Source organism: Drosophila willistoni (assembly GCF_018902025.1).
Source record: "Drosophila willistoni isolate 14030-0811.24 chromosome XR unlocalized genomic scaffold, UCI_dwil_1.1 Seg143, whole genome shotgun sequence".
Taxonomy (NCBI): domain Eukaryota; kingdom Metazoa; phylum Arthropoda; class Insecta; order Diptera; family Drosophilidae; genus Drosophila; species Drosophila willistoni.
In genome coordinates, this window is record NW_025814056.1 from 780704 (window position 1) to 849025 (window position 68322).

Below are 68322 nucleotides of genomic sequence, written 5' to 3' on the forward strand. Positions count from 1 at the left end.
TGGGCCCGAGTAACGTAAGTAAATATTTACCTTTACCGGTTCCGAAATTTTAATAGAACACAAATTACAGGCAATATAAATTGGCTCCGCAGCCAACGTCATTGGTCGAATCATGATAAAATAACATAAGGTGGTCCCGTCGGCAGCAGCGCTGCTCATGACGAAGTCTTATTTCAGTTGTCGTTCGACTTCGTGGTCAGTTATCAGTTGTCGGTTTACTTTTTGTTCATGCATAGGACCGTACGATTTGCCGACGGGACCACCTTGTACTTATTTCACCATGGACGGCACCACCTTAGGAATAGTATTCTGAGTGCCTATTGAGCGTGAGCGAGACGGTGATGTATACTTTGGTAAGCTTCGGCTTCCGACGAGGCCATCGTATGTTATTTCATCTGGCTCAATCTCTGAGCAGAAGCGAAAAAACAGAACAAATTTTCTCTCACTCTGATCAAAAGAGTTTTTTCTATTTTGCTTCGGCTTTCGCTTGAGCGTTGTTGTTGAGTTCTTCGTGTTGAACTGTTTTAACACTAGATTTACCAAGAAATTTGTATACCTATTTATACCAGATCCAGTCAGTTGACTGGTAAAGAAAAGTCCTATTATTTTATATTAAAATTCGTAATCCATTAAAAGATTTAATGAGAATTAAAAAAGTATAAATAAAATAATAAAAATGCATCAATTGTCTTTTAGTTTTAATCAAAAAAATCATGTTTGTTACATGTTTTACAAATAGAAACTTTTTTCTTGTTGTTACAATGCCCTATTTGGCACCATTGATGTACAGGCCGGGGATTCTGCGTTACTGGACGGTGATTTTCATTTGCCTTTCTTCGGCTTGATAACTGATATTCAGCTGTGAGATCTTTAGAGTGTGTAAACAAACTTACAAACAGTGATGTTTCAAACAAGGGAACTTCCTAAAAGGGCAAAATATAAAATATTTGCATATCAATCATATACCCAGTCAAAATGACTGGTTACGGTATAAGTGCCAAAAACAAAAAAAAAATCTCTTTTTCTTATGAAAACAAAATGAAATTAACTTATCAAATTGTATGTATTTAGTGGTTATTTAAAAAGTCATAACATAATATCGAACAAAAATAAAAACACTTAGTCAATATTTATGAAATAAAAAGATCTAGTGTTAAGCGAGTGATACTTATTAAACGTCGGAGCTCAATAGGAGCAGACAATTAAAAGTCTCTGTTATTAATTAAGCTAAACAATTAGTCAAAATAAATAGAAAATATTCATTGAATTCATTTATATTGTTTTGTTTTTATTTTTATACCCTTGCAAAAAGGGTATATTAATTTTGGTCAGAAGTGTGCAACGCATGGTAGGAAGCATCTCCGACCATATAAAGTATATATATTCTTGATCAGCACGACGAGACGAGTTAAAATAGCCATGTCCGTCCGTCTGTCCGTCCGTCTGGATCAACGCAAACTCCTCCTAGACCGTAAGAGCTACAGCTGACCAATTCTGATGAAGTTGCTGACAGCATTCTGACGATCTTAATGCAAGTGCCCAGACCGTTAAGGCGAAACATAGTGGCCATAGTGTCTGACAGGTCCCGGATGAACATTCGTGCCCTGCTCACGTATTCGATGTGAGACATTTGGTGAATTATTTCATAAAGGAATCTGATTTGTGCTGTGAAAACAAGGTTCTTTTGCTGGTGGACACTGTGTTCAAAAGAGAGGAATACCGAAATCAGCTTCAGGAAATACAGGAAGGATGCGGATCGATAAATTACGACACGCTGGCTCTCTTCTGGGCCTTCATAAACAGTATAAAGGAGGCTCTGAAAAACATTTTCGACGTCATCGATAAGGATTAGTTCGTTTTCGCAAAACTGAACATCGACCGGATGGAGCTCAAGGGGAAGTCATTTGTGACTTATATGCCGGTCATACCCCTAAAGATATGTGCTGAGGGTGGTGGATTGCTGAGCTTTTGTCTATGACGCAGCAAGTGATATTTAAGGAAAAGGATTTCATGTATAAAGTAACATTTGCATTAATTGAAATAAAGTGTAAAATTAAAATGATGATGATGGCGTTGCCAGATACAAAATTTTCTGGGCGGGAAATCGAAATGCGTTGCTGATCAACAAAGATAGATTAGCGCAACCAAATAATGAAGCCGAAGCCAAAGTGGAAGGATGCACCAAGATGTGCTAAATGGGAAGGCTCGTTCGAAATTCCAAGGTTTTCAAGCGGCCAAAGTTAAACCTAAGATCGAAACCAAGACGACGGTCTTTTCCCCTAAAGAAAGTAATAGTGCTAGAGCCTTTTGGCCACGTTATCAAGCCAGGAGTATCAAGAAACAGCGTCGTGTGGCCGAACATGTAGAAAAAGAGCATGCAAAAGCCTGATGTCTGTTGGTAAAGAAGTTAGAAATTTAATAAGGAAAAAAGAATGGCTTAAGGCCGCTGCTATGGTCGATGAACTGGAAAATTTAAAGAAAATCGTTACTAAACATCCCCGAGAGTTGGCCATCCAAAGAGGACGCACCATAATAAATATCGCTGGAAACGAGGCGGACAAAGCAAATAAAAGAAAATAAGTCTAGCGTATTTATTGAATTTTTTGCATTGGAATGACAACGATTCCATAAATTTCTTAAAATTCCGATAATGACTTTTTTGAACCCATATTTGTAAACATCCTGGAGTTGGGTAACCAAATGTGAATAATGAAATATCTCAACTTTAAAATAAGTAAAAAAGAACTTAAATAAAAAACGATGTTATCCATAGCGGAAAGGTCTTCCGTTGGCTCCAGCAACGCTCCCAGTAAATATAAGTTAACAAGCGTCTTTCTTCTCGAAGACGGAGTTTCCGAAATTCTAAGCTCATGGTGACAGACTTCAGAGTAAGCGGGAACCAGATGCAATGGTATTTATAAACTTTTTTTTGATTGCTCTCAGCATAAAAAAAATATTAGAATTATCATATATGTAATTACAGAACATTATATAATGCCCTCTAACGTAGGCTCCGGCAATGCTCCCAGTAAATATAAGTGACCACAATCCATCGATGATGAATCTTTCTAGTTGAGCTTAAATATGGCGAATTTTTCCTTAATGTCCTTACAACCTCAAGAACCTATTGTCCTTTGCGGTGCGAAAAACATACAATAATGGATATTGCTGAGATCAAGTGCACGGTCGCTGATTTTAATTTTCCTTAATAATTACATCACAAAATCTTAATGTCATTATTATTATTGGCTTAATCTCCTTTAATATGGTCGGGAACGCATGGAGCCACCGCCATCGGATTTAAAATCGGAGTCCTTGTTGGCTCTTCAACTTTTATTCGTTTAAAATGGTATTTAAGGGAAGTAAAAATAAAGCCAAAAATTGTCGGAGCTGCTGTTGCCCTCATCTCGAGAGCCAAAAAGCAACAGTTAAAGCGTCAATATTTATTCCGCAGCATGTGTATTATTAGGTATGGACAAAGCTTCGATTGATAACAATCGATAAATAAAAACAGTCGAGGTAAATATTTACTTAAGCTACTCGATATTTCAGTGTTGAAAAGTGAAAAAATCGGCTAAAGCTAGATTTCAGTGTTGGCAAGCGCTATTTTTTATTTGGCGCGTTGTTTGACAGCCCTGACAGCCAAATATTTTACTCTGAATTATAAAATTGAAGAATATTCGGCTGCTTTGGTAGCCGAATATTGTATTTTAAACTAAAATTGTTCTTTAAATTCCAATTTTGGGCCCGAGTAACGTAAGTAAATATTTACCTTTACCGGTTCCGAAATTTTAATTTTAAATTTTAATGAAAAATGGCTCAATCTCTGAGCAGAAGCGAAAAAACAGAACAAATTTTTTTCTCACTCTGATCAAAAGAGTTTTTTCTATTTTGCTTCGGCTTTCGCTTGAGCGTTGTTGTTGAGTTCTTCGTGTTGAACTGTTTTAACACTAGATTTACCAAGAAATTTGTATACCTATTTATACCAGATCCAGTCAATTTGACTGGTTAAGAAAAGTCCTATTATTTTATATTAAAATTCGTAATCCATTAAAAGATTTAATGAGAATTAAAAAAGTATAAATAAAATAATAAAAATGCATCAATTGTCTTTTAGTTTTAATCAAAAAAATCATGTTTGTTACATGTTTTACAAATAGAAACTTTTTTCTTGTTGTTACAATGCCCTATTTGGCACCATTGATGTACAGGCCGGGGTTTCTGCGTTACTGGACGGTGATTTTCATTTGCCTTTCTTCGGCTTGATAACTGATATTCAGCTGTGAGATCTTTAGAGTGTGTAAACAAACTTACAAACAGTGATGTTTCAAACAAGGGAACTTCCTAAAAGGGCAAAATATAAAATATTTGCATATCAATCATATACCCAGTCAAAATGACTGGTTACGGTATAAGTGCCAAAAACAAAAAAAAAAATCTCTTTTTCTTATGAAAACAAAATGAAATTAACTTATCAAATTGTATGTATTTAGTGGTTATTTAAAAAGTCATAACATAATATCGAACAAAAATAAAAACACTTAGTCAATATTTATGAAATAAAAAGATCTAGTGTTAAGCGAGTGATACTTATTAAACGTCGGAGCTCAATAGGAGCAGACAATTAAAAGTCTCTGTTATTAATTAAGCTAAACAATTAGTCAAAATAAATAGAAAATATTCATTGAATTCATTTATATTGTTTTGTTTTTATTTTTATACCCTTGCAAAAAGGGTATATTAATTTTGGTCAGAAGTGTGCAACGCATGGAAGGAAGCATCTCCGACCATATAAAGTATATATATTCTTGATCAGCACGACGAGACGAGTTAAAATAGCCATGTCCGTCCGTCTGTCCGTCCGTCTGGATCAACGCAAACTCCTCCTAGACCGTAAGAGCTACAGCTGACCAATTCTGATGAAGTTGCTGACAGCATTCTGACGATCTTAATGCAAGTGCCCAGACCGTTAAGGCGAAACATAGTGGCCATAGTGTCTGACAGGTCCCGGATGAACATTCGTGCCCTGCTCACGTATTCGATGTGAGACATTTGGTGAATTATTTCATAAAGGAATCGGATTTGTGCTGTGAAAACAAGGTTCTTTTGCTGGTGGACACTGTGTTCAAAAGAGAGGAATACCGAAATCAGCTTTAGGAAATACAGGAAGGATGCGGATCGATAAATTACGACACGCTGGCTCTCTTCTGCGCCTTCATAAACAGTATAAAGGAGGCTCTGAAAAACATTTTCGACGTCATCGATAAGGATTAGTTCGTTTTCGCAAAACTGAACATCGACCGGATGGAGCTCAAGGGGAAGTCATTTGTGACTTATATGCCGGTCATACCCCTAAAGATATGTGCTGAGGGTGGTGGATTGCTGAGCTTTTGTCTATGACGCAGCAAGTGATATTTAAGGAAAAGGATTTCATGTATAAAGTAACATTTGCATTAATTGAAATAAAGTGTAAAATTAAAATGATGATGATGGCGTTGCCAGATACAAAATTTTCTGGGCGGGAAATCGAAATGCGTTGCTGATCAACAAAGATAGATTAGCGCAACCAAATAATGAAGCCGAAGCCAAAGTGGAAGGATGCACCAAGATGTGCTAAATGGGAAGGCTCGTTCGAAATTCCAAGGTTTTCAAGCGGCCAAAGTTAAACCTAAGATCGAAACCAAGACGACGGTCTTTTCCCCTAAAGAAAGTAATAGTGCTAGAGCCTTTTGGCCACGTTTCAAGGAGTATCAAGAAACAGCGTCGTGTGGCCGAAAATGTAGAAAAAGAGCATGCAAAAGCCTGATGTCTGTTGGTAAAGAAGTTAGAAATTTAATAAGGAAAAAAGAATGGCTTAAGGCCGCTGCTATGGTCGATGAACTGGAAAATTTAAAGAAAATCGTTACTAAACATCCCCGAGAGTTGGCCATCCAAAGAGGACGCACCATAATAAATATCGCTGGAAACGAGGCGGACAAAGCAAATAAAAGAAAATAAGTCTAGCGTATTTATTGAATTTTTTGCATTGGAATGACAACGATTCCATAAATTTCTTAAAATTCCGATAATGACTTTTTTGGACCCATATTTGTAAACATCCTGGAGTTGGGTAACCAAATGTGAATAATGAAATATCTCAACTTTAAAATAAGTAAAAAAGAACTTAAATAAAAAACGATGTTATCCATAGCGGAAAGGTCTTCCGTTGGCTCCAGCAACGCTCCCAGTAAATATAAGTTAACAAGCGTCTTTCTTCTCGAAGACGGAGTTTCCGAAATTCTAAGCTCATGGTGACAGACTTCAGAGTAAGCGGGAACCAGATGCAATGGTATTTATAAACGTTTTTTTGATTGCTCTCAGCATAAAAAAAATATTAGAATTATCATATATGTAATTACAGAACATTATATAATGCCCTCTAACGTAGGCTCCGGCAATGCTCCCAGTAAATATAAGTGACCACAATCCATCGATGATGAATCTTTCTAGTTGAGCTTAAATATGGCGAATTTTTCCTTAATGTCCTTACAACCTCAAGAACCTATTGTCCTTTGCGGTGCGAAAAAACATACAATAATGGATATTGCTGAGATCAAGTGCACGGTCGCTGATTTTAATTTTCCTTAATAATTACATCACAAAATCTTAATGTCATTATTATTATTGGCTTAATCTCCTTTAATATGGTCGGGAACGCATGGAGCCACCGCCATCGCGACGGCCACCACCACCACCTCCTCCTCCGCCTCCACCACCACCGCGGCCACGACCACCACCGCCGCCGCCACCTCTAACGTAGGCTCCGGCAATGCTCCCAGTAAATATAAGTGACCAACAGCTAGTGCGTGATTAATGTTGCCTCAGAGTTTGAAGGCAAGATCACATGGCCCTTCAATAAAACGTTTGGGCAAGGGTTATTTAGAATTAACAAGACATTGTTTTGTAATGTAAAGTTAGTTGATTATTGGTCATAACTTTCATTGGTAGCAACCGTAACTTAAATTTAAAATCGGAGTCCTTGTTGGCTCTTCAACTTTTATTCGTTTAAAATGGTATTTAAGGGAAGTAAAAATAAAGCCAAAAATTGTCGGAGCTGCTGTTGCCCTCATCTCGAGAGCCAAAAAGCAACAGTTAAAGCGTCAATATTTATTCCGCAGCATGTGTATTATTAGGTATGGACAAAGCTTCGATTGATAACAATCGATAAACAAAAACAGTCGAGGTAAATATTTACTTAAGCTACTCGATATTTCAGTGTTGAAAAGTGAAAAAATCGGCTAAAGCTAGATTTCAGTGTTGGCAAGCGCTATTTTTTATTTGGCGCGTTGTTTGACAGCCCTGACAGCCAAATATTTTACTCTGAATTATAAAATTGAAGAATATTCGGCTGCTTTGGTAGCCGAATATTGTATTTTAAACTAAAATTGTTCTTTAAATTCCAATTTTGGGCCCGAGTAACGTAAGTAAATATTTACCTTTACCGGCTCCGGCTCAGAAAATAACGAAGTTATTAAATCACTGTTCGTGACTTTGCCATTTGAATGGGAGCTATATGATGTAGTGATCCGATCCGGCTGAATCCGAGATATACAACGCCTGCAGTATATACAAGCCTACATGCAAAATTTCAGTTCTGTAGCTCCAACGGTCTATGAGGAGTTTGCGTTGATCCAGACGGACCGACAGACGGACGGGCAACAACCGAGTCGATCTAGCCATGTCCGTCTGTCCGTCCGTCCGTCCGTCTGTCCGTCCGTCCGTCCGTCTGTCCGTATGAACACCTAGATGTCCTAGACTGTAAGAGCTAGAGCCACCCAATTTGGTATGTAGAATCGTGTAGTATGTAGAGTGATCAAGTTTATTTCAAATTTTTGCCACGCCCCTTTCCGCCCCCGCAATTTAAAAAAAGCACTTATCTCAAAAACTATTCCAGCTAGAGACACCATATTTGGTATGTATATTCGCTTAGTAAATGCACACATTTTGTATGTGTAAATATTTTGCCACGCCCTTTTCAGCCCCCGTAATTTGAAAAACTTGATTATCTCCCGTATTTTTTTACCTTATGCAATCACACTTGGCACACTTAAATATAATACTAATATCTAGCAAAATACCAAATTTGATCAAAATCGGACAAAAAACAGTCGAGTTATGCATATAAACGTTTTTCCATAAGGCCGGAGTTGTCCGTTGGCTGGTGGGGGCGCTAGGGTGCTCATATGATTGAGTGAGCGAGATACTAAGATATGCGTGTAAAAAGCATGTGAAAATGCATTTGTTTAATACAGTTGAAACATTTGCTTTACTGGTGTATGGTATACCTAAGTCGGCGAGACGACTTACTTACTTCATTTAACTCCTAAATTCGTATCTTCTCACAGACCTTGACGGGAATGAGCAAGGATGAGGTTATGAAATATGCCAATGACCCATTTTGGAAGCGATTGCGCTAAATGTTCTGCCCCTTAACCATTGACCTGGTACAAGCAAGGGTCCAAATGCCAAGTTTTCTGATTTCAATAACGCCAAGCCTTACGATCTACAGTTGGCCAAGAAAATTCATGCGACTGGAACGACTTATGAGATGCTAGCTGCCCTGACATATGATGTTAAGCATCCTGAGCAGAAGATCAAGGGACTTGTTGATAATTACAAGAGCAGCGACATCAAGGTTATTCTTGATGTGACTCCCAATGTCGTAACAAAGGATTCCAAACTATTTAAGAAGGCACAGGTGGACAAGAATAAGCGCTTAGCTTTTGTTTGGAAGAGTGATCTAACGAGTGCGCCCACAACTTGGCTGCAGATCAAGAGCTATACGTGCGCTTGGGATCAAGTTGATGGCAGTTATGTTCTATCCCAATTCGATGGATTCCGTGACCTGAAAATGAACAGTTCTCTAGTTAGAGGGAAATTGAGGAGTTGAATTTGGCGTCCAAGGAATTCGTATGATTTCGTCGGCATTCTGCCGATGCCTTCTTAACGGTGTCTCAAGATGTGGAACAACCCGAGAAGTACCAACCGAGCCAGTCAGTCGGAGCACTTGGCATTGATGTGCCTTTGTACGGTGGTTTTGTGGAAGCCTTAAGCAAAAATGCTGCGCAATCATTAAAAAAGACATTGAATACTACACTTTTGACTTCAATGGGACTTTGGTGAAGTCTATTTGAGCTCCAATCAAGATCATTCGGCTATGGCCTACGTTCTCTCGTTGTTACCTGGTGTGCCTGTGGTGCCAGTCAATTCGGACGAGTATCTGAACGTTACCGAAGTAACTTACAATCATATTGAGTATTTGCGTGGCGAATTCAAGCTCTACAAAAAGGATCCTCTATTGGTTCATTCCAGGTAAGAATGGAATTTATAATGTATGTATATAATTTCTAATATTTCTCTTTTTTCCAACCATTTCACAGAATCAAGACTGGCAATCGCAATCCTGGATACTTGACATCTTTAATCCCAGCGATCAGACTCAGTCTGTTCTTATTGAAGACTCGAAAGATTTACCAGAAAAGATGACTGAATCTATTCTAAGCGAGAGTTACAATAGCATTGACCTCACCAACAACAACAACAACAACATTAGCAGCCTGGATGTACAACCAGTTGGCAGCAAAGTGACCCTCACGGATGTTGCGGTGGCGCCTCACTCACTCACTCTGCCATCGGTCTAAACTTCAGCATTGCCAATTTTGCTTTAATATCCACTTTGACATTCAAAAGCCGCTTAACCAAAAATAACTTAAAGAAATAAATAAAAAAAAACAACTTTAAACTTTCAATTCATTCGCATCTTGAAGAATTTGTATAACTATTTTTCCAAAATGTTTATGGAAGATTCGAATAAATTCACCTTTAATAATGTCATAGAGAATCAAGGCTTTGGCATTGGAAAATCTTTAAGATGCCTGATTATTATATAAAATATTGATCTGCTTCCAAAAATATATGACATCAGTTTTAATGAGTTTTGTCTATGTGTTAATCCCAGAAACAAAAAGTATGTGAAGAGTATAAGTTAGTCGGCTTTGTGTTTTCGCTACGAGTTCGATCTGGTTCCATGTGGTTCGTAGCGAACCACCGTTGTTTTGGTTTTTTTTCTCTCTACGGCGAATATTCTCTCTTAAGAGAGTAAAACGTGCAAACATGTTGAAGTTGAACTCATCGGGTGCAGTTCGCATCATTCGTATGACGTTGGCATCAATTACTCGAGTTCGACGTGGTTGCAAGGAGTTCGTTGTTGTTTTTGTTATTGTTTTTTTTTATTGTTGTTTTTATTTTCGACGTGAGCGGACGTGTGGCGGATTTTGTTGTTTTGGGTTTTGGTTTTTCACGTGAGCGGTTTTTGTTAAAAATTTAAATAAAAAAATCGCTTGTAAAGGTTCTGAAGAGAAGTTGTTGCGCAAACGTCGGATGTCTTTTTTTTTTATCGTCGTCGCGTTTGCTGTGAGTGAGCGTCCGTTGTGAATGTTCAATATATAAATTGAATTTTTGTTTTTTTTTTGTTTGCTACTTTAGAATCTGTGCAAATCAACAATGTGGTAGGCGCAACTGCAATTGTCCAACACACACACCAATAAATATATATATATATATATATATATATGTATACAAACCAATACACACAGAGAGGGAGCGATAAAGCAGCAACTGCGAAAAAGTGGTGCAGAAAAAGGTGATAAATCGCAAGAAATTCCAATGCACAAGGAGCTCAGAAAACCCTTTAGAAACGGCTGGGACAAGCAAGCGGCAGGCAGCACTGGAATATAATAATAAAAAAAGAGAAAAAAAAATTGTGTAGATAAGCGCGCAAAATGGCAGGAAAAAAGTAGAAAGAGAAATGACAGCCAGCCCCTTTAGCCCCTACCCTGCCATCCCCTCCCGCCTTTCAGATAAGGCGTGCAGATAAACAAATACAAAATAAAATTAATAACAAGAACTTCGCCTTGGCCTCTTGTTGTTTTTGTGTTTTTGCAATTAACGTAAAGCGAGTGAGAGAGTGTGAGTGGCAGAGAGAGAGAGAACGTGAGAGAGGCAGCAACAGAGAAGCACACTAGAAGGCGAGGGGTGGGCGGGTTGGCCTTAAAAATGTTTACATGTGTTGCAAAAAAAGGAAAATTGCCTTTTCCTACTACTTGGCATGATGTGTGAAAATTGGCCTTGCGGCTGGTTGAGTTGAGTTGTTTACTAATTTCGATAAGTTTTTTTTTCGCTTCCTTTTGCCAATGTATATGCATGTGTGTGTGTGTGTGTGAGTGGTAAAGAGGGGGCATCAAGCAGCACTAACACACAGACACATGGCATAATATCCTTGAGTTCCTACTCTCTCTTTCTCTCTCTCGTTCGCTCTCTCTTTGTATCTTTCGTCTCTGGCGTTGCCTGTGCCTCTGCACCCCCCGTAATGCATATTTTTTAATACTTTTGAAACATTCCCATTTACTATATATTTTTATACGCTTTATCAAATTTTGAGCATATTGATTTTGTTAAAATACTTGTGCTTCGAGAATTTGTAATATGGCCAATTAGGTTTAGACCAAATTGATAATTATAAACGATTTCGTTGTCAAAAGTTGAATTAAATTTGCAGTCATTCAAACGTTGAACGCTTGTGAATCTTAACATTAAAGATTGTTTACTTTTTATAGGAACTGTCGTTTTTAAGGTGGTTTCTTTCTAGACTTTCTAGAGCATGATACATATTCTTAAATATTCTTCTTGATACTTTTATTTCAGAAATAATTTACATTTACATATTTTAAAACGATTTTGATTTCTCCTCTCTCTTTCTTTCTTCTGACACTTTTCATAGAATTCTTAGGATTTATTTGGCCAACATTCTTTAGAAACAATTTTTTAAAGAGTATAGAAACTTCAGTATAGTGTAGAATAAAAAAAAAGACAGTAAGTTTTACGGTGGTTTTTCATTTAGTGGCTTGAAAACCAAAGAAGAAAACACATTTTCCGGCCTTTGTTTGTGTTTTCTTTACCCACCCCTGTTGCCTGCCCTATCCTGCCGTCTGCTTGATCGACATTATTTGTCAGTTTTATTAAAAATTTGTTGCCTCTTTTGTGTTTTCTTTTAAACAAGTTCCGTATAATGTTTTGTTTTTTGCTGCGCATCTTTTGCCTTTTGCAGCTGCCGGTCGAGGCCATTTAAAGAAAATTTATTAATCCCTTTGTTGTGTGTGTTTGGCTAACAGGTGCAAGAGCCGTCTCCACATTTACAATCCTCCAAATTCTCGATCTCCCCTCTTCTTTCAGTTAATAGAAGAAGAAAAAGAAGTGTGTCAAAAACAAAAACAAATAATAATTAAGACCAAGAAAATAAAGCAAAAGTATTAGTTCAAATTAACAAAATAAAAAACGCCACATAACACAGAATTATGGGCAAGCTACTGAGCCTTCTGTCACGCGACGATTCAAATTGTTGCGCAGCCAAATCCTACGATGTCTTTCTGGACTTCGAGAATGCCGCACCCACAGAGACTGAACGCGAGGTCTACGAGGAGGTAGAGCGTGTGCTTAAGGAATCAGAAGTGGTGCTAGAGGAGATACAAATCTATAAGGTGAGTGAAGTAGATCTTAAATATATATATGTATATACATATATATCTATTTTTTTTATTGTATTGTATTAAAAAGTATAAAAGGATATAGATGTAATCTATCAACCTAACTATATTTTACAAGCACTGGCAACTAAGGCCTTCGGCTTATACGAAAACCACATCCATACACTAGCCTGGGATTCGAACCCGGATCCTCGTTGTTCAGTTCAGTCATCTACCGAGGACTGCATATATTTTTAAATTTATATACATATTTGATTTAAACTAGTTTTCTGATACCTTCAGTGGCAACTTAACCTAGCTTTATATTAAACCGAAACAACAATAGATCACAAGACATATTTACATGCGTTAAATTAATATTACATACAAAATTTACAATATTAGATTTTTACAATATTTACAAGACGGTTGATTTGATTAGTCGTGGGATCTATTAGGGAGATCCGTTACGTGGTATCGCTTCAGTCTTCTCTTCCTTGGTCTATGAGTAAGACGTCTGGCTAGAATATTTGGGTGACCACAGAGGCGTTGCAGATAGTTTGCTGCATGTTGCTTCATAGCATCACCCACCTTAGGGACGCCCAAATCCCTTTCGATATCCTTGTTTCGAATATATTAAGGTACGTTGGATATAGGCCGTAGTTTTTTTGATTTCACCACATTAATCTTCTTTTAATTTGTTGTAGCTGTAATTCCATAAATTTGGACTAAATATGATAAATATTAATAAATACATGTATACAAATATACAGAGAGCCAAAGAGATCGAGTTCTTTGTGCGTCATTTGATGATGGACCGGTTAGCGAGCAAGAGCTAGGGTGAGAAAGAAGATAATATTTGTTCTATTGTGTGTGTTTACATGGAGTGGGTTAGGAGGGGGGTTTCCCCTTGCTGCTGCTTAGCAGTTAACATAGTATGAGAAAAGTAAACTCCAAAAGAACTACTGATAAAACCCCACGATTTGGTCTAAAAACAACCATTAAGAGTAGATATGTATGTATAATCAAATGAAAATGGCCAACAAAAGCGACAAAACCAACAATAACAAAAACAATAGCAATAATATTAGCAATAAACTTCCAAAAACAAATTGAGCATTTAACCTTTGCCAGGCCCAACAACGGTGAACAGAGAGAGAGAGAGCAAGGCAAAACACAAACAGTTATCTGTCTTGTACACTTCTCTCCGCCAATCAACCTCTCTCTCTCACTCTCACACTCTCTTTCTCACACACCCATTCAATTTATAAGGCAAATGAAAAAATTGCATGATCCTCTCTTTCTCTCTCTATTTTTACCTCTCTCCTTATCGATCAATCATTTTGTTTTTTTTGCATAAATATTATATTTGAGTATTTTTTATATTTTTCAACAAATCTCCCATAAACTTTAAATTCTAAAAAAAAATCTTTCATTGTATAAGTCGTGCCCCTTACTCATACATACATATGTACATATGTACATGCATACGTATGTATGTATGTATGTATGTACATAAGTAGAACATTTTCTTCATAATTTAATAATTAAAGTTGACTCATTTTCTTTTTTTTTTATCAACTTCTCAAACTTTTTTGCATTACTAAACATAAAAATGCTGTAATTTGTAATTTAAAAAACTTTATAAATCAATTGTTTTTTCCCGCACAAACGTGAATTGATATTTGTTCTTCTTGTTTTTAGCATTTGCTTTTGCTCTTCTTTTGGTCGTTCTTCTTGTATTGGTGGGGCTGACTCACACACGTGCCCGTATGATCATCATCAGCAAAACTTCTTCCATTATCTATCCTCTCTGTCTCCCTCTCTGACGTCACTGACTACTTTTTGCTTGCTTGTGGCTTTTCCAAATATTATTATTTCTCTCATTCTGCATGTTAGTCAGCGGCAACCGCAGATCATGTTGTTGTTGTTGTTGATTTTGATATTGTTATTAATGTTGACCTTTGCCATGCGTTAAGAGTTAGGCATAGGTCCGTTTACCCAAAAACACAAACCCAACCCAGCCAATTCTTTTCAATTCAAAATTCGCTTTCGTGTTTGTGCGAAATTATTAATGGGATTTCAGACAGGCCAGTCAGTCAGAGATATACATATGTACATATGTATGTATATAGTCGGATTCGGAGGAGGGGTGGGCAGGAGCGAGGCCCGAAAGCTTTAATCAACGCAAATGAACTGGAAAATGTATACCAAATGAGCTCATTTCCTTTGTGTTGGTGTGTGAGTGTGACCCAATGACTAAAACTGAACCAAACCCATCAACAATAAACGACCTCGTGGCCATTTAACCCTTTGGTTAGCCGCTTTCTTTCCCACCGTGTTCTTTCCGTCCCATCCAATGCAAAACCAAAGCGAACTAAACCAAACCTACTTAAAATGCGTTTAATTTTTCAATTGCATTTCTATACACTGTCTTACCGAATTGCAGGGTATATTAGCTTTTCTTAAAATGCATCAGAGTTTTAAGCAAAAGAGTATTCATGTTGGGAGCATAGGAAATTTTTGGTTTTAGTGGTTTTTGCTCTTTTAGTTAGAGTGGGTGGGTGGGTGGTTGGTTGGTTGGTTTGTTGGTTTGGTGGGTTGAACTGGTTGAAACTTGGTTGTCAAGGCAAAAAAAAAACAAAATAAACTGGTTGTGGAGCAACAGCAAAAAAGAGTCAAGCCGTTCTCCTCCTTTTTTCGATTCTTTGGCTAAGCGCCAAGAAAGAAAAACTTTACATTTTCCTTTTTTAGAGTTTTTTTTTTTTTTTGGCTTGTGCGCTGCTATAAATAGAGTGAAAACTGCTCCTTACAAAAATCAGGCTATGCTTTTTTTTTTTTGAACTTAATTCCATAAATTTAAAGACGCCAAGAAGCCAAAAAGAAGTGGAGAAGTGGGAAGAAATGGGAATTGGAAGATTGGGAGAGAAAGTATAGAGAAGGGCCTCTTTGCTGTTAACTGGTTTATCTCATCAAAGCCATTGTCAAATATTGGCCCAATGCTTTTTTTGTGTGTGCAGTCGACCAACAAAGCAACTAACTAATAATGACAACAAAGTCAACAACAATGACAAACTTTAACCACACTCTATACCAAAACACAATGAGCGATAATAGTTAATAATAGTCATAAATGTAATATGATAGTTAAGTAGAGTGAGACAGTGCTGGTAGAGGTAAGTAGAAATGGCCCAAATAAATCCAGATCTAGGCCAAAAGTCTTCCAAATGCAATGGCAAATAAGCGAATATATAAATTAAATTAATGGGTTGAAGATAATATAATCTAAATAGTGTGATTAATTAAGATGTCACCACAATTCTCCTTGTTTTTTGTTCTTCCTTTTTCCTTTTATTTTGTCAAAACACATGGTGATGGCATGGAGGGAGAAGGGGCTCCTGCGTAATCGTATACACAACCTTGGACTATAGCCCCATCACTCCCCATGCACAGCAAGAGAGAGAGAGAGAGAGCATTGAAGTAAAATGAAAGAGAATGTGTGAAATCATACAAAGAAGGGTCATTTATTATGCCTGATTATATATATAACATCAAAGTTCCCACCAACAAACAGAGGAAAATACCTGTTTTACTTTGTATTCCTATTGACACTGGCAGTGACTAACTAATTACACTAAAGAAGAAGAAATTTACAAATCATCAACTATAAACAATTGAAAAATTAATTCGAGTGGATAAATAAAGCACTTATTGATATGATTGAATGTATCTAAAGACTTAAAAGATTCTGTAAAATTTATGAAAATGTATTTTTAAAAAAGAATTTAGAGTTTTAATTCAAGTGATTCTTGTAATGTCGTAACCAGATCTAAAGGATCTAATCCAGCTTTCGGGAGGTTCTCCTGCATTTATAATTGTAACCAACAGCTGATTAATTTAGCATATCAAACGAAACAAACCTAGCCAGCTTAGGCCATTTTCATAAAAGAATTAACAAATCTGTCCCCGGAATTGATGGTTTTGGATACAAATTCGGACAGCTGCTTTCACTCAAACGTGACGCTTCCAAAGCTAATTTATCAAAAGTTTTTCAGCTGCTCCACATATACATACATATAAGAAGCGAGTCGCATATCTACTTATTGTGAATTAAATACTTAAACGACAGTTTAACAATAAAAAAAAAAAGAGTGGCAGCAACAACAAAATGAGCAATCATTAGACAGACTATGTATACATAAACAGATAAATGTATATTACTCTTCACATCCCCACCTTAACCAGTTCCATTTCGAGTTCCACGAATAAGTTAAATGTGAATGCAAAAAAGCAGAGAAAGAGAGAGAGAGGGAGAGAAAAAAGCGTCGCGCCAGCGCACTTCCGGTGTGGGTTAGGTTTGTCGATTTGGTCGCTGCTGGTCAGTCAGGCAGTCAGTCAGTCAGTCAATATAATTGTTATAATGTGCGTGCCAGTGATGATCATTTGAATATTATCAAATATATTACGTATACGTATATGTCTATACCATCCATTTATGTATGTCTACCCTTGTAGCAAGCCTTCTAAGCCTTTCTGGAAACGGTTTTGTACCTCTGACAATTTAATTTCCGCACATTCATTCATTCCCATGAATCCAATAAAACGGAGCACCAAATATGAATCTTTGTTGCATCACACACACCACACACACACACTCAAAATTTACATATACCATGAAATGGTATATAGAGAAATCATTTAGTAATTTCATTTCACTTTCTTGTTTGTCTCTATCTCTAGTTATTTTTGTATTTCCGACGTCATGAAAACAAAATAAGGTATAAACAATTGCGGGTCGGTATTTTCCAATTTCAGGTTAATGAATTCTTTGCTGAAATTGTAAGTTGAAACTATCTAGCAATTTTGCGTTTGTGGAAAAAATTATTAGAATTTATCTCTGAGTTTGTTTAATTGGTATTAAAAGTCTCCAATTAGGATCAGGTTAAAGGCCATATAGACCTTTCTATATTATTTATTTCGAATTTATAAACATACTTAACCTGTTGAATAAAAAAAATGTCTATTGGCTAATTTAAAATTTGTCGGATTTTTAGAGAAACTTAAACTGTGATTTGTCGGCTATTTAAAGACTTGTTAGCAAACCTTTTGCGCTCATTAAGTCAAAAAAAAAAAGTTTACTTTATTGAAATTTCATTTTTAATGAAATTTCTGTGGTTACTTTTGTTATAAATACTCATCATAAAAATGGTATACAATTGAGTTTGTTTGTTAGTATTTAATCTCTTTCTTTTGCTGGAATTACACATTTTTATTTGTTGTTGTTTGCTTATTTGTTGTGTGTGTGTGTGTGCGTTTTGTGGCACCCACTTGAGAGAAACAGTTTTTCGAGCACACTCAAAAGCAACTTGTTGTTGCTTGATGCCTCATTATGCTTCTCACTCGCCGAGGTTCAGGTGGGTGGGTGGAGGAAGTGGTGGTGGTGCTGCTGGTGGCAATTGAAGAGCAAATTTTGCATGAAATTAAGTATTTGAATGAGTGTGCCAGCAGCTTCCTTCCAACCAACCAACACACCACCTACTCACACACACACTACAGACACATTTTCGTTATTATTTTTATTTTTGTTCGTCTTCCAAATCCAAGCCTTTTGTTAACTGAATTTAACTCAATTGAATAAATCGTTATGAATGAATTTGTTTATTTCTTATCTTTAGTTTAGCCAGATAGCTTGAAATTTATGTGAACGGGTAGGTGAAATGGATATTTGGTTGGTTGTAAGGATAAAGATTTTGGGTCCTGTTTTTTTTTTTGCTTTTGTCCTTAACACCTGCTTTGCAAATGCCTCTTAAACTGCCAAGTGGCCAATTTACGAGTGTCATCTAACTGTTTGGACTTGTGCCAACTCTTTAAGCGGCTTACAAACTAATGTACATACATACATATATGTAGAGAGTTATGTATGTGTCTATGTGCTTGTGCGTTTTTATTTTCAAAAGGAAATTTCTTTAGTTAATATTTGTTGTTTAGTTAGTTACAAGAAATCTACCAAATGAACAATTTAAGCCGGAAATTATGAAATCCTTTCCCATAATAAAGACTATTACATGTCATATATGTACATCCATACATACATACATATCTCTGTGTACATATGTTAAACATTCTGTTGTGTGCAATGTGGCGTATGTGTAATTTCTTTTTTTTGCGCAAAGAAATGCAATATTTATTTGTTTCCTCTTTTTTTGCTGATGATGATGCCTCAATTAAAATGCCAAAAGCAGGCAGCAACGTTAACCCAATTTCCAACAGCTGTTTGAGAACATTTTCCAACTCGCAACCTGCCATTAATCGATATGGAGTATATATGTATGTATATACATACATATACATATGTCTGCCTACAATTGTGATTTATGCGAGTTAATTGAAAACAAGAGAATGACATGTGTAATATTCCCCCATACGAATTGGCATCCCATTCCTCCTCTTGCCCGCCTTCCTACCAAGGCATTTCTATGGCCTGCCTGAACCGAACGTACATTGACATCTCTCTGACGTTGACTGCGACTCTTTTGAGGCTCCTCCACTCCTCCACTGATCCCCCACGCACAACTCTGTTTTTTTGTCGATAATTAAATGCAATCGAACGTTTCTTTCAACATTTTCTCTGTGGCATTTATTGTTGGGTATGTCTGTCGGTCGGTCGGTGGGTCGGTCGCTGCCTGACGCCGCCGCCACTTGGATTGACATTGATAATTCTCATGTTTATCTTATCTTTATGGCAATTGCTGTTGCTGTTGTGGTCGATTATCTTGATAAATTACGACGCTCGTGACATCCAAAACCCTGTTGCTCGGAATTATAACCTTTTTTTCTGTTTTTTTTTTTTTATATTGGTTTGCGTATAAAATTTTTGCAATGTGTATCAGTTTCCATTAACTTAAACATCCCAAAAGCCAAATGAATCTATCTAAAGCCCTTAAGTATTATCAAATTTAGCTAATAGTGCTAGAAAAACTTATTAAAAGAACACATAATACGACCAACTCTTATCAAAAACGAATTTCACTTTACGCTTGAGAATTTTAATAATTGTTTCACACATACTAGTCTTGATTTATGACTAAAACTTGAAATTTTCTTGTGAAGGAAAATTTCTTACTCAAAAAAAAGAACACAAAAAAAATACTATTTAAGTGATTATTTTGTGATTGGATTTTCTATTTATAGATTATCTTGAATCTTGCTACCCCAACAAATTTTCCCATTCCCATAACAAAATTCTTAAGAAAAAGAAACTCAGTGTCACATTTTGTTTTAAATAAGTTAATAAAGAATGGCAAGTATACTATTCATGACTTAAGCTCTGAGTGTATTACCAAAACAAATTAAAGCACTTTGTACCTAAGTATTAGGTTTTGCTTGCCTCTTTCTAGCTTCAGGAAAATGAACATATGTATAACCAATATAAATTGAAGAATTCGTTTTAAATATTGCTCAATCAGATGGATTAATATGGATTAGCTACCTTTTAATTTCCATAATGTATTTATTGATTAGAGCCTATTTAAGCCCTTTTGGAATGTGGGTTATAATAAGCCTTTTGTATTCTACTTTTAGCTGATTTATAAATAAACAACAATAAAAAAATTTAATTTAATTTACAATTTACGCATCATTTAAGTTTTACCTAGAGTGTGTGTGTGTGTGTGTGTGTGGTGTATGTACTCTCCTGCCTGCCTCAGTTCAGTGAATTGCAAATCCTTTGTTCTCTCTCCTCTGCGAGGTAGATTCATCAGAGTGCCGCCTCTGTCTCTGCCTGCTCTGTCAGTGTTGATATTTATGATTCACTGCATCATTTTCAGTGTTTCGAATGTTTTGAGTGAGTTTCCTGAGTTTCGTGTGACTGAGTTCCCCTCTCTTTTTCTCTCCCTCTCTCTCTATTTATGTTTTAATATTTTTAGGGCCCTTTTTGCTATTTCAGTGCCCAAATATGTCACAACAATGACAGCATTCACTTAAGGCCCAAATACCTGGAATGGGTAATGTTTATTTATAATGCCTTGCATCATCTCGTGATGATCATCATCATCATCATCATCATTATCATCACCTGCAGATAATTGTTTAGCTAGATATCTTATAATTGTTATTGTTGCAGCAGCAGGCAGGCATCATGACATTCTTGTGAAAAACAAAAGTGATTTACCTCTAGCCAACACTCGTTTCTTTCCCTATTTTTTTCTGCTTTATATAACAAAGCCAATGATCGCATGTGAGTCAGAGCCCAGCGTCAGACGAGTCAGAGTCAGAGGCGAGCAAAGCTCTGGGAGTCGAGACGTCAACATATTTCAAAGAGTTTTGCAATACGCAAACATATGTTCTTGTCGTTGGTTTTTTTTCGCTGATATCAGACTCAGTGGATGGATTGATGGATCCATCATTATATATGTAAGTTTTCGTCAGCGGAAGACACTTTAGGAAATCAACAAGCAGTAGCTGTGGCAGTAGCAGCCCCAGCAAGGGCAAAAGGCAAATTAGTATTATGAAATATTAATGATTATGTTGTAGACCGATCCCTCTCCACCCCTCCACTTACTTCGCCTATATACTATGGGAATGTGGTTTAGCTGGCGCTGACGTCGCCAGTTTGTCATCCAAGCGGGGCGTCCAAGTGTCTGTGAGTGTCTGTTCTCCCCCCCTCCATCACTCCATTGAGCGAGTGTATTTTTCTGGTTTATTCAACAAGAAATTATGAGAAATTAATAAGAATTATTCGGTTACGAGGCATTGGTCGAGGTGACGGCGATTTCATTCATAGAGGATAGTTCAACGTGACTGGCATACAAATTTAAATTTCAGATTTAATGATGATGCAAGTCTACAGAAATTAGAATACAGCGAGAGGGAAAATTGCAGTCAGTCATTTGCTGTTGTTGTTGTTATTGTCGCAGTGGTTATTTTCCCTTTGCCACAGAATAACCTTTTTGTTTGTGGCATCCACACAAAAGCATTTTATGCATTCGTTTGTATATGTATAAGTATGTATGTATATGCAATGGCCAGCACCCCATCCACCCACACTTTTTTTCTGTATCATCATCATGGATGGAGCTAAGTTTAAAGTGTTTTTTTTTTTGTTGTATCGCACGTCACGCGTTTTCATTGTGGGCGAAAGTCCATGGCGCTTGTACTTGTTGGATAAGCAGCAATGTCGCCCTATAGACTATAGCTACATATATGTACATACATATGTATGTAGACTTGAGGAGAGAAAGAGAAGTTAATATACACATATGTTATTCGTGTTTTTCATTGGCCAAATTGGCATTGCTTAAATATTCAGTTCATAAGCGCAATATAGAATTGACATTTTCTAGATGATTTTTCTTTGCTGTTTATTCAACGAAAAGTGAAGTTATGTAGGCTTTGCGATTCTTTTTTCGCTTTATTTAGCTGCGATTCCCAACTAGTTTTAGCGTTGAAGACATGTTATGGCCACAACTCTTTAATTCTAGCATTCTGCTGATGATAGAACTGTGTTTTTCTTGAAATAGCTATACAGACAAACTGCTCACGTTTTGGTGTTGCCTTTGAAATAATCTTATTTTTGAAAATTGACCTCGAGACGGCTTAAATACAAGGTTCGACTTGCAGTTATGACCTTTTCGCTACCTTTTTGGCAGTTTTCAAAATCATTTTGAAAAGAATAAGCAATCATATGTATGTAAAATATTCACACTGGAATAATTCTCTTTCAGAATATTACAACAATGGAATATAAAACAATTTATGCTTTTCTTTTAATAAACAAAACGAACGAAGTTATATACCCAATAAATATGTATTAAATAAAATACTTGAAACCCTCTATTATATTCTTTGCTCCTTAGAAAACTAAATACGTCAAGCTTCCTTTAAAAAGGATCTCGATTTCTTTGTAGAAAAAAGGTCTATAATGTTTGAAACGTTTGGCAAGAAAAGCCCAAAGTCCAGGCAGCTAGTAATCCATTGTAAAACAGATTTAAAATTTCCTAAGTTAAATTTGTTAAAAATAATAATATGAATTTGTCATCAAATTATGAATAATTCTTGTGGATACGATAACAAGAAACAGAAAAATGGTTATGACTATTCCTATTTGATTACGCTTAAGATTAATAATTAAATTTAAAATTAATAAGTAATCATTTTTCAAAAGCTAGTACAACTTTTCTTCTTTTTCCATATGAAGTATACTATTTCACATGCTTAATAAGGATAACAAAATATGTTTATCTAGGCTTGATATATTTACGTTTTTTTCAGTCTCTTGCCATTTGCATCATCAAAGCATTCGTTATATCCAATTCCAAGGCGAAGGGGGAAAATCGGTTTTGGGTAACATAATATCTTGGGATCTTGAAACAGGATCCTCCCCCAACCCAAATGTCTGATTAGAGATCAATAAAGTGTGTAATATATTTGAGAAATATTACATTTCTCACGTATTACGTATACGCTTCGTATGGTAGCAGAACGACATGCGACCGACCTCCATGGAAACAAAAGAAAGGCAATAACGTATGTACTGACGCTTTGGAGTACTAATGTGCATTTAAACTGACGTCCATGATGTACTACAAGTGTCCAAGTGTCAAAATGAACATTTAATACCAAACCAGAGACCAAGCGAATGGGCGAATGGGTGTCCATTTGAGGAGGATGATAATAATGATCAGTTAGTACATTGTCCGAGTTGTGTGTGTGCCGTTTGTGCAGTGTTGCATTTCCGCATTACGCTAGTAATTTCATTTTCAATTAAAAGCACTTCGTTTACTGCTTCTTAAACGTGTGTGTGTGAGAGTGTGTGTGCCAGAGATGTGCAAAACTTAATTAGCTATTCATGTGCACTCTCGCGGTCTGTTTAGTTGAAATAAATGAAAACTCTGTAGGCAAAAGAGAGGTCTACCAACAGTCCGACCACATTAAAGTGTTAATTAAAAAATAAAAGAAAAAGAAAATGACTAGAAACATTTGCAACATGAAAAACGGTTTTTTCCCACTCTCTTAGTCTCAGAGGCAGACTCTGCCTGGATTTTTTTATATTTTTTTCTTCATCATAAAAGTCATGCAAGTTCAAGTTTGCTGCTCTTATCGGTGTGATGTGGTGGCTGGGAGTGGTGGGAGGCATAGGGGGGGTGGTGGCAAAGTTTTCCCTGGTAAATGCCAAAAACACAGAAAAACAGGCAAACAGACAGACAGTCAGCACGTGCTAGTGGCAAATGGAGCAGAGCAGCCTCAGAGGATAAAGACGAAAGAAGACTCGTTTCCTGTGTGGACAAAATGCAAACACAAGGCTTTCCACCTTCATGCGTCTTTTGTTTCACCGGCAAACACTTGGCCATATGTGACGACGACAACGAACCCGATGTATGTATGGATGGGGTGTAGTGCCTGCAAAATCTGTGCGATGCACACCCGAGACTCTCTCTCTCTGTCTCTTTCCCCCTCTCTGTGTGTTGGCAAGAATGTCCTTAGAGAGTCAGTGGCGTAAACGGGACAATGCCAAGGCAAAGGCAACTGCAAGGAAGGGCGCAATGCCTTTGCCGTTTGCTCTGCTTGCAATGTTTACAATGTTGTTTGCGCACATTAAACAGTCAGGCCAGGGCCCAGAAGAGACACTTTCAAACAGTCTTGAAAAATGTCATCATGTTGAAAATAAAAAGATACCCAAGCAGCTGTCTCTAGTCCATATGGATGGATAGCTGAATGAATGAATGAATGAATGGACGATGCCTTGCAGCTGCTGCCAAGGACAAAAAACTTGACTTACAAACAGGTGTAAATTATGTAGAGTGAAAAGAGAAGAAAGAATTGCGAAAACAAAACTAAAGAGCGTTGCAATGTTTGTTTGTTTGTACAACAGACAGTTGCACTCGAAAGAGTCTTCCCCATCCAGCTGCTACTGCTGCCCCTCCTTCTGCTCGGCCCTAACAGAGAGTGTGAACCTGTGGGTGGATGTGGCTTTTGAGGCGTGTGTATAAGCGTGGGGCAGGAAACCAGAGGTAGACGACGTCTGGATGGATGGATAAATGGACGGAGAAGTGTGTTTATATGATGTTCGCTTGGATATGCGCAGCAATTTAATTATAAACACACAACACGTGCTGGCCCATTACATTTCATACACTCACACCCTCACACAAAAGTGAAGAAAGAGGTGTGCAAACCAAAAATAACCGCACACACACACACACACACAAAATCCTCTAGAGTAGGGGTCACCTAAAAAAAGGTTTCTTCTACTTGTGTAATTCCTTAACAAAATTTATGCCAATGTTTCTGTAATCGGTTAGACACGCGACTACCCCTCTTGGGGGTATTATACATATAATTAAGGTGTTGCTGACCAAAAAACAAAACTAAATAAAAACACCACACACACGCTATAAGAAGAAGAAGACGACGACTTCATCAAGTGGGTGGAGCCAATTGGGCCCCCAGACATTGTTGCCTAACAAATTTTAGGTGATCTTACCTTTGGGTCTGGCCTGGTCATTAGCAAAATATGCCTAAAGCTAATACGCTAAGAGTCAAGAGTCTCGACTCTAACTAACTAACAAAATAGTAGAACTAGAATCAATTTATTTACGAAATAAAATTAAAAATAAAAGAGCCATCAGCAATAGAATTACCTAATAATAAAAACTAATAGACATTATATTTATATTAATCATATAGTTATCACTAATAGGATTTGAAATTTCAAATATATTGATTATGGTTTTTGCTGATTGATTACTTCAATTTATCAATGTAAAAGACACAATTGTAAAACGGACAAATTATTTAGACAAATTTATTTAATAAATAAATAAAACGAGTAAATATTTTAGTTTATATAAAATCTTTCTCGATTATAGATATTATATTAATTTACTAGCTAGCAGATTAGATTTAATTGAAAAGTATTTCAAGCTAATCGATTTGTTAAAATGAATGAATTGTTTATGCCTATGAATCAGTTAGTTAAATACTATTTACAGGCCGAGTGGCTGGGGGATGTTGGAAGAGGGAGTCAATCTAAAAACAAGTTTTGAATTCTATACTTGAGACTTGTCTAAATGGATTACTCATTTTGTTAGAATTTCAAATGGTTAAATTATAAACTTACCCGGGCAACAAATTCGAATACCAATTCCGCATAGACGAATGTGTGTTTTTGTTTCTTTGACCCAGTTTGAACCTGCAAAAAATGGGTAAAAAGTGTTTGAAAATTATATTTACTCTCTTGTTATTAGTGTGGGGTCACTTAAAAGTATTAACAAAAGCAAAAATCAAAACGCCTCAATTGGAAATAATCAACGCCATTTGTTGATTGCCATTTATACACAGTCTCTCTCTCTTTCTCTCTCTCTGTCTCTTTCTCTCTGTGTATGTGTGTATATGAAAGTAAATTAAACATTAAAAATAATGAAAAAAAAACAGAGAATGAACTTTTGAAAACATGCAATGACCGTACTGAAGTGAATTGGACTAGAGAGTGGAGTGGTCAGTTGGTTCGTTAGCTTCATTTTGATCATAGAGTTTCGATAAAAATCGCTACGCCGGTCAATGTACGAGAACCTCCGGTTCCTCTGGTTCGTCTCCGGCTCCCGGTTTGCTGATGGTTATTGTTGCATGTGGCATAGAAATAACCACAAAAGCCTACACCGCCGCCTTCTGTTTAGTTCAGTTCAGTTCAGTTCAGAGAACTGACCATTTATATATTGTGCTCGCATGCCAAACTCACATTTTGCTTGCAAACTCTAACTAACTCACTAACTAACTAATATATACATATATTTATTGACCAACTTTTGTGTTTTCTTTCTTTTACAGGGCGCCGGCAAGGAGATACGTGAAGCCATTGCCGATCCCTCACCAGAAGTTACAGGCAAGGCCTGGTCCGCTGTATTGCCATTGGTTACCAAGCTGAAACGTTGCTATGAGCACTCCATGAATCTGGATAAAATAGTGCCCAAATTGTTGGGTCAACTGGTTGGTGGCAAATTGAATCCAACGCAGCATTTGGAGACACAGCAAGCGTTGGTCAAACAGCTGGCCGAGATCTTAGAATTTGTATTGAAATTCGATGAGTACAAGGTGAGTTAGTTAGTTACATAAAGATGCGGGTAGGAGAAGGAGGAGGTGTATTCACAATCACCGCAACCACAACCAGGTGGAAGTAGTCTCGGATGTCTCTTTCCCTGAGTGTGTGTGTGTGTGTTACATGTCTTTGTCCATATTTGGTTGGAACGACGCCCACCAAAAGTGAATAAAAGAAATAAAAAGAGAGCGTGGGTCAGAATGTCTTTTTTTTTTGTTTTACTGTTGGCTTGGTTTTGCCAGGAACGGATCAAAAAATACGAGGTTATTAAGTCCAATATATAGCAATACTTTTTATTTCACTCATATTTCAAAAAATGGAATTTGGATATTTTCAAACTGTAAAAAGGAGTTTTCTGTAAAAGCCTACAAATACTTTTGGGTTAATTTCTTGAGGCGCCTTCTAACCAAAACGAAGAGACTCCTGCCCTGGTTGTGGTTGTTCTGAATGTGTATGTGTGGGAGGAGGGGCAAACCAAATGCACATATGTATGTGTGTAGCCAAAACCAAGTCCATGCCAACTCATGGCGCGCGTGGTTGCATTTTTAATTGACTGACTGTCGAGCGCGTGCTGCGGCTCATTGATGGAAAAATCTTTGCTTGCTGCTGATACAGTAAAGACTCATTAACATTTACACATGAGAGCCATTTAAATGGCCGGGGAGTCCAACAAACAAACCAACCAACCAACCAACCAACCAAACGTTTGCCAATGCTTGGTTGAACACGCAAAGCAATCAGAAATTTATGCCTGGATGAAGCTGTTTGAGTTACCACAAACGGAATGACCCACAAAGTGGGTTAAATTTCATCTGAATTCATCCCCTTCTATCTCTTTCTGAGTGTGTCTCCCTCTCTCTAAGTCGTTGTATTTGAACATATTTAAATATGTCAGTTTATTGACTGGTTCCTCCAAACAAATCGATTAATGGTTATGGCAAATCTCTCTGTGAATCGAGCATTTCCCATGGCTCGTTTCCGTTTTTTAGTTATAGTAAAACTGAAGAGGAAGTACTATGGAGGTATATACATACATACATACAAACATATATACTAGAGAACAAGTAGGGCAAGAGGCAATATCATCTATGCCTCCCTCTGTCCCTTCTCTCAATGGTGTTGCAAATGATGTTGAAGGCAATGATGATGATGATGATGGTGCAAATTGCACGTTCATTGTGTATCAAAGTGTCAGCTACTTCACCCTAGCTAGCTAGTTCTACACCTCGCCATTATATATGTACATATAATGTATAAGTATGCACATCATGAGTATGAGTATTAAATGGCAACAGTGGCGTATCCACAAGGAGGCAGCCGGTATTTACCACAGGGCGTATGAATATATAAATTTTTAACTCGTACGATTTTTTTGGCTTTCTTAGGCATTCTTTTTAAAATAATAATGAATTTTATCAATCTGACTACATTAGAAATCATATATTGTGTGTTTTTTAAAGTAAAGAAAGTTTTACCAATTCCGAACGCTTCCCTTAATCAAATTGAAGTAGCCCCTTCTATGCTTTTTGTGGCAAATTCAAAACGTGACTTTAAACTATTAGGTACTTCCGTTTTGATTCCATGTTTCTATTTCCCTCTCTTTCTCCTCTTGCTTACTTTTTACAAAAGCACCGCAAAGTATGCTACACAATTTTCCCATTGACTTTGCTTGTCGAACCGCCGCCGCCGCCTCCGCCGCTTCGTGTAAAACGATGACAATGACAAAGGCACTTGATGCCTTTTGTTGTTCCATATCCTCCCTCCTCTATTGCTCCTCCATCCTCCTTCTCTTCGCCTATTTGCTATTACTATCTCCTGCAATCGATCTGTCTTTCTGCCTCTCAGCACGCACTGCAATTAGCCAAACTGCAGAAATTTTCTTGGCATTGTATCAAGAAATTCCAACGCATTCGTTGGATGGAGGAGGGTGGGACGACGACTTCATCAATTTAGTTCTCATTGTTGCTGTATTTTTATTGAATAAAATTAGACTATTTAATGTGGCATTTATTTCGTTTCATATATTTGGAAAATGGATGACCCAAATGCTTGGCATATTTTTAGTGTCTCATTCACTTGTCGTCGTTGTAGATTGGTCGCAAACGTTGCGGATATTTACGCACATAGTTGGCATAATGTTGTAAATATTTGGCTATATACTCTTGTTGACTTAATGCCTGAGGCTGCTGTTGTTGCGGTTGTATGAAGTTGCGGTTGTAATTCTTGTAATTTGTGGCCAAAGAACGACTACCGCCTATGTGGACGATTTGCTCTTCATCCTCCTGCTGCTGCTCCAAACGACGACGTGCTTCACTTGGCACTAATTCTGATTGATGCGAGGATGATGTTGTGGCTTCTATTGGTGCTGGTGTTGCTGTTGGTCTTGGCACTGGCTGATAAAAGTAACCAGGAACATAGCCTGACACATTGTCGTAATTATGATTGGCAGCACGTGTTGGGATTGGGATTGGCCTGGGTGGTGGTGGTGCTCTTGGGTCTACCCCCCAAATGGAGTGCTGTTGCCTTCTATCTGCTGCTGATAATGATGATGAATCTATAGGAGTTTGATACTGTTGTTCCAAATAGTTATTCGCATTGTCACTGACCACAATTGGGGCACCTGACCAAATGGATTGAGCTGCCGCTTCATATTGTTGTTGTTGTTGTTGTTGTTGTTGCTGCTGCTGTTGCAGTTGCTGCTGTTGTTGTTGGGCATATATGAGCTCATATTGATTTAGATTATGGCCATAAGCCTGTTGATTGCCATATAGTGATGCATATTGACCAAGGCATGATGAATTCATCATTAACACTAACCCAATTGATAGATGCTATATATAGAAAATATCATTAAATGAATGATTAATCATCACGATCGAGAGACACTCACCACCCAACTGGGTCCGCTTTTGTTAGTCCGTTGTGTTTGAAGTTGCATTTCTGACTGTTCAGAACGATTTATGCTAATAACGTATTTATATAAAGCCCCAGCCCCAACTATGCTGTTTCACCCCCACGATAGAGCTAGACCTAGAAAGAGAGAGAGAGAGAGAGATACAGAGCGCTTTGTTTTCAAGGTGAATGATGAGCAAGACTCAAAACTTCAAGTAAGACTCAACTCAATTTAAATTAAATGACAGCAACGTCGGCAAGTCTCTTACATGTTTGAATATTTTCTCACGCACGGCGCTAGTCCAGCCCTGACAGTTAAAATGCTGCTGCTATTTGGTTTTTGGGCCTGCCACACAAATTGGAAAACTAAGTAAATTGCGGTGTCACGTACTACGACGGCGACGACGACATAGGTAATTAGATTTTACAAGTCTCAACTTAATTAAAGATAAACATTGCCAACCAAAACAATTGGCAAACTTTTGCAGTGTTGCACAGATGCATATGCAGCAACATAAGTAACCAACTACATACATACCTTTTTTTGTATTTGCTAATTTGGTTTTACAAAAGAAATGAAATTCACTGTAAATTTGGACGCATATGCAACACAAAGAATGCACCATCACGTGGCACAGGCAATTGGGATAGAAAATCGCCAGCATCGTAACAATTGTTAAATAACTCGCTAAGATATTTATTTTTCTCTTGCTGACTGGCCGTAGCCATGCATGTGGTATTATATGTTAGATGCTATAGGGCCAAAAAGAAGGAGTGTTGGAAAATGTATAAAAATAATTAAGTGTTTAGTGCCTTACCAAAGTTGCCTTAATGGTGGACAAACTGAGACTGGGTGGTGGCTTATTGAATGGCTCATGATTAAATACATTTTCATTTACACATTTCAATATATAGGCTAGAATTTGATTTCTTGCTTTGGCCTCATGGACTTTTCGTTGAGTTGTTTTCAATTTGGCTATCCATGCGGTGGCCAATGATTTCTCGCGAAATTCCAATGAGCATATAGAATGTTCCAAGCGTACAATATCCTGATCAAATTCCTGATTTAGTTGATCAAGCACCTTACGATTACTGCCGCCCTCCTCTCTTACTGAATGAGAACTGGATGAACGTGATCTGCTTTTGGTTTGCCTCTCACTGTTGGATAAAGGCATTGCCATCAAGGTCTATCCAAAAAATGTTCTATTAAAGTAGAATTTAGTTTACCTATCTTCCAAGTCTGAGCTATGCATTGTTTCAATTAGTTTTTCAACGAAAGCTATAGATTTTTTAGACTTCATTGTGTTAAAATATAAAACTAACTAGATTTTTCTCGCTTGTTCTCCTTTGACAGATGAAAACACCCGCCATACAGAATGATTTTAGTTACTATAGACGCATTGTGAGCCGCCAGCGTGTGGATTCCACAGAGAATATGTTGGTCAGCACGGAGCTGGCCAATCGTATGTCATTATTCTATGCCCATGCCACACCCATGCTGAAAGTATTGAGTGAGGCGACATCGAAGTTTGTAAATGACAATGCGGACGATGTGGAGAATACAACAGAAACGTTAGGAACTATGGCCAAAGTGTGCCTGAGAATGCTGGAGAATCCGTAAGTTATCTCAAAAACCAAAATACATTTCCATAGTTAATTGTTTGTGTTTTTTGTTTTTTCTTAGCAAACTACTGCAACAGATTGAACGCGAGGAGACACAGATGCTGGTTCTTCGTGTTATGGTCGGTCTGGTCATACTCTATGATCATGTGCATCCGGTTGGTGCATTTGCACGCGGGGCCCATGTCGATGTTAAGGGATGTGTACGATTGCTGCAGGCACAGCCAGCTATTAAAGCGGAACCCCTGCTCAATGCCTTACGCTATACGACAAAACATCTGAATGAGGAGAATACGCCGAAAAATATACGCAATCTTCTCGCCGCATAATATTGAATAGGAAGCAATCAGACTGGGATCAATAAGGGTGGAGCGGAAGCAGGGGGAGAAGGGAATCTGGGTGTTTCACCTATGTATTTACTATCAGACTACCTACTACTGCTACTACCACCTACTACTACTACTACTGTATAATCCCAAAGAATGTGTTTCTTTTACAATGTGTACAATTCTTTAATGTGTAATTTTGTGTAATGATTTAAAAGTTTTTTTTATTTATGTAATTAATAGGATTCTATTTTTATTATAATTAAACAAAACGAGAAAGAATGCAAATTTTAATTACCAAGTGCGTGTGTTAGTTGTTGTTATGAAAAGAAACAGGAGGCAGTCTTTTAGTTTTATTTATCCTAAACATACATATCATATATATATATATATATATGTATATATATATATGTATATGTATAAATATATATTCAAGCATTTCTTGTATTAATTTTCAGTTTTCTAAAGCCGGCCTTCCGTGTAAAACCCAAAAAAAATATCAGCAGCAACAAAATTTAGTTAATAATCTAGCACTAATATTATGTAATAAAAAAAAAATTTTAAAAAAAACAAAAGAAAAACCCTATCAAATTAGCGCAAAATTCCCAAATTTCAACACACACACACAAACGGAGATTATAAATATTTAATAACAATTTTAAAATCAAATTTAGCTTATATATACATTTTATAATAATATATATTATGATTATTTTCACTGTTTTTTTTTTTTAATATTTTTTGTTTTGTTCGTGTACATGGGCAAAGTTGTATAATGTGTGTGAATGTAGAACAAGATGTAAAAATTATACAAATAATTCATAAATTAATTGAACACTAATAACGAAAAAAAAAGAAGGAAAATAAATAATTAGAAATGTGAATGATTTATGAAATGCCTAAGAAAAAGAAAAACCAACAACTGAACAACATGCAGAAAATCAAATGCATTTATATATTTCCACGCCGTCAAAAACTTTGATAAACGTATTTCAACAAAAAAATAAAATAAAATACTATAAAACAAAAACTTAGGACGAGCTCTAAAGAATATGGTGGAAAATAGCTGCGCAATAATATTAACTTTTAAGATTTATACAAATAGAAATTTAAAAATTTGCTAAAAGAAAGAAAAAACAGTTAATAATGCATACAATTTGTACCAAAAACAAAAATATATATATGTATATATATATACATACATATATATATATATATATATATATACACAAACTATGTGAAGATTTATATATGTATATGTATATGCAATAAGGGCAGCAGGAAAAGAAGGATTGAATTGAGAATTCTGAATGAGAATAAATATCAAACAAGATCATAAACAAAATCTAATGAAAATATTAAGGCTGTGCTTCTTATAAAAAGTCGTGGGCGGGGGGAAAACATACGTGATACGTGATGTGGATACTAAATTAAAGTGTATTGCAAATTTTGAACTTCAACAAAATGTTGCTTAAACTGGGCCAAAAGCTGCCATTGCCTCTTATAGGTTTGACAGTCAATTACGGAAGTCAATGTCGCTGGTTTTAATTGTTATTTGCGCTGTTCGATTTGTTAACTTTTGCTGGAAAAATATGCAGTTTTTATTATACATACTGATTGATCCAAAAAAAATTATTTATAAAACTAAAAAATTAGAATTAATTAGAAATTACCGTTTTACACCTTTGCATGACATAAAGACCTAAACTTTCCTTATTTATCCTTTGTTCTATCTAAATCCTAGGATAATAATTTCTATTTCTAAGTAAGTTGTCTCGCCGACTTGGGTATACCATACACCAGGTGAAACAAATATTTAAAATTTCGAAAACCAAATGCATGTTTTAACAAGCCTCATACTATATGCTATCTCGCTCACTCTACAAACACACGAGCACCCTTGCGCCGTCACTAGCCAACGGCCAATTCTGTCCTTATGGATCGAGTATCAAAATACGTTCATACGCATATTTTGCATGTTCTAGTCCGATTTCAATAAAATTTGGTAGAAAAAGATAAGATTAATTAGTCTGTTAAATTTGATTGCGATGGTCAAAAAACTGCAAGAGCCAATCGGTTTTTTCTAAATTATGGAGGCGGAAGTGGGCGTGGCAACATATTAAAATATATATATTCTGCGCGCATGCTAAGCCAGTACACATACTAAATTTGATGTCTTTAGCTTTGTTACTTTTCGAGAAAATCAGTTTTGTTTAATTTGGGGAGACGGAAATGGGCGTGGCAAAATTTTTAAGTAGTCAATATCTGTGCGTCTATTAAGTTAGTTTACATACCAAATTTAATGTCGGTAGCTTTCATAGTTTTTAAGAAAATCAGTTTTATGTAAATTCCGGGGGCGGAAGGGGGCGTGGCAAAAAGTTGGAACAATTATTTTCTGAGCGCTAACTAAACGAGTATATAAATCAAATTTGATGTCTCCAGTTTTATGTAAATTCTGGGGACGTAAGGGGGTATGGCCAAAAATCCAATTAACTCTATATATTTACATACCACACGAGTCTACATACCAAATTTGGTGGCTCTAGCTCCTATAGTCTCCGAGATCTGCGTGTTCATACAGACGGACGGACCATTTCACCCTATGGGTGTATGGTATAAAATATTCGAAATTTCAGTGCCAGTGAACAGTGAACAAACAATGTTTTAAATTTTTCTTATGCGTTTAGGTAAAAGATATTTTGTTGATTTGGAGTGCAGATTTTTTTCTCACTTCAAGGCAAACAGTTGTCAATAGATTTTTTTTTAAATCTTAAAACAGCAAAGTGTATTATTTGAATCATCTTGATTTAAGAGTTAAGATTTGTTTCTTTAGACCAAATTAATAAATTATTTTTCGATGAATTGTCACAAAGTAAGAGAAATTGTAAAATTGTAAAACAATAATTGTTGACCAAAAGTATCTATTCGGGTGAACTTCGATAATTCAAGTCTTTTGAATTTTTAATCTATAACAAGTTTTACCCTTTTTTAACATCATTCACTTCAATGCTTAAGAAATATTTTAAACATTTCTATTCATCGAAAATTTTTTAATTTAAAGTCTTCTATCTATTTTCGACTTCAATCGCTTATAACTCATTTAGTTCAATTCAATGCCTTTCAATACATATATTGAATGACAGGATAATATGTTGCAGTATAATACGGTTGGATCAACTTTGGTCTTTGTATGGAGAGAAATCCCCATCAAAGACAACAGTTGATGGCTGGTTTGCAGAACTTAATCGTAATCGTAGTAGTTGAGTTAAAGAATTAATCAGTTTTAAATTTGGTTTTTCAACTATTGCTTCTTTATTTCAAATGTACAAATGTAAAATGAACTGGAGGCGGGCATTGGCTCCAATTTGCTTAAGGCATGTTGTATTGATAGACGATAATGTCTAACCACAGCAAGCAACCTCGCCATCCTTGTTGGAAGTAGCACCGCCGGCAGTAATGTCAACTCCCAGGCTGCGTACGACATTGTGATGGTCATGATGAGAATGTCCTTGCATTGGCAATTGATCTTCAGCGATCGGTGATGCTTTAATTTGTCAAAAGAGGAATTAGTAAGTATTTTCTTGTTGCCTGCTACTACTAAAGCTTACCCGTGGCCACAAAGAAGGCGATGCTCAGGATAAGGGCGCACACGAGATAGAACTTCATGTTGATGGCTTTTCGTTTGTTGTTTGTTTTGTGTTGTTGTTGATTGGAGTACAAAATACTTCTGATGCTTAGGGTCAGCAATTTGGCAGTATTTATACAGGCCAAACACACAGAAAGTGGGAGAGATTACGTATCGATGTCGTCGTCTGTTGGTGCGCTGGCTAATTTCCTAGTTAGCGATAAGCGAGCAATTTAATTAGGCTTTAAAACAGTTGGTGTTACACAACGTCTGAGTGGGTGACCACAGTTGTTTTAGTGCTAATTGAGCAGATTTTAATTTGAATGTTATTTATTTAAATTGGGTTTTGGTTTTTTGGGTTGATTTGGCAGCAAAAGATTTGAGTGCCCATAACAAAACATAAGTAAACGGAACAAATGAACAAAAATGAAAACATGTTTAACAATTGTTAGTTTTGTTTGTACATAGTGAGCTTCTATATAATTTAACCAAATTTGTTTAAGGAGGTACGTTATATGTATTCATATATCTATGTAGATTTCCTGCATAAAAACTAGGGTGTCCGAAATAACATAATCATAAGGTGTGGAAAGGTTTACGGGAAGGTTTTTTTTGGGGATCAGGTGAAATTATTATTAAATTATATGATTTGATTGATTGTCTTTGCTCGCACAGCGGCTTCATGTGCTGTTATTATTGCTTTGGCGTGGTTTTAATATCAATTTCCCCGTATCATCACAGCTCATATTAAAGTCACCCAGAACGGTGCGTGTCCTAGATGTGATGATCTGTGGGGCAATCACTAGTTTCTGGATGCCAATAATGAAGAGAACAACTGAGAGGAGGGAGAAGAATACATCATTACATACAATTACATGAACTCATTAGTTTAAGAGTTATGCAGTTTCTTTTGAACCATTCTTACTTAATGTCACAGTGGCCAATGTGAATATTGGATGTATCCATAGGGATTCGGTTAGTGGAACGACTGTTGTACGTGGATCTCTTAGCCAGTACCATGCACTAATAGCCGTACAAACAGACATTGCTGACAATATAACTGCAATTGATTGTGTGTGTGTGTGTGTGTGATTAGGCAATTGCCAATAAATCTATATGAATATTCAGGTACTCACTGCGCCAACGGAATGTTGAAGGCCTATATGATGAAACCACTTCAGTGAGACGACGCTCAAATGATTTTAGATCTAAACAACAATATATGGAAAGAGCGCAACCGAAGAAAGAAACAAGGATAAGGATTAGAAGAAAAAAGAGAAAAAGAAAAACATTGGCACAGCCGGTACGTTTGCTGGTTGTGTTGTTGTTGTTGCTGTTGTAATATGGTTTGGATGGATTCATACCTTCGCAAGCCGATGGTTCCATTGCAGCAATTTCTTCAATCTCGTGAATGTCCAGCTTATAGAATTTTTTATTTTAAAATGTATTTTCTAGGATTTTGATTTGAAGACTAAACATAGTATTGTTTTTATGTTTGACAGAGATAGCAAATGAGTCAATTGGGGTTGCCAGAGCAATTAAAATCGATATACATACAAATCAAAAATGATAATAATCGAATGCACTGGGAATTAAGTCAAGTGGCAACTCGCTGCTCCTGCGAATTGTGTACAAAAGTGGCAGCACTCTCAAAAAAGGCGGTCGGTCTGTTGATTAAAAACATTTAATTATTGGCATTTTATTGCCAAATTAATTGCAAAATGAGTAATGCCAAAGTGCCACCAGAATGGAAGCGTCGCGTCAAATCGGAATATATGAAAATACGACAACAGAAACGCTATAAACGAGCCGATGAAATAAAGGAAGCGTGGATTAAAAATTGGTAAGTGCTTCTTGATTGGGGGGAAATCGCGAGAGGGTAACGTACGATGGATATCTGATGAAGAATTTGCATTGTCTTTCCATGCAAATAACAGGGACGAACATAATCACAATGTGCAGGATCTCTATTGCGAGTCGAAGGCATGGCAAGCGAAACCCTATGATCCTCCGCATGTTGATTGCGTTAAACGGGCCGAGGTGACCAGCTACAGTGGGTCACCGGCTGGCCCTCAACGTGTTCCCATTTGTGTAATCAATGCCGTCACTCCGATTCCGACCATGTACACTTGGGCACCCACACAACAGAATTTTATGGTTGAGGACGAGACAGTTCTTCATAATATTCCATACATGGGTGACGAAGTCTTGGACAAGGATGGCAAATTCATTGAAGAGCTTATCAAGAACTATGATGGCAAAGTGCATGGCGATAAAGATCCATCGTTTATGGATGATGCCATATTTGTGGAGTTGGTTCATGCTCTAATGCGTTCACATAGCAAAGAGCTGGAGGAAGCATCATCCTCTAGTTCCAGTACTCAGGTGAAAACGGAAACTGTGGTCAAACCATCCAAATCCACAGCTGATGACAATGACGATAAAGATAAAGAGAAAAAGTTGTCGCCATTGGCCAAAGTTGATGAGCAGACCAAGGCGATGCCAGTTGGTGGGGCGGTAAAGAAGAAAGAGAATGACGAGTCAACCGAAGAGACATCCTCGTTGGCATTGGCTGTAGATATCAAGCCGGAAGTCGTTAAGGAAACTAGCAACAAGGATAACAGCAAGGAAGACGTCAAAGAGAAGCTACCATTTCCAGCACCAATTATATTTCAGGCAATTAGTGCCAACTTTCCAGACAAAGGCACTGCCCAAGAGCTGAAAGAGAAGTGAGTTTTATCTTCCCCCTATCTAAGCCCAAATATACATAGGTTAATCGCTAATTCTTTCTCCTCCCTTTCGTATCAGATACATTGAGCTAACCGAACATCAGGATCCAGAGCGACCACAAGAATGCACTCCAAACATTGATGGCACCAAGGCCGAGAGTGTTTCCCGTGAGCGCACTATGCACTCGTTTCACACTCTGTTCTGTCGTCGCTGCTTCAAATATGATTGTTTCCTTCATCGTAAGTTAATCCACCTAAGACGGCGGTTCCAACTGGGTTATAACTTTAATGAACTTTACGTTTTGTTTTTGCTTTTTATTTTTGCCAACCAAAACAAAATCCAAACAAAATCTCTTGCCAAAAAAAAAAACCAAACACTTTTAAATTTTTTGTTGTATTGAAAAACAATTGCAATATATATTTAGGTCACCATGTGCAGGGTGAGTCGTTGTTGTAGTTGTTGTTTTTCGATAACCACACGCACACACAACTCATGCCGCCGCCTCCTCCACATCCATCATCATAAATCTTTCTCACTCTCTATGTGCCTGTCTCTCTTTATCTCTGTGTTTGTCTCTCTGAATGCTATGTGGATTGATTAGGCCAATTTTCATTGTCTTGTTAAAACCGAAATTGATTTTTCTTGGTGTAAATCCTGTCACCTCATCCTGCTGTGCGGCTTTGCCTTGATCTTCATCATTATTGACCCACTCACCCACCACATTGAATCAAAAGAAATTACTATGGAAATCAAATAAACGTAACGATCGCTCGACCGCGCCCTCATGCTAACCCACCAACCAACCAACCACAAAAAAAAAAAATGTAAAGCGTCTCATATTGTCTCATGATCTCTGCTCCTCTTTGGAATATTGTGTCCATTATAGTAATAATTATCTTGTGTCTCCATCAACAGGTCTGCAAGGACATGCTGGTCCCAATTTACAAAAGCGTCGCTATCCCGAGCTCAAGATCTTTGCCGATCCTTGCAGCAATTCATGTTACATGCTAATTGTAAGTCTAAAGTGTCAATTGAAATCTTAGGCCATTTCATCCAATTTGATTTTGGTTTTCCCTGCAGGATGGCATGAAGGAGAAATTGGCTGCCGATAGCAAAACTCCACCCATTGACTCATGCAATGAGGCCAGTTCAGAGGATAGTAATGACAGCAACAGTCAGTTTAGTAACAAGGACTTTAATCACGAGAACAGCAAGGATAATAGCATTGCTGTTAATAGCGCCGCCGTTGCTGAAATTAATTCCATTATGGGTAAGCCGCCTCTGATCAAAAATTGTAAACTAAATCATCTTTAGTAAGACAATTGTATAAACTAAGTCAGGGCCCAACATAACTGCCAAACATGTTCGTCCCCCTGGGATATGCGCGCCAGACTCATGATCTCTCTAAATGGTCACACAAAGAGAAGTGTATCCAAATGTCTGATTTCTCTTTAATAGTAGCATTATTTCTAGTTGTATTACTTCGTAAACTGTCTTACCAACAATTCGGCATTAAAATGAAAGAGATAGCATAACAGTAGAGAGAGAGAGAGAGAGAGAGAGAGAGCAAAAGCATTTGCCTTTAACTAGGCATAAATTAAAGCTCAGAAGTTAATTCCTCTATTGATACCCTTTTTAGAATCTTTATGTACATATGTATACATATATCAATATTTAAATATTATTGACGTATAAATGAAATGTGCATTACCCCATTATTTGGACATCCGGTCTAATAAGTTGTTATACTCTTCCAGCTGGCATGATGAACATTACAAGCACTCAATGCGTTTGGACTGGTGCCGATCAGGCATTGTTTCGTGTCCTCCATAAGGTCTATTTGAAGAACTATTGTGCCATTGCGCATAATATGTTGACCAAAACATGCCGACAGGTCTATGAGTTTGCCCAGAAGGAGGCAGCCGAATTTAGTTTTGAGGACTTGCGTCAGGACTTTACACCACCGCGCAAGAAGAAGAAGAAGCAACGTTTATGGTCACTGCATTGCCGCAAAATTCAATTGAAAAAGGATTCGTCATCGAATCATGTCTACAATTATACACCCTGCGATCATGCTGGCCCGTGTGACATGAATTGCTCATGCATTTTGACTCACAACTTCTGTGAGAAATTCTGCAATTGCAGCAGCGATTGTCAGAATCGTTTTCCGGGCTGTCGCTGCAAGGCTCAATGCAATACCAAGCAATGTCCTTGCTATTTGGCTGTCCGTGAATGTGATCCGGATTTGTGTCAGGCATGCGGAGCCGATCAATTCAAATTGACCAAAATCACGTGCAAGAATGTGTGTGTGCAGCGTGGATTGCGTAAGTATTAAACGAAAATTCGTAGAGGATATTACTACTAAATCATTCACTTTTGCAGATAAACATCTATTAATGGCCCCATCAGACATTGCCGGCTGGGGTATATTCCTGAAGGAGGGTGCCCAAAAGAATGAATTCATTTCTGAATATTGCGGTGAGATTATATCGCAGGATGAGGCCGATCGTCGTGGCAAAGTGTATGACAAATACATGTGCTCCTTTCTATTCAATTTGAACAACGATTTTGTGGTGGATGCCACACGCAAGGGCAATAAAATACGTTTTGCCAATCATTCCATTAATCCCAATTGCTATGCCAAGGTTATGATGGTCACTGGCGATCATCGTATTGGAATATTTGCCAAACGCGCCATCCAGCCGGGAGAAGAGCTCTTCTTCGACTATAGATATGGACCGACCGAACAATTGAAATTTGTTGGCATCGAACGTGAAATGGAAATTGTTTAATTTATTACCTATAAGTATAAAGATTATAAAAATATATATATATAAAATAACACACATATAATAACTATCGAAACTATCTAAATCATATAATATATATGTACATATATTAAACACTTTTCGCCACATTGGCTATTATGGGTTTGGGTCGCGATTTGAATATCAATTTCTTGGAACAAATGGCTCGAACTGTATACTCGGTACGCTGGCGACTTTTGTGCTCCTGGGCAATGGTCTGATCGAGAACTGTGCGTTCCCCACCACCAGAGGTGGCATTTAAGCAGCTTGCATCGAGTGTAGCCTGACTGGCATCCAATAGACGTTGGCCCTCATTTGTTTTGGATTTCTCAAGGACGGCAAATGGTTTCTCTAACTTCTGTTCTCGTCCTTGCAGTATGTGATGGCCAATTATTAGTATCTATATACGGATTATCCATTGGAATGCACATTAGATTATTGAAATTGAGTACAAAATCTTACCGGTTGTCCATATTTATTGTAGTAGAGATCGCCAATGAATTGATCATGCATATCCTGATTACTTCTCACCTCTAGATCACCCTGCAGCTCAATGATGGCCCATTCGCCAGGTCCAGAACTTGAACTAAAAGGGAAACAAGAAATATTTTTTTTTAGATATTTTTAATCTCTGTATCTATATACTACATACATATATAGAACTAACGAACCAAACTTACATATATTGGAAGTATAAATCGAAGAGTATTTCAAGTTTGAATTAAAATATTGATATCTAAACCTATTTTATTGCTTGATCTAATATACTTATCGAAAATATATGGTATATATTAGACCAATACGAATCAAAGCGATCATGTGAAAATCAAATAAATCCTATATATTACTGGTAAAGATTATTTTCTCTTAATAAAACTAAACCCCATTCCTCTTTTTTAATCAAAGGGTTAAATAGATTGGAAAAATATAAAAATTTGTTTTGTTTTTTGTTTTGATTGAACTTTATTTATGGTTTAGACACAAGTTTTTGTTTGGATATGTGATTTATCCTCTGAATTTCTTAAAAAGAGGATGAACACTTCCAGTATTCTTGCGTCGATATTCATAGTAGACGGCATCATCGCCACCCGACATGGAACTGATAGCGCCAGTTCTTTTTGTGGTACCGCCACCACCAGCACGATATCCAGGCTCGCCTGGCATCTTCTCATCTTCGCAATCCATATCGGAAGCAGATAGCACCAATTGCAACAATTGGCCCTGCTCCTCTTGGGTGCCATATAGTAAATCAGGTTCCGTATCGATGCCTTTGAGATGGGTAATCACTTTGTAGCTATAACCTTGATTGACCAAAAAACGTTGACGTTTCCGGGAATAGCTCATCTCCATGGTATCCTGCGAGACGAGAGTGTAGAAGAATGCATTATATTCCTCGGCAATGGCGCCCTTTTTGGCACGCAAAATACGGCCCAAACGTTGTGCTTCCTGACGACGAGAACCACCATGCGAGGATATCTGTATGAGAACATTCGCCTCGGGCAAATCGAAACTGGTGTCGGCCACTTTCGATACAAATATCGTACTGACCTAAAGTGTGATAAGCAGTGCGGGGAGAACAGAGTTAAGAGAGAAAATGTGAAATTCCTTTAAGAATTCTTCTCACCTTGGCATTAAATTTAAAATTCTGGATAATCTGTATACGCTCATTCTGTGAAGTGGGTCCATAGATGAAGGGTTTGTTCATCTTGATGGCATAATGCTTCAGAGCAAATACATTGTCCGAGAAGACAATCGTTTTGTCGCCTCTTTGTTCATGGTATTTAATGAGAAATTGACAACTACGAAACTTGGAGGGATTCATCACATACAGCAGCATCTTTTTCGATGTCCTTGTTGTCAGGTATTCTCGATAGAACTCTGGCGACATGGGGCACCAGACCTCGGCACACTGGACACGGGCAATGAAGCCCTTCTTTTGCAATTCCAACCAATTGGCCTCATACAATTTCGGTCCAATGAGGAAATTTAGATCAGCTATTTTGTCATCCTCACGCAGCAGAGTGGCGGTCAGACCGAGCTTGCAATGGGACTGGACAATGGTTAAGACGCGTCGAAACATCTTGGCGGGAATGGTGTGCACCTCGTCTAGGACCATTATGCCCCATTCCTGTTCCTGAAGCCAACGCATTGTCTGCTCCGCTTCCCAGGAACGTTTCTGTGTGTGTGTTATCATGGAATATGTGGTCACAAGGATGCCACAGCCCATGGGTTTATCCTTGGCCTCTGAGGTAAAGCGACAAATCATACTATCATCGGCTGTGGACCACATCTTGAACTGTTGTTTCCATTGTTCCACCGATACGCCACTGTTGCATAGGACCAGGGCACGTTTGCGCACCGTGCAGCATGCCGTGACACCGACCAGAGATTTACCGGCACCGCATGGAAGGACAATTACACCGGAACGTGCACGGCCATTGCCAAACATTTTGCGAAGACTCTTCTCCTGATACGGACGCAGAACGGCAGCGGGTTTCAGATCAATATTTATGTCCGGATTATGGGTATCATTACGAAAATCATATTCCGCTAGCAATGGATGCTCAATCTCAATGCAACGTTTCTGTATTACCTCAATTTTCTCCTGGGCCACCTCAAAGGATACGGTTTTCAAATTTGCCTCGTCCTCATCCTCCTCTTCCTTGTCGATTTTCTCATAGAAATTTGTTATGTCATCGGGTACAGCGGTATTACCATCGGCACCAGTCGTTGCCGATGATGGGGCCGCTTCCTCTGTAGGATTTGTGCCTGCCCCAGCAGCTGTAGGAGGTAATTTTGTGCCAAATTGGGTAATCGCTTTGCCATCCATTGTACCTTGAATGAATTCCTCGCCCTCATTCCGTATAAGTCGGCACTTTTGAATAACCGGATCCTTGAGTAGCTTTTGCAGCACCTCCGGATGCGGCGATTCGATGAAGTATTTGTTGTGCTTCAAAACCAATTTAACTTTACCATAGGATAGAGTACAGAGACGTATAAACTCAATAATGCCCTCGGGAATGGTCGCCTTGCTGAGACGTTTTAGATACTCGATAATGTCATGGGTTTGCAGGCCCACTGAGACAGCGGCATAGAGACTATATGCAGTTAGCTTGTACTCATGGATGTGCTCCGGTCGGCATACTGGCTCTGATATGGCAATAAGGAAGTCGTGGGCATGCTTATACACCGGTGAGAAGGATTCGAGGAAGACATGTCCGTTGGGTGCCACCCAGAGTGGACGATTGCTATGATCCTGACGCAATTGCATCTGGGAGCGATAGTCTTTGGCCCCGTATTCATCTGTGTCGATATTATCATCGTTGGCTTCCGCATTCTTAGACGCTGCTCCTGGTACTCCTTCAGCCTCGGGGGCATCATTGCTGTCATTCTCCATCTCAACGAGCTGGGTGAAGGCCTCATCTTCGGCCCGCCGCTTCTTGGCTGCAGATTGTTCGGGTAAATTTACTTCGTTTCTCAATGATTCTCGATGTTGCTGCTACTTACCGAACTTATCCCCACCGCTGCGCTCCTTTTTTGATTTTTTTGGCGGTCCCATTTCGAAAAAAATTAAATAAATTTCACAACGCACATAAATTCTTCACCTTAGCCGGTCGACTGCCAGATCTACAGTGACCATAAAAAAGTGGCAACGCTTCATCAATGACGATGACAGCTTACTTTCGAAGCTTTTTTTGTCTATTGTGTCTCGTAATAACTAAGCCATTTCCCCAAAATTACAATTATTTGTTTTAACTTACGTTTTTACCAAAATGGGCATGGTTTCAATATACTCAAAATGTAATTTTCCTCGTAAATTGTAAAATCCAATGTTTTTTGGAGGGAATAACAACGCTCACATACACACACACACACACACGTGGAAAACTATATTTGCTACCACCCGGTAGGAAATTTTTTCAGGGTTTCTTCATGTGTTTTGCACCTCTGACCCATGTTTCGCTTCAACTTGTACATGTTAATACGGGATTGTCTTAAATACTGTATGCATAAAACAACATTTAAACTTTTCTTTCGCATATAATTAATAATAATTGCGACATTTGCATAATATTTTTTAAAAGCATAAGTAAGTAAAATTACACGAGGTATAAATTTGTGATTTTTGGCAATTGGGGTTTATAATTTGGTATTTTTTTAACGTTTTCGATAGTTTTCTAGTATTTTTTTGTTAACTCTGGCAGCTCTAAATACCGATGAAAGCATGCCGCCTTTTTTAAAAACATATTCAGAATGAATAGCAAAGAAAAAACTACGCTTTGCTTTAAAGCTCATTTGAACTGATAATTTATTTAAATTTATTATTTTCTAAATGGCATTTAAAAATGGCCTCAGGAAAGGAAAAACCCGCCAAAAAATCTAAGAAGCCATCGAAAAAGAGTAATAAAAATGATAAAACAACCTCAAATGCGAGCCCTCTTTCAAGTGCTTTTTATCATAATCTATTAAAGATATGCTATGTTATAGCTATTTTCGATCTAATACATGCACTATATTTCGCAACTCAGGCCATGATATTGCTGGTCACAAGTGTAAGTAAATATTTATGTATCTAGTTATTTTAAATTAAACTCTTAATGAAAATCGTTTAAAAATATAGTTTAATGTATTTTCGATATTCGCACTATTGGGCACAATCTTCTGGGTACTGATTGTTATTTTGCTTATTGTGGGACTTTGCAAGGTTGGTCATTTTTGTATGTTCTAACTATCTAGATATTATATTCAAAGATTTTTGATCATATTTTCTAGCGTCGACCAACGCTAGTGAAAGTCTGGCTTACATTTTCATTGATCGGTTTTATTGTGGACTTGTTATTTTTAACATGGGGTATAAGCTCCTCAATCACCGTCGACTGGGATCATTTGCAGGAATTTACCATTATCATCATTGGCATTGGTAATGTAAAACTTTGCATCGTAAAACCCAACTTATCAATTAATTTTCGCACACATATTTTCAGTCATTGAAGTCATTTGCATATATCTTGTTTACAGATATTATACACTTATGGATCCCTGCCGTATGGTTGATGTTAACGAAGAGAGTAACATGCCAAAGAAAAAACATCCTCTGGACCAGGCTGCCTGCAATGGTGAGCCTCCAAAATATACATACATGTACATATAATCTTAATTATTAAAATTTTCTTTCCGACAGAGAGCAAAAAATTGGCTGATAGTAATGTGAAAGGTGGTAAAGGCACTAAGGATAAGAAAAAGGACAAAGCCAAAGACAAAGACTCCAAAAAGAAGGGCAAAAAGTGATTTTATTTTATATTTCTTCAACTTTTACCGAATTTAGTTGCCTTTTTGTAAATATTTAGATATATTTTTGTAAGGAGATTATTAAAAACATTCGTAATGTGTAAAGCTGTTGTCGTTTTCCAATCTTAAATCGTTTTTTTGTCAATTAAGACAAGACTTAAAAGGAATCAACATTCGTATATAATATTATATCACAATCAAAATAAAACCAAAAATTTCTCCTTACTAAAGTTGGTCAATTTCAATTTACTTTTGGTATGACAAAATCAATTTGCCACCACCTCCCATATCAGAGGCAAAATAAAACACACGAAGCGAGAGTGAGATAGAAAAAACAATAATAATAATTGACTTACATAGTTTTTTTTTTCTCTTCTCTTGTGAGCCATCTTGGTTTCCAACTGCAAGTCACGTTGTCAGAGTGTGGAGGAAGCGTATGACTGGATGGAGATGGCAACAATCTAATCTCCAGGGCCTGCTGACAAAACAAATGCCATAAATGAAAGATGGGCAGATGTTCACACAAACTTGTCACATCGCAAAGTATTAAACTGAGGAAAATGCCCACAACCACACCCACACCCATGCACATACACATACACAGTGGGCTGAAAGGACTACAAATTATGCATATACTTAAAATTTTAAGTAATCATTATTGAGTAAATTTCTAGTGTTTGTTTCTCAAACGATAAAAGAGCTTACATATAAAATATTTGATTTCATCGCCTTAATATTTATTTGAGACTGAGCTCAAAATAACAATTTGGATTCCTATTTAGAAATGTTTTCGTTTCAGATTCTATAATAAAATAAGAAAACTGTGGTTAGCCACACTGGGTAATTTAAAAAGAGTTTAACAGATGTAACTAATAATATTTAATTTGAAAACTTTATTACTTTTCATTTCTGCATTTAAAAATAAAGTAAGCCCTCTACAGATAATCTATGTGCATTTAAGATAAAAACAATAGTTTTTTATATATTTTAAAAAAATATTTGTCTAAGATTAACTTGAGCATTTTGCAGTTGTCATGCCAATATTTCAGTGCTAAAACTACTTGTGAATTATAACTGAATAACGAAAAATTAATATTAGGCTGACTTTTTATTAGCTTAGCTTAAAAGACAGCAAATAGGAATATTATATTTTTGACAACTTGATTTAATTTAAGACAATTGTGTTGTCTGTGTGGCCCATTGTCTGATTTTGTGCTGCTGCTTTAGTGTGTGTGTGTGTATTGGTGTGTCTGTGCCTGGCAATCAAACGGCATTGATTAACCTGTAGCAGGAACAGTAGCAACATTTCCACTCCATCTCCCTTACTTACTACTTGGTATATCTCCTTGCCTTTGCTTGACATTTCCAGATCTTCTGCCTGTATGTAGTATGCTAGGGGAAACTACGTGCTTATCATCATTATAGCTTTGATTTAGTAGACAACATTGCCCATGCGATTTGATGGGACTAGAAACAGAGAGACACACAAAGAGTGAGAGATAGAGAGACATAGAGAGAGAGAGAGAGAGAGAGAGAGAGAGAGAGATAGATATATACAGGATGGGTGATGGATATTTAGTGCTTTGTAGCTATTGCATTGCCGTACTCGATTTGGCATCAGCTCTGCTCTTTGCCATTGTCTCTGGCATGGTCTATGCGAAGCATGTAAGCAAGATGTCCACTCACAAAGACTCACAAGCATTACCCCATACCAATTTTGATCTATGCCAATTGAAAAGTGCAATTGATTTTAGGGCCATTGGACCTCAATGGCGGCTTTGGTATTCACCATCCTCTGGATATGCCTCATAATAATGCTCCTGTTGGGAATCTATTGGCGTCGGGTGAGTTTCGTACGTTATTGGCTGCTTTTTACCTGCTTGGGCATACTTTTGGATGGTTTTCTCTTGCTTTATGGCCTTACACTGGCCATATCAGTGAATTGGGAGGGCATTAAGATCACAGTGTTGCCTTTTGTGGGCTTAGGTAAGAGTAGATGGACAGAAAGAGTTTGCAAGAATTAATTAACTCGCTTTACAGCTGTGGAAATGACATTTGTCTATATTATATACATATTCTACTTGCATCTCAAAGACCTCGATGAAGCCAAACGAGTTCAAGGGGGTGCAGAATATGATTATCAAGAACAAAATAATGAGCAGTATGAGCTGAAGGAGCTGGATAAAAAAGACAATTTGCAGCATATAAAAAAGCTAATTGAAGAGCATAACGATGAGGAAAAGGCAATGCTTAAGGAAATGCAGCACAATCTATCTGCTGATTGGGTATAAGAAGCAAGAGACACAGAGAGAGAACGAGGGAGTCAGCGGAACAAAGAGATAATTTGCTATTTTTGCTTTATTTGACTTTATAGCTTAAATTTATTTTTCATTTTTCAATATAGAAAAGATTACTAATATTTTAATTTTTTTTTTTTCAATTTCTACTGTGTTTTTTTTATACCCTTGCAAAGGGTATTATAAAATTGGTCAGATGTTTGTAACGCACAGAAGGAGACGTTTCCGACCCCATAAAGTATATATATTCTTGATCAGCATGATAAGCTGAGTCGATATAGCCATGTCCGTCTGTCCGTCCGTCCGTCCGTCTGTGCAAATCAACTTCACGCCGCCATCTTAAAAGCTATCGGGATGAAACTTGATATTTGAGCTACTTATAGCCCGGAGCAGATATAGTATGAAAATGATCAAGATCGGACTACTATATCATATAGTTCTAGAAGAAACATTTTTATAAAAATTGGAGTATCCCTATGAAATAGTTTTGGATATAAAGCATCAGATCCCGAAATTTCAATCAGATAGGATAAATATAACTCAAGTTACAGTCAATATAAATCGTTATTGCTTGAAATCCACAGCTGAGCACACGCATACACACACAGACGCAACGCTACGTAAACTGTATGTGTATGCGTGCCAATCGCAGCATGCAGCATGGGGAAGAAGAAGAAGAAATGGAAATGATTTTTGGAAGGTTTTGTATGTGCATTGATGAATTGATAGGAAAAGAGTTTGGAACATGCAAAAAAATTATGGCCAAGGACTGCAAGGGTATATAAACTTCGGCACAGTCGAAGTTAACTTTTTTGATATTTTCTATTTCACTTCTATTCTCTATTCTCTACCCTTGTTATTCTATTATAATTCGGTTCTCTATTCTAATTTATATTCTGTTCTCTATTAAAGTCATTATCGTGTTTTTATTATATTCTCTATGCTATTCTGAATTTTATGAATTCTATTCTCTATTCTATATTCTATTCTTCATTGTTTATTCTCTTTTCTATTCTCCTATACTCTTTCTATCCTTTATTTTATTCAATGTCCTATTCTCTTATTCTTTATTTTATCCTCTATTTTATTTTGTATACCTATTCTATTTTTTATATTATTTCATTCTATTCTATTTCATTCTAATTTATTCAATTCTCTATCCTATTCTCTAGTCTATTCTCTATTCTATACTCCATTCTATTCTTACTTTAATTCTCTATTTCTGTTTTCTATTTCTGTTCACTATTCTGTACTCTATTTTTCTTCTCAATTATATTCAATTCTCTATTATATTCTCTTCTTTTCTATTCTATTATTTATTCTGTTCTCCATTCTATTATTGTTATATTTTGTAATCTGTTCTCTATTTTATTGCATTTCCGACTGCTGATCAATAATTTGCAATTGAATTTTTGTTTTAATTTGATTAAATGTTTTCCATTGCCTACTTTAGGGCGTTTACATTTATTTTGAGGAATTTCAGTTTATTTTTGGTTTGTCAACGCAATGCGTTTTATAAATTATTATGTTACACATTTAGCATGCATCGCACACACACATACTCACAAAGAAAGCACAAAATCCTTTTGAAATAATTTGCGCAGTAGAAGGAAGAAGCACATAAAAACAAAACGTAAAGTGAAGAGGAAAATAATTAATATAAAATGACAAATACCCTGAATACAATAATAGAAAACACCTCAAAATACGATGCTTAAAAAGGAGGAGGAGAAGGAAAGTGTAAGTGAAAGCCTAAACCTAAACAAAGAGAGATGTGAAAATATATTTTTGTAAAAGGATAAAGGAAAAAGGCAAAGAATATCTATGACAAAGGAAAGAACATATGTAGTTCAAAAAGGGCAGAAATAAATTCTTTATATCATTTAAGAATCACCTACAGTTGCATTCTAATTGGATCTGTGGACTTTTGTCAAGTCTTGTTGTCGTTGTTAACTCAATGGCTGCTGAAGTGATAGGATTTTCTCTCCATTCCTTGTCGATTGGCATGTGCATTGCTAATAAGCATAATAATGCGTACTAGTTATTATTTTTTTTTAAATATTTCTTAAAGTGTTTCGCCAAGGAGCTAAGGTAAAAGCCTTTATTGAGTTTGTTAGGGTAAAGGAAAACGGAAACAGCAACCAGGCAAGTCTTGCGCATCACGAGTTGACTTGGCTGACAGCGTTGTCGCATCTATTTATGCAAAAAAATATATATATATATATATATATGTATATATAATGTCAAGCTGATGAAATACGTGCAATGTCTATGTCCACGAACACACACACACACACACACCACACGTACACACAATCATAACTCTGAGGTTGTGTGAGAGAATCCCCGTTGACAAATATAATTTACTTTTTTTTTGCTCAGCCCAAGGAAGCAAATCCCTTGGGTGCTTCAAAAAAAAAAAAAAAAAAGCAAACCTGTTTAAACATTTCAGTTTTCTGTCAACTAAGAGTCAGACACATATTTAAATACACACACATACAGAGAGAAAGATAGAGTGAACGTGCAAGAGACGATGAGTCCTTTAAATGCTCTTGGATTGGCCATTGGCTGGTTTGATATATTCGGTGCATTACTTTTCGAATTGATGATCCTCTATATGATGAAACGTTGTTTTAATAGCAGACCAATTAAAGATGTGGAAAAACAACAACAATCCGATGATTTACAACAACCTCAACGTAGAATGACGCCAAGTGAGTGTTATCCTCGCTGTTCACGATTTAATTTCTTAATGTTCAATATCTTTTTTGTCTTCTAGAACTCTATGGCCCTAAATATTTGCATGATAATTCCAATGCCTATATATTCTGGGGTTATCTATTGCTGCTAAATGCCTGGATTGTGATCACATTGGTGATGATGGCTGGCATTGTTTTGGTAAGAAAGAAAGGAATCTATCCCAGTGCTTTAAGTAACTAATCTAATATGCTTTCCCTCCCTCATTCCCTCTTTTAGCATAAGCCACAATTAATGCTTATGTGGCTTATTTGGTGCATAGGTGGTTTAGTTTTTGATATGTTCTTTTTATTTTGGTGGCTCTACGAATTATTGGCCGGCGATTCCATTGAGGCCATAACCAACATTATGATCTCTCTACTAACCATGGGCAAGTTCTTGAAAACTCAAAACTTTTATTTTTAATTAGTCGTTTTTATTTCATCTTAGCAATTGAATTTGGTTTCATCTATGTGATTCATAGAATCTATGAGAATTTGTCTCAGTCAACAGAAGTCGCAGCTGATGCCAAAGTCACCACCCCAGTCTATTCATTTATGATTATTTAAATATTTATTATTAAAATTTTATTTTACAATTGTGCAACGAATGTGTATGTGTAATTATGTGTAATTATTTGCGAGTTTGACATTTGGTGAACCTATGACAAAAGAATTTCCGTTCCCCCTGTCTGCCAACGCATTACTAAGCCCAATTCTCCCGTCCCTCCAGACCATAGCGCATCGATTGTTGGGTGTTCTCCCGTTTACAGTGACTCAGAACATACCAAACTTCTGTAATAAAGAAAATTATTACAAGCCAAATTAGTTTGAATATGATAAGCAATGCTTTTAACTATTTTTTGCGATGGTTCAGATTTTTTTTTCAAACTTGACCGCCCACTTTCCCTTAGTGAAACGGACTCAACTTGGCAGTGGCCGATAGACATAAAAACCGAAGATGGCCGTAAACAAGCTTAAAGCATATTTTTTGATTACTTAACTCTTTTGGGAGCCATGCATGGGGATTGTGTAGTAAAATGGCCTCCAGGGGTATTCTTTCCCCATCTTTCTACATTATCCAACGTCCTTTACAGCCAAATTTGACTGTAGCTTGAACAGGAGACGCTTTAACATTATTTCTATTTCACTTATCTAAACAATAGTTCTTTAGAACGTCTAAATAGGATGAATGATTTGGGAGTACTCATGGACCATTAGTTAACTTTTAACACTCGTATTTCCACCACGGTCGCACCCTCATCAGGATCACCCAAATCATGGGGCACACAATTCTTAACCTTTCGTGGCATTTTTTTGCCATCGTATAGCATTTTGCGTGTATCATTCAACTCAGCGGCAATGGCATCTTTGAAATCGAATTGCAAACTCACTTGCAAATTCGGCCAAAGATGGGCCAAGGCTGGTTATGCATAGAAATGGACGTCATAAGTATTATACATGCGATACTCATTTCCCTCGAGATAACCAAAACGACCATAGGCCAAGCGTGGATGAAGTAAAGTTGATTGAACATGGCGCATTTATACCACTCAGGCAGACCTCTGCAAGGTATGTAAGAAAAGTAAAATGATTTAGCGTAATACTTATCAATGAGGCTTATTAGCATAGGTGGATCTAGGGAAAAATTGGCCTTAATGTATGCAATAAATTGGAAAAATGTCTTAAAAATTGTCTACCAGCAATGTTTGATTTGATGATTTTTTGTTTATCCACAGAATATTCCAAAATTTTCTTTGCATGTTTCTAAAAAGGTCATTCTTTGACCGCTTATTACATACTTTTGGGTGCAAATTTGGCTCATTTTTCCCCCTAGTTTCGTCTATATTTATCTTGTACAACTAAAGATCTTTTTACTTCGCTTGTCCGTCCTATTTCAGAGTATGGATCTTGCATTTGGTCACCTCAATATGAGTCGCACCAGACTGGACTTGAATCCGTTCAAAAGCAGTTCTTGCTATATGCTCTTTGTGGCTTAAGCTGGGATCGCAATGTCAATTTGCCTTCGTATTCTACTAGACTTCTTTTGATTAACCTTCGTTCCCTAATTATTTTTTTGCTTAAGTGGTGATATTCACTCGCCTGAGTTTTTGGCTCATTGGTTAATCTATCGGTACCATGTAGACGGAGTAGACATCCTATTATTAACCCATTAACCCTTAGTCGTTGTTCTACTAAATATGCCTAGCATGAACCTTTTAGGGTACTCAGCTCTGATTACAACCTTCTTTTCCCTGTAATCTGCTCAGAGTCTTCTATTACTATACTTAAAACATCTATCCTCTTCCATTTAGTATAGTTAAGATAGCTAAAGTGATATGATTTGTTTTTGTGTTTCTTCTAGTGTGACAACGCGATTCGTGCCGTGCGTTATACGGCTGCACCCCTCTGTCGGTAACACGCTTTGTCCCGGTGTTGTTTGAATGTAATGCGCACTGGACTGATCACTGAACTAAACCGAAGTTCTTGTATTTTTATCAAATCAAAGTTGAAATTACTAATTTGTGATCCAATATCGTGGCAGTAAGATACGCCCTTGCCCTATAGACTTCTGGCCTGGGGGTTCCCTAAAATCTTCTCCTTCTTATTTTTGGGAATGTCGCAAGTAAAAGTTTCACTGATATGAAAAGTTCTTGTAATATTTCACATTGTGAAACCTTTGCTTTTATCAGAGGCTCCTTTTCTTTAAAGAAAATATAAAAGCTTGTTACAAAATTTATGAAATTATGGATTAAAATTGGTACCTAACAAAATGTTGTTTCTTTTAGTTGTCAAACTTATCAAACAAATAATCAATTAGACTTGTTCTTGTTTCTGAGTCGTTGTCAAGCGGACAAAAATGTCAATCGGAAAACGATTTCAAAGCGAATAATTGACTTCTCTCCGACATAAGTATTTTTATACCATGCACTCATAGGGTGAAATGGTATGTTAATGTCGCCAAAATGTATGCAACAGGCAGAAGGAAGCCTTAGCGACCCCATAAAGTATATATATTCCTGATCAGGATCAACAGCCGAGTCGATCTAGCCTTGTCCATCCGTCCGTTTGTCCGTATGAACACCTAGATCTCGGAGAGTACAAAAGCTAGACCCACCAAATCTGGTTTTAAGTTTATTTAAAAATTTTGCCACGCCCCTGCAATTTAAACAAAAGGGTTTTTCTCAAAGACAATACTAGCTAAAGACACAAAATTTGGTACGTATGCTCGCGGAGTAAATGCGCGAATTTTTTCACCACGCCCCTTTCGCCCCAATTGATTCGAAAAAACACGATTATCTCCTTACTTTCGTTTTTTATGTAACCAAATGTGGCATACTTAGATTTGATATTAATATCCAGCAAAATACGAATATTTATTAAAATCGGAAATAGCCAAGATATGCATATAAACGTGTTTCCATAAGGCCGAAAGCCGGATACGGTCGTTAGCTGGTGGGGGCGATGGGTTGCTTATATGGTTGAGTGAGCGAGATACTGAGATATGCTTGTAAAAAGCATGTGAACAGAGTTTTTTATGAATGGATAAATCAATTTGTTATTATAAATTTTAAATATTTGGTTTACTGATGCATGGTATACCTAAGTCGGCGAGACGACTTACTTATTTCATTAAGAGTAACACCGCAATATTCAATTCGAGCTAGAGCCAACTAATTGATCACGCTCCTTTTTTGGAATTTCGTTGTGCATTATCAAGATATATATGTATGTGCGTATTTTTGAAGACTAATGACTACTATTGAGTTTCGTGTTTTAGTAAATTGTAATTCATTTCTAGCCCTGTGGCAATAATAGAGAAATGGTGGACGGATATGTTGAATAAATTGCCATGGAAATGCGAGATTTCGGATGCATCAATAGAAATGTCTATTTTGTTTTCTGTAGGCAGAAAATAGTGTAAAACTGACCAGTGGTTCATTGTCTTTTCTAATAGGATTTGCTTAATAATTCTCAAAGCTTTAATTGGCATACACACACACACACACTTACACACACACAGACGGACAATGCAGATGCATACTTAAAGCCACAGAAAGTAAATTTATAGCTGGTTTCTCTCTTTCTTTCTCTCTCTCTCTCTCCCTCTTACTCGCCATTTCTTTCTGTCTTTATGATTTTTATATTTGTGCATGTATTTTTTTGTTGTTTTTTGTTTTCTTCATGTTCTCACTATGTTGCTGTTATTTCGCTTTATGCTTTTGTAGTTTTTAATGGCCTGCAAAACGGAAATTGATTCATTTCCGTTTTTTGTTTTACGTTTCCGTTTGAGGCATCTGCCGCTGCGTTGCGTTGCGTTGCGTTACGTTGTAGTTGTGTTTGTGTTTGTATTTGGTTTGCTTTGCCCTGTGAATGAACCATAACGCACGGGCAATGTCCATCCATCCATCTATTCGTCTTAAAGTCTCAAGTCGCAATGCCCTTTTGAGAATGGAAATTCAATATTAGATGACTGCCTTAGCCTTAATTCAAAATCAAATTATATGAAAATCAACGGCATTGTCAACTGCCGACAATACAACACAAGCAACAACAACAAAAACAACTGTCACTTGCAACTCGATGCCAAAGTGAAAAGCAAAATATTTCTTCTTCTTTATTAAACACATCGCTTGGACTTGGTTCTGGTTGAATATTCTTTTTATTTTATTTTTATTTTGTTTTGTTTTTTTTTTTTTTTTTGCTAGCATGTCCCCACATTTCTTACCCATTTCTTCAACGGTTTTCACCATTCTCCAAGGAACGACTGACTGCTCAAATTTATTGTTTGCAAATTGAAATTCTTGTCGACACGCACGAGCAAATCCTTTGGGAATGCACAACGCCGCAGCAACAACAGCAGCAGCAGAAGCACCACCACCACTAGAACGAGAAGGACAAAATGCTAGAGGATGAGCCTCATCTCGAAGAGGATGCCATCGGCTTTGATGGCTTTGTGCTTGGGCAGCTCACTATGGGTTCTTAGTATTTATTAAGATTGTGATGTGCCATGAAATTATATGTATGTATGTATGTATGTATGTACATATGTATATTGTGAAAGCATAAAGAAATATTTCTTCTTTCAGCTGAATGTTATTAATTTTTTCCACCTTTTTTTACCAGGTTGCATTCAATATGTGAATAGATGACAAACAAACATGGATGGTGGCCTTTTGTGTTCCAGTGTCCCCATTTTTTACTATCTACGAGAGTTTATTGCAAAAGCAGTAAAATCGCAAGTGAACGACTTTAGAATGACTATACCCATATTATACAGTCACTTCTTAAACTAGTTGAGAATTCCAACTATAAGAAGCGAAAATAGGTGGACTCTTAAATCTTTAACAAATCCATCTGTTGATCGGCATATCTTTAGGCTGCCTATGAATTCAAAATCTTATTCGTAAGATTGACCCAAAGGGTGTATTATAAAATTGCTCAGGTGTTTGTAACGCACAGAAGGAGACGTTTTCGATCCCATAAAGTATATATATATTCTTGATCAGCATGAGAAGCTGAGTCGATATAGCCATATCCAGCGGTGCGTCAGCCATCTTAAAAGCTATCGGGATGATATTTTGTTTGGCCTTTTTGTCACCTGCGTGAGATCAAGTAGAAGGAGTTTTTGTATGCCTATGAAATTCAATAATGTGATAGTTTATGATATAAAACATTAGATCTTAAAATTTCAATTAGATAGGATAAATAGAACACAAGTTACAGCGCTGTCGTTAGACTACTACACACACTGACGCAACGCTACATAAACTGTGTGTGGATGCGTGCCGAACGCTGACGTATGTTCACAATTGCGAGTGTACAAATATTACTGCTTATTAGCTTCTGTGATATTTTTAAATATTAAACATTCCAAAGAATGACCTGTTCAAAAAAAAATTCCTTATTGCAAACAAAACTGATAAACAATTTGTTGGATGCAAGAGATTGAACAAAATTCTTTAAAATAAAAATAAAATAAAAAAAATACCCAGCTGGATGCTTTTGTGTACAAATTTCACACAATTTAGAATTTAAGACCTGTGTGAGTTAGAGATAAAATGTATTAGAAGTAAAGAAGTTCAAAGGCAACACAAAAAGGTGAGCAGGATGTCTGTAGAGCTATTTCATGAACCACCTAGCCCTATCATCAGCAGACTTTGTGAAATTGCAATAGCCATACCATGTCTTCAAAGCTAAAACTAGTTGGGAATCGCTACTAAAGCTACTGAAGCGAAAAATAGAAGGCGAAGCCTACAATTCCGAAGACCACCTTTTGGTTCATACATTTTGCATATTGTGCATATATTTTGTATAACATTATGTTTATATTAGACAATATTTCATTTCAAATGCAGTTTCCGGGTCGTGATCAGCACACCCTTATTACTAAGGCAGACCTCTTGTCACTGGTGTCAAAAATAGTTTTTTTTAGTGAGTTTATCTGAATTGTTCTCAATTGTAATTAAAATGTGGCACAAGTGTTTTTTTTCCAATATTTTCCTACTGTAGACTTAATTTCCCAAAGCTCCAAAGTGGTTTCATTTATTAGTTCAAGATTAGAGTTATGCGATTGCTGTTGTTTATTTGTTTTAGCGTCTGCCTCACTTTACTGAGTCATGGTGAAATTGAAATTGTGAGTGAGACGAATGTTCATTTTGATAATATTTTTTTTTTAAAGGCCAAGAAAATGATTCCACCAAGGATAATATGAGTTATGTGAAACGAGTTGTCGATACAGATCTACTTGTGCGCTCAACTCGTTCAGTGAGTTTTCAAGGAAGCGCAGGCGGTGCAGGATGTGTTGGTGATGGACGTAGCAGAGAAGGTAGAGCCAGACCTCATTGTAGATGTCAAATTGCAGGAGGTGAATCTACAACACAAAAACGTACTAGCAAAGCTGGCAGAGCATCAAATTACAGAAGGCGTGCAGTCAAACATAGAGCACAGGTTGGTTCAAGTGATAAACGCAGTGGATCGAGAGGTATAACAAGTGGTTCAAATGGTGGAAAAGTTGTGACTGAACGCCAGATCTTGACCCCGGCAATATTTGAAACACCAATATCTGGATAGCTTCTTCTTATCTTTCTTTTTTTGATAGAGGATAAATCGATTACGGGGGGCTACTTTCTGGCAATTGTATATACTAATAAAAACTACTAAATTACTCCAAGTTTAACTTAACAAAAAAAATGATAAATATGTCTAACTAAGGAATTTGCTGAAGAATTTGGCGAAAGACCCAATAGATATGACATTTTTGAACAAAGTTTTATCTGTTGCTTATTTTTCTTATACTATTTCTCTGACTTTGTCTGCTTGCTCGAGGAATATGTTGGAGTTAGCTTTCTACTCTCTGTTGAATGTGAGGTATGCGAGTTTGCATTTGCCACAATTTTAATTAAATTATAAGAGGACTCAAGTCTTTCCCATTATATGGTCATGAAGATTCCACTTTACTCGCCACGCCAAACGATTGGACCAAAAAAACGTATAAAGGAAGAAAGTAAACGAAAAATTAATGGGAGGAACAAAGGAAAGGAAAAACAAAATTTGAAAAGTGCCACAGCGCTGCAAAGTCTACGCAGGAAATTGATTGATTTCCGTTTTAAAAAGAAAGTGTATAGAAAAAAAACGGCAAAAAAGAAATTTTGTTACCCAAAACTTGTTTCAGCTCCGAAACTAAGCAATTTTGATTGGTTTTGATGCCTTTTATGGACGTGATGCTGGAGTATATAAACCATGGCTATAATGCTGCCTGGATAATTAGTTGGATATATGTATGTGTGTGTATGTATGTATGCATGCATCAGGATTCGCCTGTTGTTCTGGCTGTTGCTGTTGCTGTGCAGCGGTGCCAACAAAATGTTCGTGCAAAACCAAAACACTAAAGTGCGTGCTTGTTGGCATTTGCCCGGCAGGAGTTCATGCTCATACGTAAACACAGACACAAGCGACACACATGTTTTTGGCATTGCCAACCAATGAATGAGCATATGGTGTGGGGCTGGAATAGTGGGCTACCCGGTTTCTAGTTCCTGGCTGTAGTTGCAGTTGGAGTTGCTCTTGCGTCTACTATTGCTGCTGGACCAGTTATGTTTATCTAGCATTATGTATAGTATATGTTTGCTAAAAGCAAAATCTCTACACGTTACATGCTCAATTAAGCTGAAAATGATGCCATAGGAAACTTATAGTGTAAGTCACGCTTTTATGCATTTTCTTTCTCTCTCTCTTTCTCTCCCTCGCTCTTGTTTTTTGCCCAGTTGTGTTGTTATGGAAAACGAAACAAAAATAATAAAAAAACTACCTATGGCCATATATAACTATGGAAATAAACATATGTAAGTGCAACCAAATGACTGGCAAATTCAAATGTCAGAATCAGTATAAAGCATTAGTTCATCCATATTAAAACAACATCTAACTGAAATGTAGAAACACTTATCCTTTTCAAACCTTTTTTTAGGTCCTTAGCAACAAATTTAACTACTGCACTTATAAAACTACGTGAATTAAAACAATGCGAAGTGTTCTCTAGCTAAACTATATTAAGATCGACTCTTAAAAAAAAATATTATATGTATAAACAAAATATTAAATAAACAGGTTCGCCTTTTCGGCGAGTGGGGCATTCCGGCGCAGTCGAGTTAATTTAAGATATAATTTGATCTGGAATGGAACAAGGTAGACTAAATTTGAATAATAAACTTAGAGTTTCAGTTTACAAAATGCATTAACTTATTTTCTTGTTTCTTTTTTTTTTTGGTTCAATTAATTCACACAATTCAAAGCTTAGGTGAAAGTTGGGATGGACCAGAATGGAGCATACTTTGTATATAGATTTATGTAGCATACTTATTCGGGCAAAGGACGTGTAGTATAAATTAAGCAATGCAAAACTGATATTGACGTAGGCAAAATTTTAGCCTAGCACACTTATTTGGGAAAATTCCATTTTGTGGACTCTACCATACCATTTCACTCCACATAGGGGTGCCGAGCTGTTTTTTAAACACTTCAGCCAATTTTTAAAAGTTTTTGAAACCCAAATATTTTGATGCCAATTTATAGATAAAATATCAAATCACATTTCTGCATACTAGGTTTTTTAAAATTGTTCAACACTGGTGAGAATAACGCTGTCGAAAACAAGTGTTGGAAACAAAACAAAACTGCTTTCATTTGGTGCAAATTGTTGCTTGACTTTGAGTGTATATCACTTTTAAAAGAAAGATATTATGGATAAAACTGAAGATGCAATTGAAAAAGTCGGATTTGTATTAAAACATGTCCACCAGTGTCCAGTCTAAAACTTGTACTATTGGATAGAATAATAAATTCTTTGTAAAATATAAAAGTCTTAATATCCACAAATAACCACTTTTTTTGCAATTTAACTTTTTAGCGCATAACCTCATATTTCTGCATATGGGCGAGACTTTAATATAGCAGGAAACAACGAATTAGGAATTAAGTATTTGGAGTTAATGTTTATAGGTTGCAGGCGCATGTAGTGCACAGTGCTCCAGGTGTATTGGATGCAAAATTATAAGTGAAAAGTGGGCTTTTTTTTTTTGCACCAAAACATTTAGGACCAACTCAAATTTTTTTTAATTTCAGTTTTTTAGATGGCAGATGCAAACGACCTTTTGAATAATAGGGAATAGCTCCAATAACAACACGAAAAACTTTTGCACGACTTTATTGTCTCATTTATGCATACACAAAGAGGAGAACGAATCAGAAAATAAGGTTAGCTACCGAAATCGGTAAGAAGTACTACACAGTTCCTGGTTGCTATACATATAAGGCGAATCGTCCCGCCAAGAAGATCAACAGAATCGTATATTTTAAAAACACTCTCCTTATAAAAGTGGATCGTCAGATCCCTTGATTTTCGCTTTAAGCCTAGAAAAAAGCATTTCTCTAATTCCACGACCGACAGAAGCAGTTGCTTGCTTGAAGTGTCTATATTACTTATGCTATGATATTATTCATTTTTAAAAACATTTTTTTAGATTTTTCTATGAATCTTGGCCCTAAATTTCAAGAAAATATTAAAATCACAACGGTTGTATGAAAAGTATTATGTTGAATAAGATACTTAGCATACTTTTTTGGGCAAAATACGGTTTTTTGACCGTGGAGGCGAGATGCCACGCCCATTTTCTCTAAAAATAATTGCAAAATATATTTATTACCTCACGCAATGCAATGAGACTAAAAATTGTTGTTAAACATACATTTTTGAATTAAGTGCTCAAAAAACGGCTCGCCGCCCCTATGTGCACTCTATGAGTGCATGGTATAAAATTTTTAGATTAATAGCTTTCCTATACGCCTAAAAGTTTTGCACATTGTCTATCACTTTATTTGGCTTTTATTATGCAATATTGAAAATGAAATTATTGTTGCACTTGCATCCGCTGAAAGCAAATTATTGAGCATGCAAAATTGGTTTAGATAAAAATAGCAAACACAAAAGCGACTGCCAATTAGCGCGAGGTAGAAGAATATGTGTGTGTGGTTAGCAGCCTCCTAATATGCTTAGTCATGGCAGGTCCTTTTCAGGCAGTTGTGTTGAGCGGCGACAGGACACGTGCCAAACACACAGCACAATACACTGAGGGAGCGGCATTAGATGAGACCGAGGCCCGCACATAATACGACTTCTAACATTGTTTTCTGGGCCATAGTGAAAAGTTGCGCAGGACATGACACAAAGACACACACACACATACACGTCAATATACATACATAGATACAAATATGTATATATATATATACATACACACACACACCTTGAGATACATAGATACACAGGCACACTTGGAATTGCAAATCAGTCGACTAATGTGTACATAATCAGTCATGTTCCAACATGTGAATTCCATTAGTGATACACGGGCATGCAAACAAACAAGCATTAATCAGCAAGGACATATGATGGGTGAGTGAATAGGAGGCAACGGTAGACGAAGGATCAGGCGGTGTGAGTTCGGTCACAGTCAGTGAGAGTGATAGGGCGACTTTTGCTGTCCCCTCATTCAACTATGAGCCGCGAGGTGCTGGCTCGTCTATTTTCAGCTGGCATTCCATATTCCATTCCATGTTTGTATTATTTATGCTTATGACGGGATGGCAGTTGCTTTCCACAGCCACAGACAGCCACAGCCTGGTCAACAACAAATCGAATGAACGAATGAAAAAAGCACGAACAAAATGCAAAGAAATCACACCAATAAGAAAAAACGACAAAATGAAAGAGGGGGCAGAAGAATAGAGAGAGCGAGATAGAGAGAAATAGATAGAGAGAGAGTGAGCGAGATGGCATATGTATAGTATATATTGCGTATACGCTACACCGTTTATACAAAAGTCAATATGCGACTTTTTGAATAAAACATTTTGGTTTCTCCATGTCTCTTTTTTTTATTCCTAATAAGTATTTGTTTCACTCAAATCAATGTATACTTAATCGGTAGATGGAAAATATTTAGAACACGCGAATAGACAATGTATTCTACAACATATCCAAAATTCATAAAAATCAGTGATCTTCGCATGCCAGAAGATCCCTTTTTTAGATTAGAGTAGACAAAAATGTAATCACACACACTGTCCCTGTACTTTCGAAAAACCTAAGCTACAAAGTTATCGATTACAATGCTATTCATTACTGTTAAGCTAAAATGTAATCGCTTACTCTTAATGGATAACAGACAAAAATGTAATCATTTACTAACCTCCTTACTTTTGTTAAAATGTAAGTGGCTTGCTCAAAATTGCTGTCAATGCAATTCAAAACCCACATCGCATTAAAAGCATTTTAAATTTTGTTTCATGGTCAAGACTCGAAGAGGGGTCTTGGGCATTTTCATCAGTGCTTAATGTTGATGGTGGAGAAGCAAAAGTTTAAAAATATACTTAGATCATTAATAATTTCATTAATTCAAAAATGGAGTGCCCGGACGGTTTTCCGACTAACTTAAAAAAAAATTAAGCTCAACACAAAGTATCTAAATCTTAATCATAACTCAACCCTTTTTGCTCTGTCTTATTGTTAGTTACTACAGCTTAAACATGTTTTGTACAATTAGATTAAATACTTTGTATTTATATATTAGAACAATTAGAATAAAGAAAAAATTTGTTTCAACTACATTACATTCGAAAAGTTCTTGATAAATTTGCAAAAAGTAAATCATACAATTGCCGTTTGTATACTTTAAGGGGTAAAAATGCGTTATTTTGGATCTTTCACAATAGTCACTTTCATGGCATAATATTGGCATAAATAATAAATTTTGCTTAAATATTCTTTAAGATTTTCCAATTTCTCTCTTTATAAGCGATATATACTGTACATATGTAGAGTGTGTGGTAGACTGCTTAATGAAGGGAAAGAAGGACATCCAGGGCTTACAAATTACAGCAGCCCACCTTGATTTATACTCGCATTTCAATACCAGGACACACACACAGAGAGAAAACACTCCAACTCTGCTAGCCGACATCTTATTAATATGCCATTCATTTGGTCGCGTCATACTTCATTAAAGCAGAAGCCAGCAACTGAAAAGAATAAGAGATAAAGAGAGAGGGAGAGAGAGAGAATGAAATTGAGAAGAGGACAGGGAGGAATAAAGAAGCAAGGGACAGGGACAGTTGCTGCTGCAAGCATATCCGGCACCTTGGCCGCAAAGTGCAGTCGGTAAAAATTATGCGGCTCGTTTGCCATGCCGTTCGAAAAGCGACAGACGGACGGGCTAGATGGATGATTGGGACAAAAGGGGGAGGGGGAAAAGTGGAACTGAAAGACTGAAGACTGAGGGATAAATGCAGCAATGGGCAATGCAATGCTACAACTGGGCTCAGGCTATTCGTTTATCCTTTTGTTCTCATTTATTTGCATGTCATTTGCTTCACTTTGCTTCTCCAATCCTCCGCTCCTCTTGGCTCTCTCTCTCTTTTTAGTTCTTGGGCTCAGTTTCTTCTGCTCGTACTTTCTCTGCCACTACTTTGGTCACGTTTGTCTGCCAGGGCACACACACACTCAGTGCCAGTTACTTATGGCTGTTGTGTGCATTATCAATATGCATTGTATGGCTCCACTTTATATTTTGCTAGTGCTTTGCTCCAACATTCTGATCGGGTTTGGCTAACTTGCCCTTTTACCATTCTCTTCATTCAAACTCTTCTGTAGTCAACTCTACTTTGCTCTGCTTTGCTTAATTTAATCTCAGAAAAGTGTAATTTCTCTTTCTTTTTTTTAAGTTTTTAACTGTTTTTGTTTATTTACTTTATTCATTATTTGTTTTCCGACTAAAATATTGGACACCACAATTTGAGCTGTCATTTTTGGGACCAGAAAAGTATGCTATGTATGTATGTATTATAAGGATCAAATACAAGGCTTATAAAAGTTTTTAATTTGTTGCAAATATTGAACACTTTTTTAGCCTATTGCTTGCTTTTGAGAGCTAATTTTCATGATTTCAGCATCTAGATCCCTCGTTGGCCCATTTAAAGTATTCACTTACCTCTTCTTTGAGATAACTTTAGGCAAATGTTTTATTCATTTTCTGAAATTATAAGGAAGGTAACATTATGTTATCCATTGACATAGTTTAATGCCTACTCTAGATTCCTCAAGTATCAAACTTATGTATCAACTGTAAAAACTTTTTATTGTTTAGTTTTAAACTGTAGATTTATTATAGAAATTAAACTTAGATTATCTTCGAATTTAATTTTTTATTTTTGTTATTAATATTCATTTTAATTTACGACAAATAATGTTCCTTTAAACACATTAGCAATGGGAAAATTATATTCTTTCTTTGGATTACTAAAATAATAACATTAATACATCAAATTTTATGTATGCGTGTCTGTTTGAATGTGTGTGTTTGTCTGGTAAATAGTGTATTTTCGATTCGTTTGAACTTTTTAACTATCGGAACTCGTTATTTTTATTGTGTTTCTCTGTTTTTTTTTGCATCTTTTGCCTCTCTGTTATGCAGTTTTAATAACGAATTGCTTTTTTATGGTTTCCGGCTTATGGAGCAACACAGAAATTGGCAAAGAAACAGCCAGTCGCCTGGACCCAGGTCCTGGGTACCAGGGACCAGATACTTAAATCATGTTTTGTTGTTATTTTCTCTCTCTCCCTCTCTCTCTCTCTCTCTCTCTTGCTCTTTTTGTTTTTATTTTTGCTATGAGTGTACTTGTTTGTGTATATGTTGCATTTGCCAGAGACTTTTTTTTCGTTTGCCTCCATCTTCATCTTCATCTCACTCTTTACATTATTATTGTCCCCCTTAAGACCTCTTCCCCTCTCTGTTGTTGTGGTGCACTATGTCTCTTTTTAGTTTTGTTGTTGTTATTTGCTGTTGCCGTTGCTGCCGCTGCTACTGCTGCTGCTTTGTTAACCAAGTCAAGTCTGCAGCGCCAGCTTCAGTTTCCGTTTTGGTGACGCTGTCGCCACAGTTGCCATTCCATTGCCATTTGTTCGCCAAGCGTAATTAGTGCTCATGGCATAAGGCGCACTTCCTTTTACGCGCTACTCCCAGTTACCAGCTCCAATGTTCATTCTCCATCTCTATCACTAGCTCCAACCAGTTCCATATCTGTGAGAAATTCATTCCACCGCCTTCCATTTGTAATCACTTTTTGTACCGGCTTCCAACGTTTTGTTCTAAAGATTTACCAACTGGACAGGGCATAAGGGCACACAGAGCACTCACAATTACTTGAACGAGCTTTAAGGAGGTATGCTGAGAGAAAAAGAGAGAGAGAGATAGAGGGAGGATGGTGCTAGCATTTTCTTTTTCTCTTCTACTATTTTCTTTTTTTTTTTTTAGTCCTCCACCCAAACGCCATCGTCGTTGCCGTTGTCGTTGTCGTCGTCGTCTGCCCATTGTTGTAATTTTAATGTTAACAAATTTGTAATTTAGGACGACGCATTGAATTTCTGCTAATTAAGGCCAAGCTTCGTAGCAAGTTAAATGGATTGAAATAAATGAGCAGTGGCAGAGGTAGAGGTAGGTTAAGGGATGAGAAAGTTTTTCAGTTTGGCGAGATTTAAATGCAAAGTCTTTGCATATTAACTATATCATTCAAAATGATGCCGACCAAACTTCATTCTTCATTCATTTCTTTCTTTATTTTTTGTTTTCATTGTTTTCTGCATTTCTTTCTTTATTGCTTTCTTTACTTTCCTCTTTAGCGTTTGCCTCACTCCTTTGCTCAACTTTGTGTTTCCCCTTGATAATTTAATTTTGCAAACAATTTTAAATCTCCTTAATTAGTTAAATTTTGCTCACATTTTTGTTTTGCTGTTTTTAAAACACAAAAAACCAAATGTACTTTATTTTTATAAATAAAAAGGGGATACAAAATGGAATCATTTGTACTCTCCTTTTTTTTTTTTAAACTCTAAAACCTAAAACTCTGAGTTTTGAAACGAAACTAAATTAGTTACTCAAACAACTTATTTCAGCATATGAATTTGCCAGCTTGTTAGTTTATTTCATTTTTTTCCGGCCAAAAACATTTTCAATTATTTTCGTGTTAGAGTTGCATGCTCACAATTTACAGTTTTCTTACTTTTATCAAGCTTAAAGGCCAACAAAGTTAATGTAGGAAATTTTTGATTTTTAAGTGAGCCGAGATTACTGAGAATTTCGTTGATGTAGTTAAGGAATTACGCAATATGCTTGCAGTAATATGTTACCATCCTCTCTAATACCATCTTATTCTATACTATTTCATTCTTTTCCATCTTATTCCATTCTATACCATCCTATTCCTTTCTATTCCATCCTATTCTAACGTATCATAATGTCTCTATTACCATCCTATTCCATTGTGTGCTATCGCCTCCTGTTTTTTCATATTCTGTCCCATCCTTTACCATCTTATCCTATCCTTACCCATCCTATCCTATCCCATACTTAGACAACTCCACGTATCATATCCTCTCTTATCCCATCTATCTTATCTATTTATTAAGTATATCCTACGACCTATAAAATTTGTATTTTGTTTTGAAAATGCGTTTTCCGTATTGTTCAATTCTAATTGGCGAATCCTTGTAAATTAATTAATTCCCTCTACACTATGCCTTACTCAGATGAACTCTCGTTGTTTTCTCACACACTCACACACATACGCTCTATAAATATTAAAGAGGCATTGCTCCCTTTGGGTCGTTTCGATGCGAATTTACCAGCTAATTGCCATTTACAACTTTTCTCGTATTAAGTAAAACTTTTCAACTGTTCTCATTCCACTTTGCTTTCTCCCTTTTTCTCTCTCTCACACACACACACACTCACGCTCATTCAGTACCTACTTTTACCCATGCCCTACGCTAAGTTGCCCTTTGTTCTCATTTCAACTCTTGTTTTTACTTTATTCAGCGACTCGATTGCTGTTTGCTTTGTGGACATTGTTTGAGTTCACGCAGCCTGACCATTAATTTCACAATTAGCCGCGAGAAGAGGTACCACCTGTTCCCATTCTCCAAAAAAAAAAAAAGAGAGAGAGAGACAGACACATAGAGAGAGATATGGGGGAAAACTTTAATTAATTTCCCTCGCTATCCCCACATCAATACGCACTGTATGTATGTGTGTGTGTGTGTGTGTCGATTGTCTGGTAATTCTTTTTTTTTCTTTTTCCATTAACTATTTGCCAACAATTTGTAAGAAAGAAAATGACTAAGAAAACATGCTCCAGCACTAACTGACCAACTGGCACAGCTGTGGCATGTGCCCATGCCCAATTCTCCTTTCACTCCATCCCTCTTTCTCTCTCTCCCTCTCTGTCTCTCTCTTTTATTGCAATGGGGAGTAGAAAATGGCAAAACTCTTTCTATTTTTTTTTTTTCATCTTTTTGCCGGCATTTTCATCTAACCAAATGATGATTTTTGCTGACTAACTTTTGCCGTGCTCGGGAAAATCCACGCGCAAAATTTAAATTTATGTAGCTTGCCTGGCTCAATATTTTATTTATAGTAGATGTGTGTGAGTGTGTGTGTGTGAGTGTGTGTGTGGTTGTTGCTAGGAATTTGCTTTTAGTGGCAGCAACAGCAGTGGCAACAACATCTAATGGGCGTCGTCTGTTAGTTACGTGAGGCCAAAGCGAAATTTTCTGCTGACGCCGCGTTGTCAACTTTCACTTCACCTGCAGCTGCCATGACGGCACAAACACACCCAAAAAGAGAGACACACGTACATACATAGACATGTACATATATATATATATGTATGTATTTGCTTTCCTTATTCAGCCTGACATGCATTAGCAGCAAATAGTCAAATAATGTTGATAACTCA

At 36.8% G+C, this 68322-nt stretch overlaps 10 protein-coding genes and 1 long non-coding RNA gene across 14 annotated transcripts; 6 read left to right on the forward strand and 5 right to left on the reverse strand.

Moving 5' to 3' along the window:
• Window positions 1-10285: 10285 nt before the first annotated feature.
• On the forward strand, window positions 10286-31784 carry LOC6646357 (CYFIP-related Rac1 interactor B). The gene is made up of 5 exons (XM_002069017.4): window positions 10286-10452; window positions 12271-12575; window positions 26385-26648; window positions 30899-31161; window positions 31229-31784. The coding sequence occupies exons 2-5, from the start codon at window positions 12393-12395 to the stop codon at window positions 31491-31493; spliced, it is 975 nt and encodes a 324-aa protein (XP_002069053.1). The 5' UTR covers window positions 10286-10452; window positions 12271-12392; the 3' UTR covers window positions 31494-31784.
• LOC26529199 (GATA zinc finger domain-containing protein 10) lies at window positions 28639-29600 on the reverse strand. Its single transcript, XM_023178027.2, has 2 exons — window positions 29543-29600; window positions 28639-29483 (listed from the first exon to the last, which is right to left on the reverse strand). The coding sequence occupies exons 1-2, from the start codon at window positions 29588-29590 to the stop codon at window positions 28725-28727; spliced, it is 807 nt and encodes a 268-aa protein (XP_023033795.1). The 5' UTR covers window positions 29591-29600; the 3' UTR covers window positions 28639-28724.
• On the reverse strand, window positions 29879-30865 carry LOC26529731. Its single transcript, XM_015177616.3, has 4 exons — window positions 30772-30865; window positions 30363-30702; window positions 30083-30297; window positions 29879-29934 (listed from the first exon to the last, which is right to left on the reverse strand). The coding sequence occupies exons 1-3, from the start codon at window positions 30843-30845 to the stop codon at window positions 30127-30129; spliced, it is 585 nt and encodes a 194-aa protein (XP_015033102.2). The 5' UTR covers window positions 30846-30865; the 3' UTR covers window positions 29879-29934; window positions 30083-30126.
• Window positions 31785-34778: 2994 nt separating the features above from the next.
• LOC6646359 (nuclear envelope phosphatase-regulatory subunit 1 homolog) lies at window positions 34779-36639 on the reverse strand. Its single transcript, XM_002069019.4, has 5 exons — window positions 36480-36639; window positions 36252-36323; window positions 36041-36175; window positions 35099-35950; window positions 34779-35034 (listed from the first exon to the last, which is right to left on the reverse strand). Exons 1-4 carry the CDS (start codon window positions 36499-36501, stop codon window positions 35796-35798), a joined length of 384 nt encoding a protein of 127 aa, XP_002069055.1. The 5' UTR covers window positions 36502-36639; the 3' UTR covers window positions 34779-35034; window positions 35099-35795.
• A 90-nt stretch (window positions 36640-36729) lies between these two features.
• LOC6646360 (histone-lysine N-methyltransferase E(z)) lies at window positions 36730-40743 on the forward strand. Of its 2 annotated transcripts, XM_002069020.4 has the most exons (8): window positions 36730-36958; window positions 37053-37844; window positions 37924-38084; window positions 38270-38284; window positions 38761-38858; window positions 38926-39115; window positions 39603-40169; window positions 40228-40743. In XM_002069020.4, exons 1-8 carry the CDS (start codon window positions 36837-36839, stop codon window positions 40635-40637), a joined length of 2355 nt encoding a protein of 784 aa, XP_002069056.2. In that variant the 5' UTR covers window positions 36730-36836; the 3' UTR covers window positions 40638-40743. The 2 variants fall into 2 exon arrangements, with proteins under 2 accessions (XP_002069056.2, XP_023033803.1); XM_023178035.2 differs by lacking the exon at window positions 38270-38284.
• Window positions 40694-44540, reverse strand: LOC6646361 (chromosome transmission fidelity protein 8 homolog). Its single transcript, XM_002069021.4, has 3 exons — window positions 44414-44540; window positions 41115-41238; window positions 40694-41052 (listed from the first exon to the last, which is right to left on the reverse strand). The coding sequence occupies exons 1-3, from the start codon at window positions 44431-44433 to the stop codon at window positions 40744-40746; spliced, it is 453 nt and encodes a 150-aa protein (XP_002069057.2). The 5' UTR covers window positions 44434-44540; the 3' UTR covers window positions 40694-40743.
• Window positions 41591-44294, reverse strand: LOC6646381 (general transcription and DNA repair factor IIH helicase subunit XPB). The gene is made up of 3 exons (XM_002069022.4): window positions 44160-44294; window positions 42277-44096; window positions 41591-42200 (listed from the first exon to the last, which is right to left on the reverse strand). Exons 1-3 carry the CDS (start codon window positions 44209-44211, stop codon window positions 41658-41660), a joined length of 2415 nt encoding a protein of 804 aa, XP_002069058.1. The 5' UTR covers window positions 44212-44294; the 3' UTR covers window positions 41591-41657.
• Window positions 44541-44918: 378 nt separating the features above from the next.
• Window positions 44919-46046, forward strand: LOC26529918. 2 transcript variants are annotated; one of them, XM_015177617.3, is made up of 5 exons: window positions 44919-45205; window positions 45274-45357; window positions 45426-45573; window positions 45638-45769; window positions 45835-46046. In XM_015177617.3, the coding sequence occupies exons 1-5, from the start codon at window positions 44999-45001 to the stop codon at window positions 45939-45941; spliced, it is 678 nt and encodes a 225-aa protein (XP_015033103.1). In that variant the 5' UTR covers window positions 44919-44998; the 3' UTR covers window positions 45942-46046. The 2 variants fall into 2 exon arrangements, with proteins under 2 accessions (XP_015033103.1, XP_046867846.1); XM_047011890.1 differs by having other exon boundaries at window positions 45672-45769; window positions 45835-45926.
• Window positions 46047-47385: 1339 nt separating this feature from the next.
• On the forward strand, window positions 47386-48304 carry LOC6646382. 2 transcript variants are annotated; one of them, XM_002069023.3, is made up of 3 exons: window positions 47386-47606; window positions 47696-47927; window positions 47982-48304. In XM_002069023.3, the coding sequence occupies exons 1-3, from the start codon at window positions 47502-47504 to the stop codon at window positions 48230-48232; spliced, it is 588 nt and encodes a 195-aa protein (XP_002069059.1). In that variant the 5' UTR covers window positions 47386-47501; the 3' UTR covers window positions 48233-48304. The 2 variants fall into 2 exon arrangements, with proteins under 2 accessions (XP_002069059.1, XP_023033801.1); XM_023178033.2 differs by having other exon boundaries at window positions 47547-47606; window positions 47681-47927; window positions 47982-48303.
• Window positions 48305-50676: 2372 nt separating this feature from the next.
• On the forward strand, window positions 50677-51576 carry LOC26529245. The gene is made up of 4 exons (XM_015177613.3): window positions 50677-50952; window positions 51018-51136; window positions 51215-51365; window positions 51425-51576. Exons 1-4 carry the CDS (start codon window positions 50772-50774, stop codon window positions 51541-51543), a joined length of 570 nt encoding a protein of 189 aa, XP_015033099.1. The 5' UTR covers window positions 50677-50771; the 3' UTR covers window positions 51544-51576.
• A 5942-nt stretch (window positions 51577-57518) lies between these two features.
• On the forward strand, window positions 57519-58153 carry LOC111519093. Its single transcript, XR_002724241.2, has 2 exons — window positions 57519-57596; window positions 57656-58153. It is a non-coding gene; the product is annotated as an uncharacterized LOC111519093 (long non-coding RNA).
• The last annotated feature ends 10169 nt before the right edge of the window (window positions 58154-68322 follow it).

What these genes read in the sequence shown, in the direction of transcription:
- LOC6646360 (XM_002069020.4), top strand. Translation starts at nt 36,837, where the DNA reads ATGAGTAATGCCAAAGTGCCACCAGAATGGAAGCGTCGCGTCAAATCG. An exon ending in GCCCAAGAGCTGAAAGAGAA is followed by an intron (nt 37,845 to 37,923) that starts GTGAGTTTTATC and finishes CTTTCGTATCAG; the next exon opens with ATACATTGAGCTAACCGAAC. An exon ending in GTGTGTGCAGCGTGGATTGC is followed by an intron (nt 40,170 to 40,227) that starts GTAAGTATTAAA and finishes TCACTTTTGCAG; the next exon opens with ATAAACATCTATTAATGGCC.
- LOC26529731 (XM_015177616.3), bottom strand. Translation starts at nt 30,845, where the DNA reads ATGAAGTCTAAAAAATCTATAGCTTTCGTTGAAAAACTAATTGAAACA. An exon ending in AGCTCAGACTTGGAAGATAG is followed by an intron (nt 30,703 to 30,771) that starts GTAAACTAAATT and finishes TTTATCCAACAG; the next exon opens with TGAGAGGCAAACCAAAAGCA. An exon ending in CCACCATTAAGGCAACTTTG is followed by an intron (nt 30,298 to 30,362) that starts GTAAGGCACTAA and finishes TTGGCCCTATAG; the next exon opens with CATCTAACATATAATACCAC.
- LOC6646359 (XM_002069019.4), bottom strand. Translation starts at nt 36,501, where the DNA reads ATGGAACCATCGGCTTGCGAAG. An exon ending in GGAACCATCGGCTTGCGAAG is followed by an intron (nt 36,324 to 36,479) that starts GTATGAATCCAT and finishes ATTGTTGTTTAG; the next exon opens with ATCTAAAATCATTTGAGCGT. An exon ending in TTCAACATTCCGTTGGCGCA is followed by an intron (nt 36,176 to 36,251) that starts GTGAGTACCTGA and finishes AATCAATTGCAG; the next exon opens with TTATATTGTCAGCAATGTCT.
- LOC6646361 (XM_002069021.4), bottom strand. Translation starts at nt 44,433, where the DNA reads ATGCCCATTTTGGTAAAAAC. An exon ending in ATGCCCATTTTGGTAAAAAC is followed by an intron (nt 41,239 to 44,413) that starts GTAAGTTAAAAC and finishes TTTCCCTTTTAG; the next exon opens with TTCAAGTTCTGGACCTGGCG. An exon ending in ACAATAAATATGGACAACCG is followed by an intron (nt 41,053 to 41,114) that starts GTAAGATTTTGT and finishes ATCCGTATATAG; the next exon opens with ATACTAATAATTGGCCATCA.
- LOC6646381 (XM_002069022.4), bottom strand. Translation starts at nt 44,211, where the DNA reads ATGGGACCGCCAAAAAAATCAAAAAAGGAGCGCAGCGGTGGGGATAAG. An exon ending in CAGCGGTGGGGATAAGTTCG is followed by an intron (nt 44,097 to 44,159) that starts GTAAGTAGCAGC and finishes AACAATCTGCAG; the next exon opens with CCAAGAAGCGGCGGGCCGAA. An exon ending in ATTTTAAATTTAATGCCAAG is followed by an intron (nt 42,201 to 42,276) that starts GTGAGAAGAATT and finishes ATCACACTTTAG; the next exon opens with GTCAGTACGATATTTGTATC.
- LOC26529199 (XM_023178027.2), bottom strand. Translation starts at nt 29,590, where the DNA reads ATGCAACTTCAAACACAACGGACTAACAAAAGCGGACCCAGTTGGGTG. An exon ending in AAAGCGGACCCAGTTGGGTG is followed by an intron (nt 29,484 to 29,542) that starts GTGAGTGTCTCT and finishes TTCTATATATAG; the next exon opens with CATCTATCAATTGGGTTAGT.
- LOC6646382 (XM_002069023.3), top strand. Translation starts at nt 47,502, where the DNA reads ATGGGTGATGGATATTTAGTGCTTTGTAGCTATTGCATTGCCGTACTC. An exon ending in GCATGGTCTATGCGAAGCAT is followed by an intron (nt 47,607 to 47,695) that starts GTAAGCAAGATG and finishes AATTGATTTTAG; the next exon opens with GGCCATTGGACCTCAATGGC. An exon ending in GTTGCCTTTTGTGGGCTTAG is followed by an intron (nt 47,928 to 47,981) that starts GTAAGAGTAGAT and finishes CTCGCTTTACAG; the next exon opens with CTGTGGAAATGACATTTGTC.
- LOC26529918 (XM_015177617.3), top strand. Translation starts at nt 44,999, where the DNA reads ATGGCCTCAGGAAAGGAAAAACCCGCCAAAAAATCTAAGAAGCCATCG. An exon ending in TGATATTGCTGGTCACAAGT is followed by an intron (nt 45,206 to 45,273) that starts GTAAGTAAATAT and finishes TTAAAAATATAG; the next exon opens with TTTAATGTATTTTCGATATT. An exon ending in TTATTGTGGGACTTTGCAAG is followed by an intron (nt 45,358 to 45,425) that starts GTTGGTCATTTT and finishes CATATTTTCTAG; the next exon opens with CGTCGACCAACGCTAGTGAA.
- LOC26529245 (XM_015177613.3), top strand. Translation starts at nt 50,772, where the DNA reads ATGAGTCCTTTAAATGCTCTTGGATTGGCCATTGGCTGGTTTGATATA. An exon ending in TCAACGTAGAATGACGCCAA is followed by an intron (nt 50,953 to 51,017) that starts GTGAGTGTTATC and finishes TTTGTCTTCTAG; the next exon opens with AACTCTATGGCCCTAAATAT. An exon ending in TGATGGCTGGCATTGTTTTG is followed by an intron (nt 51,137 to 51,214) that starts GTAAGAAAGAAA and finishes TCCCTCTTTTAG; the next exon opens with CATAAGCCACAATTAATGCT.
- LOC6646357 (XM_002069017.4), top strand. Translation starts at nt 12,393, where the DNA reads ATGGGCAAGCTACTGAGCCTTCTGTCACGCGACGATTCAAATTGTTGC. An exon ending in AGGAGATACAAATCTATAAG is followed by an intron (nt 12,576 to 26,384) that starts GTGAGTGAAGTA and finishes TTTCTTTTACAG; the next exon opens with GGCGCCGGCAAGGAGATACG. An exon ending in CTGAGAATGCTGGAGAATCC is followed by an intron (nt 31,162 to 31,228) that starts GTAAGTTATCTC and finishes GTTTTTTCTTAG; the next exon opens with CAAACTACTGCAACAGATTG.